Here is a 72,089-nt window from a genome sequence, read left to right as displayed (position 1 = left end):
ATTTCAGCATGAAGTTGACCTATAATACCGAGTGATCCGCCGTTGGCTGCATAACAAGGCACTTCAACAGGGCTCAGAGAGTGATATTTCCCAGGCAGCATGTCATAAATCAACTGGGAAATGATGGTGACGGACGCACCCGTGTCAATGAGTGTTCTAAACCTGATACCGTCAAAGGAACCCGTGACAACCGACGTCCCCGCGGTCGCAGCGATCACCCTATGGGGTAGCTCCGACCACTGACCCGGTCGAAGCTGCAGTCTATCATGCGAACGACTCGGCGTGACGCAACCCTACGCACAACCCGAAACGACGCGGTGAGGTGTGTGAGGTGTGCTATCTGGCCGGGTGTGTGTGGTGCCACGACTCGCCTCTGAGTGTTGCGAAAAGGTGGAAGATCGTCCCATCGGTGTTGGAGTCATCGGGAGCCACCATCGAGGAACCTGGCAGCCCGATGCGACGTGACCTTGCAGGCCGCAGTTGTAGCAAGAGACGGTGCTGTAGTCCTGACATTGAGGCGTCCTCTTGCGAGTGTTCTCCTCATGGCGACGCGGACGATTTTCCCAGCTGGACGCTCCTTGTGCACCACACGCTTGAGCGGGAGGAAGATTTTCCATAGCGTTGCGATCCACGGCAGTGCTTGCCAAGGCAACACAATTCGGCACTGTGCCTTGTCGCTGGAAGAAGAGGTGTGCTTGGATGCTCTTCGTCACTTGTAGAGAAGAGAGGTCAGAGTCGTTGATGGCTTGCACCATCACACGTAACTCACGAGCCAGCACCAACATCTTCTCCATGACTATTGCGTCAATGCCTTCCTCTCCCATTCGTGGATATGCAGCCCTTGCAAGTGCCAGCAATGAGCTGCGGTAGGTGAGGGGGGTCTCGTTAACTCCTCGCTTCCTGTCAGCGAAGCGGTGGCGCAAGTATGATGGAGGGTCGTAGACTGCTGCCAGCTGCTTCATCACTTGGGGGAGAGAGGAGCGGTCCGCCGGTGGCACTGAGATAAATGCCGCCAAGGCATCATCATCCAAAGCCGAAGGGAGAGCTTTGAGCGTGTCTTCCTCCGACCACCCCGCCGTTTCTGCGTTGGCCAGGAATCTCCTGCTGAAGGCAGCCCAATCTCCCTCGGACGTGGAGAATGCCTTCATAACGGGAAGCCGTTGTTGCAGAGGATGTGGTTGAGTCGCCCGTCGCGACCGTCTCAGTGGAAATGTCCGTTGATCTGTCATTGTGACTGGCGGCTGAATCCAACATCTCGGCACCCGCTATAGCTTCTGCAGGCGCGATCGGTCGGTTTGCTACTCCTGGCTCGCCGACGTGTAGCCGGTCGAGAAGAGATGCTGCTGCGTGCAGGAGCTCGGCAAGCTGCGAGCGTGCAGCGCGCATGTCGTCCATAAATGGCGACGAAGGGCTGGGCAGCCCAGTCGTGTGCACCGTGATGAACGGCCCTTCATCACCCCTCTCATACGAGGTTCCGGGACCAATGTGCAGCCTGTCTTCGGCGGCGTCTTCGGAGGTTCCCGCGCGTGTTGTTTTGCTTCGAGTGTCCATGGCGGTGTGGATTCTATCCCACTTCTGACACCAGTTGTAGTGTTGACAAAGGAGGCAGAGACTTCTTCGTAGGCAACACTGTTTATTTACTCTAACGTCAGAGAACGTCCCTAACACAGAGAGGTAATGGCCTCTCTCACCCGATAACCTAGAGGATACGTCCTCATACTTAGTGTGCCCTCACACTATACTCTGCTTAACGGGTACCGCCACTGGGCCGTTCGGACCTGGCACTGACAAGGGCCGGAGGTCGGAAGTCCCAGGGCACTATCTAGATGTCTCGAGTCTTGAGGTGAGTGCGGACTGACTCATGCTGGGAGAGCTGCCCTTTATATCCTTGTCTCTCCCAACCGTGCTGTCTCGAGAGGGTCTGGGTCCAACCGTTGCCCCCCCCAGCTCCCTCTCTTATTGGGCTCTGGCCCCCTCACCCCTGGTTAACGGTTATTGTAGTCGTGACTCATACAATACTGCTATGCAGGTAAGTATACATGTTGCGGGTAACAATGCCGCTACACATGTAGGAAAGCCTCAGCTGCATCTTAAAACTCTTAAATGATGGTTAATGGAAATTTCAATTTCAGGAGGACCACATTTCGAAACAGCAAAGCCATAATGGAATCCAGGTCATTCTGATCTGTTCCAGGATCTTTCAAGGAACAGCCTGAAATGGCTTGGGAATGGCCTTGGGAATGTATCAGTTCTATCCAACAAAGCGTCCAGCCACTAGAGGAACCATTTCCCTTGATCCATTTCCATTCACGTGCTCCGTGACCTCACCAAACTCACAAGCAGCATATGCCTCCAGGGCCACCACAGATGGAGATCTAAGCACTGCATCATCCGCTGGACATGCCACTAGATTTCTAAGATTTAATAGCTAGGTATTTACCTATACCTATATACAGTTTTTGAACCCCAATGAAAATTATGGAAATTCCATAGTTTTACCATGATAGCCTTCTTCAATCAAAACCGTTTATATTACCAAATTCCATGCATTTGAAACAACACGATGTATGAATTAAACAACAAATGAGGAATTAAGGTTCAGGGTAGGTGAAAAGTAATTTAGCCCTGGTTTCATTAGCTTAATGAAGGGAACATTTTTCATCAGGTGTTTAAATAATTAGGCAGATCTTCAGGGGTGAATTTAGGAGGCCCCACTCTTCATAAAGATCAGTAACTTTGTGAGTTTGGTCTTCACCATACAGGTGTGTGGAAAACAAGTCATGCCACGATCAAAATAAATCTGAGGACCTCAGGAAAAAAGTTATTGATGCTCATCAGTCCGGAAAGGGTCTTAGAATTTGGGCCTCCACCCTACCACTGTCAGACAGATAGTCTACAAATGGAGAAAGTTCAAGACCACAGTCACTCTACCCAGGAGCGGTTGACCTACCAAAATCTCTCCAAGAACAAACCTGAAAATCATCAAGGAAGTCACAAAGAACCCCAAAGAAACATCCAAAGTTCTGCAGGCCACCCTCACTTTTGCTAATGTGAGTGTCCATGACTCAACTATCTGAAAAAGAATGAACAAGAATGGTATTCATGGAAGGATAGCAAGGAGAAAACCACTGCTCTCCAAAAGAGCACATAGATGATCCACAAGACTTCTGGAACAATGTTCTCTGGACAGACGAGTCAAAGGTATAACTTTTTGGCCTCAATGAGAAACCTTATGTTTGGTGAAAACCAGACACTCCTTTCAAACAGAGAACCTCATCCCAACCATCAAGCATAGTGGTGAGAATGTGATGGTTTGGGGCTGCTTTGCTGCCTCAAGATCTGGACAGCTTGCCATTATTGACACAACCATGAATTCTGTATTGTATCAGAAGGTTCTAGAGGAGAATCTCAGGCCATCCGTCCTTGAGCTGAAGCTGAACGGAAGGTAGGTCTTGCAACAAGACAATTATCCTAAATATACAAGAAGATGTACAAAAAATGAATGCAGAATAAGTTATGTGTTTTACAATGGCCTAGTCAAAGTCTGGACCTAAACCCCATCGAAATGTTGCTGCTCAAGGGGGTGTCACCAGTTACTGAATCTAAAGGTTCACATACATGGTTATTGAATGTAGAATCACTTGAGGATATATAAATGTTGAACGAGTATAATGTTTTTGTGTAATTTGTTGAATCAGGTTATCTTTATCTATTATTAGGACTTAGATTAAGATCTAATAACATTTTAAGTTTTAAATGTTAAATATGTGAAAAAAATTTATCGGCACTGTAACATCCTGTGAGTCTACCTGCATGGGGGATACTGTGATATAATCTCTCTCTGTGTCTGTCCCAAAACTAAGCCATGGGTCATATTCTTTGGGTCTTTCGGTAAAGTCACGTAGATAGGTTAAAAGAAAAAAAACATTTATTTTCTTTGAACCTATCGACGTGCCTTTACCGAAAGACGCAAAGAATATGAATTCCTGCAGTCACGAATGCTTTAAGTCAATATTTAAGCCATGGTTCTAAACAGTGTAGAAACCCATGCTACAATGCAGAGACTTGAATTCGATGACATAATTTTGGATACGAGATGTTTTACTATACTGTGTTTATTTACACGAGTTGATGTACAATATATCCCGAAACATATGCTATATATAATCGTCATCCATGGTCAATCTTCTGTTGGATGAAGTCCTCCCCATTCCACCACCATCTTTCATGATCCTGCGACATCATAATCCACATGGCTCCTGCACACAAGCTGATGAGCTGATTTCATTGCTTGCTCTATCCCCCCACCCCACCCAGGGGGCGTCATATGCAACAGTTCCATTCCATATTTATATCTAATATATTGTACCCTGGGATAAAATACGTGAAAAACTAAATTCATACCCAATGGTAATTCCTGTTTGGCAATACAATGTTCCTATATTGTCCTCCATTTTGTTGTTCCAGTTACCTTCTGACCACCCCAAGCTAATAAAACCGTTGGCCCTGTGAAAGTGTAACATTCACCTGTAAATAAATTATAACATGTTAAAACAGCACTGGCTTCCGAGATTTTTTTACGTGCCTGAGATAGAGTAGTTGTTCGTACGGGACACGCGAGCGTTTCCCATACACCCGTGCCAAACACCTGTTGTGGAAGTCATTGTTTTGTGGGAGTATCCCAAGGATACAAAATTCACCAGCACTCCCTGAATTAATTCCTTATCCCTGCAAGCCTGCAGTGTCCTCATTATCGAGACCACAGTCTAGATGTAAGGGAAAGCTGCACGATGACATTGATGTGACCGGGTGGTTTTTTGTTAACCTGTACGCACTTATGGAAAAAAACTATCGGTGGCATTGAGTAGGAATTGCGTACCTTGTTTTTTTATTGGGTATATTTGTCGTTATGTTAAAATTTTCGCAGTGTGCAGTACAGTTCTTCAGTGTGTTATATAATCGCATAAATTGTCGGGCGAGCTATACGGCAGAAACCGCAAAAAACCCACAAAACATGCGATACAACAGCACACAGGAGCGATTTGTGTGAAATACAAATTTGCGTGAAATCTGGCATTAAACAAAACACAGTATGGTATTTTTGAAAGCAAACAATTACTTGCTCACTCCACTTCCAGCAAAAGGGCATCCACTAGAGGTCCCTTCAGAGGGTGTTTTGTCCTACTCTTCCATGCTGGTCGGACGTCTTGGAAGAAAGAGTTTGGAGTACCCAAGCATTACCCCACCACACACAAGTTGCCGATCCACTGTAAATGGTGTACGCACATTTATACTCCTGGTTGGACAGAGAGGTGAGGGCATTTAAGAAACTCGCGCCATTGCTTCAACTGCCACGTGCCTCGAGATCGAACTGGTGACCTCTGGATTTCAGGTCCAGTGTGCTGACCATTTCACTGTGGCAGCATTCTTAAAAAAAATGCACAGATTATGAAAGTTTTGGGACTCCTGCGTGTTTCCTGTGTTCATTGTTTTCACTGTGTACTCGTGAAAATTGAGCCTCACTCAGTTAAAACGTAATGCCTGCAAAATAAACTCCACCAGGCGATAATTTTAGTTCTGAATTTACATTCAAAACTCTTGTGAGCAAACATACCATAATATATATTCATGAATACTCAATCAGCGTGCCATGTTTAATGCCATGTCTAAGTGAGCCCATAGTGGCTGTTGTGTCGCATGACTGAACATATACTGTACAATACAGTTCTTGGTTTCTCAACATCACTGGTGTGAATTACAAGGCATAAATTAAACATTTTAAGTGAAAAAAGTACGACTAAGTGTTCAATAGCTGGCAAGCAAAGTGTGTGCTAGCAGACAACAAGTGTTGCTATGGGATGTTTATGAAACCTTCAGAATTTTGTGTTGGCAGAATATTAATAATTGAGTCCCTCTCGTATTTTGGCGAGACTTCTAAGGCACATTACAATGTTTACTCAATATTAATCTCACAACTGGGATTGCTTATGTCTACAAAGTGGTGTTGTTTATCAAAATTAAATCTCCAAGCCTCCTCCCACATTTTCAGCTGGATGGGAGTTTTAACAACTTTTGAACCAAGTAATGTAATTTTTTTTTAAGAATTAAGAAGTGTTCCATGTTTTCATAGTGCAATTCAATTCATGAGAAAGCTTCAAAGTTTATTTGCAATTAAGAAGCAAGGTTAAAGTGGCTTCAGTGAAATAAAGATGCACTTTTTTCAGGCTTCAGTGATCAGTGTGAGAATATCTACAGAATAATTTAGGGTAAAATAATTGGTTATGTCTAAATGTGTATTCCCACGCAAGTTAGCAGTAAAACTCAACACACTAGTGAACAACACAGTGGCATGAAACAATACATAATTGGTGACGTTTTGGGCAATGGCCCTTTTCCGTCGTGATAAACAGGCCAGAGGGATAGAGTGATAATAAGAGTTGGAGATTGCGCTTCACACCATAGGGCCTAAATTTAAGTAATGCTGATGTCCGGTTTTTAAATGGTTGTCAAAGATTATATGTTGAGAACCAACGCCTGCAATAATCAAAAGTATTACTCCTAAAAATAATGATTTATATAACAAAAATGAAGTTATACAATGTTACTGGCACAATGCATCATGGGAAGTACATTTCTGGGCTCGATTACCATTTCAATGCAAGGATTTTAAGTGCCATGATTGTCTGAGGCAGAGGAGTCTGGGAATTAAAATGTAGAGAACTATGAGACTAACTTCTGGGCCCTAATACCAATTCAATGGAAGGAATTTAACTGCCACGCATTTCTGCAATAAAGTCAGCAGTTGAACAATGTGGTATGGAACAGTTTCACTTTTCTATGTCAGGGTTCGGTCTCTACCAAGGGTTGTTCGATGACAACTAGGAAAGTGGTAACGATTTTCAGACTATCACAGGTTCTAAAACTTAGGAACAAGTAACCAGTTTCGGTGGAATTCTATCAATGAATGCACCGATTGACACGCGCGAATCTACAAACGGCACCATGGCCTAAGTCCATTTGCACTTGCTTCTCAGTTAAATGGTAAAGGTTGTACCTTTACCTTTTATTAAAAAAACTGGTCATCAGAACACTTTTTTTAAATGATGTAAAAGTGAAGTCACCAACTCGTCTTTGGCCTCTATATTTGTTTGCCATAAAAAGGGCATTGCCAGAAACATAGAAAAATTATATATATTATTTTCAGGCCCCATTGTTATTGATGAATGTATTGAGGTTTTTTGTATTGTTTGTACACCACTTCCAATGCAACATCACCAAATAATTTGTACAATGTCCTCATGTGTGTATGTGACGGTGGTTGGCTGTTAGAGGCAAGGTCGTGATGGGGAAGCAGTGGTGTGGCAGGCAGCCATGGATGGGGAGGGCATTGTGACTCATTGTGTAACCGGAACATTTTCATCTGTTTCCGCTATTGCATAAAATATGAAATTTGGCTTTGCAATATTTTCAAACTACGTGTTAGCAATTTGAACTTCCGAATGCCACAAACTGACGCCAGGGGTTTGTGCGATATACAGGGTGCTTCAACATTTTTTTTAACACTTCTGAGAATTTGCAACAACACCACGAGAAATGTGCCTCCGGGCTCTGGAGACCACCTGGAGAAGATTCCAGGCCACGTGTGTTGACAACGATGGCGAACAAGTGGAGACTCTTTGACTTTTTGAAGCTATTAACATTACATTTGTTATCATGTTACAGTGTATTATCCATTATTGTTCCATTAAAAACGATAGTCCCATCCAAGTGTTACTTTTTTTTAAGCACCCTGTATTCTAGTTTGGATAATACATTGATGAAGAAGATAGGGATACCCTATAGAAGGAACTGAAACTGAGATGGTTTCAATACCCATCTCTGCTACTCTATATTTTAACGTCACGCGGAACAAAGATGCCGCCTGTATTCTTTGGTTCTTTCGGTAAAGTCACGTAGATAGAAATTAATAAAATAAAATAAAAAAAACCACACAAGCGGTTGTCATCAGTCGCCTGATGACGACCGCTTGTGTTGCGATCGAAACGTCGTGAGTTTTGTTTTTTTATGATTTTTTTTAATCTATCTACGTCACTTTACCGAAAGAACCAAAGAATATTAATTCCTGCAGTCACGAAAGTTTTAAGTCAAAATTTATGCTTCCCGTAGTATCCAATAAACACACGTGTCTGAACCATTACTTTAGAATCCTCAAAACCCTAAGGGGCCGTCCATAAATGACGTCACGCACCTGGGGGGGTGGGGGGTCATACATTTGTGACGATGTGTGACGAGTGGGGGGGGGGGGGGGTTGAGAAATGTGACGTCACATCAAAATGCGTAACTTTAAATAAATATAGACAACACGTTTTACTTAATTAAATACTTTTTTTTATAAATGTTTTCTACTAAAACATCAGAGTGCAGCGCCATATTTGAAGTATGTTTTGTTGGGGGGGGGGGGCAGAGCTTTGTGACGTCATATTTGAGGTGGGGATCTCACTTTTTGTGACGCCGTGTGACGAGGGGGGTTGGGTCAAAAATCGTCCAAAATCGCGTGACGTCATTTATGGACGGCCCCTAATGTCCTGACTCACCTGAACCAAAGGCATAATCTTAAGAAGGTCCTTTAAAGTTAGCTGCTCTCTCTGTTCTGGGTATGAATTCTGAATGTAGAAAAACGATCGTTGTGCACTTTTCTCAAGTGGCCCACCAATATAATAACGCCTATCAACGAGTTACATTGGTCCCTCGGTTTTACGATGCCATCGATGGTCGATATATCGTTGAACGATTCGCCTCACATAGGTTCTTAACCTGGGGTGCGAGTTTCCCTTTCTGGGGGGTGTGCGAGAGACATGGCCAGACTTTTTGTTCTAAGGTAAATCATCTAAGCACAAATTTAGCACGGGCACGTTGATTATAACTTACTTCGTTTCATCAAACTCTACGTGTTTATTTACGATTGAGAAGAACCCAAAGGGGTGCAAGGCTGCAGTAAATGTTAAGAACCCACTGCTCTCAACGACACAATTTTCAATTGACGAGTGTTTAGGATATAACGCGGTTCCCGCTAATTTTGGCCAATCGGAGCCCTCCGAAGTGGACTCGGCGGCAGACCTCAGCCAATCAGCGACGCCCTTTCATGAGCGTTTTGAATGTAGTTTGGTGCTAAACTTTTCAATGTTTGGTGGTGCGTTTCTTATGGAAACAGCTCTCTTTAATACTTAATGTTTTTTTACTTAAAAGTTAAGTAAGATCAGTAGCAATGGCCCCTTAAAATGAACGTAAAGAAAGACTAAGGCAGGGGTCTCAAACTCAACTTACCTGGGGGCCGCTGGAGGTAGAGTCTGGGTGAGGCTGGGCCGCATCAAGTATTCCAAAAAAAAGTGCAACTGATCCAATCTTCTCAATCTTTATTAATAACAGTTCAGAACATGAACGGTTCTTCAGAACATCGGCTTCTCTTACCTACTCCTTCCTGCCAGAGACCTGACAGCGCTTCCTCTTCTTACACAGCTGAGCCATATTCGGCTTGAGGGAGGAAGCAATTGAGACCCTCAGTATGGCTTGAAGATCCTCATCAGTAAGTTTGGACCTGTACTTTGACTTATTAAAGTTCATGGTGCAGAAGAGCTTTTGACACAGATATGTACTCCCAAAAAGGCACATGGTCCGCTTGAACATTCTGGAAAGCTCAGGGAAGGTGGAGGGCAATTCTCTCAAAAATTGTCCAAGCTTGTCTGCTTTTGCACTCACCTCCCTGAACTTGGCTTTGAGTTCAGAATTGCACTGCAGGTCAATTAGCTCCATTTGAAGCACAGGAGGGGCATCTTGCACATCGAAGAAGGGGTCAGCAAAAATTTGAAAAGTGTCTCTGTGTGTCTTGAAGTCTGCAAACCTGTGATCAAATTCCTCTTGTAGCCTTACAATGGCATCAGCATACTTCTCACCACTGAATAGTGTGCCCGCGTCCATGAGTGCCTTGCATGCTGGGAAATGGCAGAGGTTTGTCTGAGAGAGCTGGGCTTTCCATAACACAAGTTTTGTGGAGAATGCTCTGACTTTGTCATAGGCAGCACTGACAAGCTGCCCCTGGCCTTGTAACTTTTTGTTCAGTACATTCAGCTCCTGTGTGATGTCAACAAGAAAAGCTAAGTCCATGAGCCATTTGGGATCACTTAGCACAGGAACAGCCATCCCATCCTTCTCCATGAAGGCTTTCACTTCTGCTCTCAACTCAAAAAACCTCTTCAAGACGTTTCCCCTGCTGAGCCAACGTACCTCGGTGAAGTAGAGCACATCCTCATATGCTGACTCTATTTCCTCTAAAAAGGCGTGGAACTGCCGGTGCTTTAAGCCCCTGGATCTGATATGGCTGATGCATTTCACAACGACAGACATCACATTGTCAAACTTCAGGCATTTGCTGCAAAGGGCCTGCTGATGGATAATGCAGTGCAGAGCAATGGCCTCCTCCACACCCTCCTCTTCCAGTTTTCTTTGAACAAGTGCCACCAGTCCATTTCTCCTCCCTGTCATCGATGGCGCTCCGTCGGTGGTTATTCCAGCAAACCTCTTCTATGGTAAACCGGCATCCACAATGGCATCACACAGCTGGCACAATATCTCCTGAGCGGTGGTCTGGCCATGCATTGGATTCACTGTGAGCAACTCCTCCGTCACTTCAAAATTGTCGTCAACACCACGGACATACATTGCGAGCTGCGCAGTGTCAGTGATGTCTGTGCTCTCATCAAGAGCGACTGAGTATCCACGGAAATGTGTTGGCTTTCTCACGCAGTTGATCGTATATATGTTACCTGACAGGTCAGAAATGCGCTCTGCCACTGTGTTGGCTGAAAGGCTGTTGCTGAAAGGCTGACCCTTCTTTTCCGGACAGACTATACTTGCAGCCTGTAACATGCACTTGTTGATGAACTCGCCGTCTTTGAATGGCTTTCCCGCCTTAGCAATAATCTCACTCACCACGTAGCTAGCTTCGACTGCTGCATCACTCTCTTTGCTTGCTTTCATGAAAAAATCTTGTTGCCTCAGTAGACATGTTTTAAGATTGGCGACCCGGTCCTCTCTCTCTCTCTCATCTCCCTGGTATTTTTCATACTCCTCAGTACGTCTAGTTAAGTAATGACGTCTGATGTTGTATTCCTTGTGCACCGCAACTTTCTCTGTGCATATAAGACACGTCGGGGTGCCCCTGTGCTCAACAACAAAAAATATTCCGTCTCCCACTTTTCCTGAAATTGTCTGTGCTCTTCGCCAACCTTTCTCTTCACGGCAGGTTTTGAGAAAGACATAACTGGGGCTGGGTGACAAAAAAAAAACCAAAACACATTTAATAATAATAGAAAAAAAGTTAATAAAAAAACTACCGTAATTTCCGGACAATAAGCCGCTACTTTTTTTTTACACGCTTTGAACACTGCGGCTAAAACAATGATGCGGCTAATTTATGTGTTTTTTTACACAAGCTTCATGCCGCCAAAACATTTACCGTCAAGAAACACCGGAAGCTGTCACGAGCCTGAGCTATGGTAAAAAAATAATTTTAAAATAAATAAAAAATTTTATGTCAAGTAGGGGGCCACAAAATATCGTTCCGCGGGCGGCAATTGGCCCGCGGGCCGCGAGTTTGAGACCCCTGGCCTAAGGTAATCCTTTATTTTATTTTATGCCCTGTTCTTGCACCTTTTGAATGCTCTATTTATTCATTAGTCATCCACCTTTCTATTAGTATTAATGCTTCAATGTGTTGTTATAACGTTTATTTATTAAAAAAAAATTGCGCGTTTAAATATTGTGAGCTATGTGTTTGTGGGTGAAAAGGGTCAACGTGTGAACGTCTTGGAACAAACTAAGCCTTTAACGATAATTTCCAATGAACTATGGTTCATCGTGGAACCGATGAACATCGTTAACCGAGAGGACCGCTGTATTCAATGACAAAAAAACGTTCCGGAGCGTTTCCTAATACGGCAACAATGCACACGGAGAAGCACCGCCAACATTGGGCCCATTGGCAAACGCTATAAAGCTCTGACGGTGTCTCGCGGGATCAACTGCGATAACTCGACAGACTTCATATACGTAAAGGTGTGCATTGTATTCATTCGGCTATTGTTGCCAAGTCCAACGTTTTCGAAAGTTCATATGAAACTGCATCAAACGTATATTGGTCAAGCTCGATGTACTGTAAATGTTCGCTCGTGCGGACCTGCCAACTCCTTATCAGTGCCTCCTATGTTATTACAGACCAATTAATTCAGACCGTATTGGTCACCCCCGTACACCTTATGAATCTCAACGTTCATCCTTACAAAGTCCCATCACAAGGGAGAAACACAAACAAATAGGCCCATTGTTTTTGTCCGTATCGAAACGGCTGTGCACGCCGTATGGACCTCAAAACTCAATTTTCTTAGACAAAAATACGGGGTAACCCGTATGGGTTTCACAGGTATGGGAGTGTGGAGCAGAGAAAGCGCATCTGGAAATGACAGATTCGATGATTGTTGGCATTCGCCAAGCCAGTGGGTCCAATCGTGTCCCGAGACAGAGTTTCAACAGTGAGCATTGGTGACTGGCACCTACTGATCAATGCATCACTGCTGCTTGCTGTCTGTTACATTTAGCAAAATTATATTTTGATGGTGATCTAATACAAGAGGACCACAGTGTACTTCTTCAGTAAATGTCGATTTTTTCTGCATAGTGCACGTATGCTTAGTGCTGCAGTATTTACACGTGTGTATGTGTTGTTTCAATATCCACGTGCACTGTGAGTGGTTGCGAGGTTTTATCCGCTAGAGGGTGGGAGATCGACTAAATTGGAAGTGCATTATGTCCAGTTCAAACTGAAGTACTCAATAAATCATATGCAGGATGTTCTTTGTAAGACAAGATGGATTGGTCGGAAACTTTATTTGAGCACCATGAACTAAAATACACACGTGCAAAGTCACAGAGAGTAATTGAATACGATTTACATGTTCTTAACGGTGAGGCAGTTACCATGGTTAACAATCATTGGCGACTGATATCTGAACAAGTCATGCCTGGTACCACCACTTCCATCAACTCGACTAACCAGCATGGTGAAGTATAGTAATGCTACTTCCCCCATAACCAAGACGCGGCAAGGAGAGGCTTTCAAGACTTGGTAAATTAAAATGTTCAGACAGTACAATAAAATGGTTTAAGAGTTACCTCTCAGACCGTTCTAAAAAGGTTTAGCGGTAACATCTCGTGCAGAAATATTAAAATAACAAAGGGCGGTTCCGTGCTTGGTTCAATTCTGTTCTCATATTTAAAAATCTTGAACTAATCACTCAGAATAAAAAATAATAATTCTTATGACACTCACTAGTATCGGGTAAATCTCCAAACGAAGTCAAACAGAACCTCCGACACGATTTCGACTTAATTCAACATCAATTGCTATCGATAAAAATTGCTCCTAAATCCCCCCCAAAATTTCGATTTAAAGCTTTCGTGACTGCAATGATTCATCTTCTTTGGTTCTTTCGGTAAAGTCACGTAGAATGAGAATAAAATAATAAATTGATAAAACCGAAAATCATGCAATTTTCTTCCAGCAAAAATCCAGTTTTATTCTCTTCACCTGTTACGAATATCAGAGACAACAATTCAACAAACGGAGTGCTTCAAATACTTGGGTTTACTGATTGATTCAAATCGTACATTCCAAGTCTATATTGATCACTTCTCAAAGAAAATAAAAACTATGATTTTTTTTACATAGAAACAAACATCGTTTCCCATTCGATTGCGCTGCAAATCGATTTGATTACCTTTCCTACACTTTTCACTCCGATCGTATTTTAGCATTGTTTGTTGTTGTAACTCTGACCTGGATGTATTTAAATTGTATTGAGGGGCTGTGTGTTGTTGTCTTGGTGTGGTCTCGGACTGTTCTTTTTGCTGTTGATTTGTTACCTTGCCCAAGCTTAGGAGTTGGTGTACTTAAGCAGTTTGAACTTATATACTTTATATTTTACGTATTTATTTGTGGTGATTTGCTTACCTTTCCTATAATTTGCACTCCTATCGTGTTTTTTTATTGTTTTGTTGTTGTTGTAACTTTCTGACCCGCCCCGACTGAAAAAGAGCTTCATAGCTCATCGGATTTCTCCAGGATAAATAAAGATTCTAATTCTTATTCTGATTCATCCACGAGTGCATTGGCAAAGGACCATGAGTTATTCTGTATGAAGAGTCATTTGGTGGAGTAACGAGACTGTTGCATTGCTGGATACGGCTAGCAGCGGCGATGAGTTATAGTATCAACTTGTAATGCGTACAGCATTTGTGCGCTCTCAACGACAGAGAACGAGTTGGAGGTGCGAGGAGGAACCACAGATAAGCAGGAAGGCAGCCACGCGATAATCAGAATCAGAAGATGTATTTATGCTAGAGGAATACGACGAGCTATAAAGCTCGTTTTCACAGATATTGCACTTTTATATTAAAGTGTAAGCAGCCAATTCATGAGTGTTTATATGTGGGAGGAAACCAACTTACCCAGAGAAAAACCGACGCATGCGAGGAGGAAACACTGTCCTATACAGATGCAACAGGTGGAGTCCACATTGATCCCCTACCGTTCCTCCTGGCAAGCTAGGGTGTGGCTCCAGGATCCCCACAGGAAGGGAGTTTCACAACATCTGTGTGGTCCACCAACCCTCGCTGCCTCCACAGTGTTGGGTTATAGGCTACGTGTGTAGCCACCACTGCCCGGTTATTATCTGAACCAGTCCTCCATCCCGCCACCCTTCGCCTACCCGCACTGACCGACGTAGTGGATTGTCAAAGGTTGATGTTACAGTGCGGAAGGCACTTGTTCTGGTTATAGGTTTAAATGTATGTATGTTGAACTTCTATCGCACCGTATTTAGCCAGCCGTGCTCATCGGAAGTACAATAGCCACCGATGTGGCTATTGTTATAGTTTTTACTGCAAAAATTAATCACAATTTTCCATTGAAAAATCATAATTTTTACACAAAAATTGTATTCAATACCTTACCATCAACAATGTTCAACAGAGCATGGGCACGGTAAATGCACATTGCATTTCGTAATTACATGCATTACTGCTTATTGATAATGTGTGTGTGTCAAATGCCATTGTGAATTTAAACTATTCCCAGGCATTATTAGCACACTGTCAAAGCAACAGGGCCATATTAAACATTTTGACATGTCATGCTAATCTTGAATCTTGATTTGAAGCTTTCGTGAATGCAGGAATCCATACTCGTTGGTTTTTTCGGTAAAGTCACGTAGGTAGAAAAAATAATAATAGATCACGACATTTCTATTGCCACACCTGAAGACGATTGCTTGTGTGGCGATCGAAACGTCGTCATCTATTATTTGTTCTACCTACGTGACTTGACCGAAAGAACCAAAGAGTATGTCACGCTAACATTACATGTAATGGTCTATCACAGGGAATCTACAACAGCAACAAAAAGCTTGGGAAAATAACATATTGCTTTGAAAATAACAAAGGCCCCCCATATAGACAACACAGGCTGCTTGGGCAAGTGCTGTTCGCAAGCGCCTACAGTGGCGCATGAGGAGGGTGGTGTGGCCAGGATCCGCGCCTAGTTTGCCTTTGTCTCCACCGTGGTTATGCTCCGTGTAACTCAATAAAGGCATTAGTTGACCTTGGGGAGGCCCCAATCCTGGTTCGTGTAATCACCACTGTTAGCCATAGGCAGCGATCAAACTCAGGCCACTGGGTTCGTAGTGCAGTACTCTCTGATCGCCACGCTACCGCTCTCCCCCTCTTGAAAATAACACGCACATACAAATGCAACATGCACGGACATTGCCATAGACATGAGCACAGATTCATTGCAGGCGCATACACAGACAAGGCAGACGTGAAAGCAGACACATTTTGCATACACGCAGATAAGCGCACGCTCCAGTGCTTGAAATGAAGCACATCTTTTCTGACATTGAAGGATTCATTTTTTATCTAAACAGCCTGGGCTCTTTCTTTATCTCCAGCAATTTTATTGCCTAAAACGTGGGGAAGCAAGACGTGTGTGTGTGTGTTCTTTAGTGCGCTTGTCCAAAATGATGAGACTTTAGAAAGGAATTGGGTCCTTAAGAAGGACCCCACGTCCTTGTATCCCCCTGAGCAAGTTCCCTCCTTAAACGGATAGGGCACCCAAGGACGGAGTGAGACTTAACATCATAAAACGTTCGCCTCTGCTGCAGCAGGTACCCCCGCTGCTAAGGTGTCTTGTCTGGGCTCGGCGCAGCACGGCACGATCCCCCTTTATATTCCTCAGCCCTGCGACGACGCGAGGCATTCCCCCCCACGACCGAGGATGATGAAGCACACCCATCTGTTAGCAGCCGTCGCTCTAATGCTGGGCTTGTTAACGCCGCGGGGAAATGGCGCGCCTCTGGGAAATGGACCGCAAGCCACCCTTTTTAGGTGAGGTGTGGTCCACCCTGTGTGTGTGTCAGCGTTGTTTTTGTTTTCTTTGACATAAAAGCATCCGTACGTTTGTGTTTTGTAGCTCTGTCCCCAGGACGCGGGTTGGTGCTGCAAAGGGCACGGTAACTTTTGGGAATTCAACGGATTTCCAGCAAGCTTTGGTTTGGGGGAGACGGCAGTCGGAGTTGGGGATGATATTACGGCGATCGCATTCAGAAATAATAATTGTCGCTGTGCGCCTATGGTGATTTGCAGGTGATAGCCGTGTGTTTAAATTTTAGTCTGGCATGAGCATTCAATGCATGTGCCTTTTTCTTATAGACTATTAACAACAAACGTCAACACGCTTGTGATGAATGTGTCGGGTTTTTGTGCTTGTTAATCGTGCTTGCGCAGCAAACGCAGTCGCATCACAAAATAATTTGATGGACTATTAGATATTTCACCTATTTATTTCTTATTTCGGATAAAATGTTTATACGTGCATTTTTTAGGCAAAATATTTAGGTGTTTTGCAATATTACAAAGTGGTTTTATGATTCCTCTGGAAGTAGATGTAGAATTATTTCACTGATGAGGGTGATGATAATGCCTCATTTAAAATGATCTAATTTAATCCACACGGAGCACACGGACAGCCGTCATCTCTCTTACAAAACAACCCCGTAGGAAACATTTCTCTACCTTGGACTATTACTCCACTTTTGCCTCGAATTTGTAAACTGCATTTGGTGCAGAATGCAGCAGCAGCCAGGATATTTACTTCATGGTTTAAATCTTCTGGAATGAATTACACTTGTTCTCCGTGACCTGCAGTGGCTGTTTGTGGCTTGCCGGATCAAGCTTAGAGTTTGAATATGATTTATATTGCGCTAAATTATTTTTACTCCCACCTCTGATTTCATCTAGAATCTGAGATCCTCTGGATTGGTACTTCTTTTGGGACATTACCGTTCAACTGGTTCCCACGGTTGCCACCTGCTCTGGTTTTCTCAGGATCGTCCTCTTTTTGAAGGAGCTGTTCTCCTGGATATTGTACCGGTTATTGTCAGTAATAATAACAACAACAACCAGTCCTCCATGTATGGGGCCAGGCGTAATCACCGTCTTAGCTGAAGGGCCAAGACTCGAGTTTCGGGGCAGCTGAGACACGTCTTGGGTCTGATTTTGATAGGGTGCTGAAAAAAGGGCTAGTAGTTTATGTTCGCTTGTTTACCTGGGCTTTCTGTTAAAGGAAAGAGTGGCGGGTAAGATTGTTGTTCTTTCATAAGTTATAGAAGGTGCTTTGAGGCTCAGGATGGCAAACTTACTACTTTATATAATAATGGTAAATAAAAAATATAGCTGCAGTTACATTATCATGAGTTACAATTAATCATAACTAGCATTGATTTGAATTTAGGAGTGGCATATTGGTGTATGGGGCTGCGCGCTGAACTAATGAGTCTGGCCTCCCTGAATTTGATTCCGGGCAAAGACTATCCCACACTGACCAGTGTGGTAAGGATGGCTAAATGACGCTATGACTGGCATGGTGTGGGAAGATTTTTTAATCTAGCAAAGAACTAACCAGCTGACATAGAAATGTTTTTTGTGTTTAATTTGCTGTCCTTCCCCCGCACACCCGATGATCACAGTTGGCCTACTACAGCAGTGTGAAATAAGTTCAACATACATACATAAATTGTGCTCACACGTTGTAGTTTACTTGTGTGTTGTGGTACAGTGAGGGAAAAAAAGTATTTGATCCCCTGCTGATTTTGTACGTTTGCCCACTGACAAAGAAATGATCAGTCTATAATTTTAATGGTAGGTTTATTTGAACAGTGAGAGACAGAATAACAACAAGAAAATCCAGAAAAACGCATGTCAAAAATGTTATAAATTGATTTGCATTTTAATGAGGGAAATAAGTATTTGACCCCCTCTCAATCAGAAAGATTTCTGGCTCCCAGGTGTCTTTTATACAGGTAACGAGCTGAGATTCAGAGCACACTCTTAAAGGGAGTGCTCCTAATCTCAGCTTGTTATCTGTATAAAAGACACCTGTCCACAGAAAGAATCATTCAATCAGATTCCAAACTCTCCACCATGGCCAAGACCAAAGAGCTCTCAAAGGATGTCGGGAACAAGATTGTAGACCTACACAAGGCTGGAATAGGTTACAAGACCATTGCCAAGCAGTTTGGTGAGAAGGTGACAACAGTTGGTGCGATTATTCGCAAACGGAAGAAACACAAAAGAACTGTCAATCTCCCTCGGCCTGGGGCTCCATGCAAGATCTCACCTCGTGGAGTTGCAATGATCATGAGAACGGTGAGGAATCAGCCCAGAACTACACGGGAGGATCGTGTCAATGATCTCAAGGCAGCTGGGACCATAGTCACCAAGAAAACAATTGGTAACACACTACGCCGTGAAGGACTGAAATCCTGCAGCGCCCGCAAGGTCCCCCTGCTCAAGAAAGCACATATACATGCCCGTCTGAAATTTGCCAATGAACATCTGAATGATTCAGAGGACAACTGGGTGAAAGTGTTGTGGTCAGATGAGACCAAAATGGAGCTCTTTGGCATCAACTCAACTCGCCGTGTTTGGAGGAGGAGGAATGCTGCCTATGACCCCAAGAACACCATCCCCACCGTCAAACATGGAGGTGGAAGCATTATGCTTTGGGGGTGTTTTTCTGCTAAGGGGACAGGACAACTTCACCGCATCAAAGGGACGATGGACGGGGCCATGTACCATCAAATCTTGGGTGAGAACCTCTTTCCCTCAGCCAGGGCATTGAAAATGGGTCGTGGATGGGTATTCCAGCATGACAATGACCCAAAACCCACGGCCAAAGGCAACAAAGGAGTGGCTCAAGAAGAAGCACATTAAGGTCCTGGAGTGGCCTAGCCAGTCTCCAGACCTTAATCTCATAGAAAATCTGTGGAGGGAGCTGAAGGTTCGAGTTTCCAAACGTCAGCCTCGAAACCTTAATGACTTGGAGAAGATCTGCAAAGAGGTGTGGGACAAAATCCCTCCTGAGATGTGTGCAAACCTGGTGGCCAACTACAAGAAACGTCTGACCTCTGTGATTGCCAACAAGGGTTTTGCCACCAAGTACTAAGTCATGTTTTGCAGAGGGGTCAAATACTTATTTCCCTCATTAAAATGCAAATCAATTTATACATTTTTGAAATACGTTTTTTGGATTTTGTTGTTGTTATTCTGTCTCTCACTATTCAAATAAACCTACCATTGAAATTATAGATTGATCATTTCTTTGTCAGTGGGCAAACGTACAAAATCAGCAGGGGATCAAATTCTTTTTTCCCTCACTGTATATCATAATAGACACTGCAACTATTCAAGTTGCCACTTAGTTCAATAATTAGTAAATACCAACCCAGACTATCGAAGGCTGCATAGTTATCTCCATGTCTTCACTAACCCAGACTCTATAATCCTTTTAAACACGAACATGAATGGATCTTGTGAGCTGTCTCCCAAAATGTGTTCAAGATATAGCCGTTACAGTTATCATTATTTTCCATAACAATTACAGTACGGTAATATCAAAATTACCTTTACAATTCTAAGATGTCTTTCACATGTAACGTTAATGCTCTTTAATGTGTAATCAGGTAGAAAGGTAGCATTACAGAAATGAAATATGTTTTAAAGTGTGCTTTTAATGCTGCAATGATTCCAATTTGAATTGTTTCTAAAGTGACTGAATTCCAAAGTTTAAATAACCAATTAACGTCTCTGTTGAGCAGATTTTTTAAAATACTTTTGTTGCATTTCATCAGCAATAAGGGGATTTTTTCTTCTCTTATCCTGAGGGCAATAGCTTCCTAATATTTGTACATAATTCAGGTGAATACTTTCAAGAATTCCCGTATTATACTTGATTGAAATATATGTTACTCTCGGTGTAACTGCTCACCAGACCAACTGCGTTTTATGAGCTGGCTTATGTTCCATGTAGTTTATTTGCCCTGTGCAGCAATTAAGCCTCCAAATTTGCCATATGTGCCATTTGGTATGTTGTTTTTATTACAACTGTAAAACTTATATAACAATAGCAAAATCTCAGCATGTTCGTCATTAAGACTGCTCTAAAAGGAAAATAGAAAATGTCGTTCAAGGCAATGACCCTTCTGTATAGCACACGAAGGGTCATTGTCTGAAATGTCACCTATTATATATATTTCATATTAGGGCAGTAATACCAGTCTGTGAATGACAAGATAACCCATGCAATGCTTACCCGTTGCGTGCTGTAAAATATATTTAGGGCAGTATTCATGACGATTTTTTAAAAATATTTGTTGTCATTTGTGCATGTGCATCACTGCCAACGTATTATACCATTTTTTGTTACATTTTTCCTGATGGCAATTAATTGTAATTGGCATAAAAGTGACTGGATTCTTTGGCGGGTTGTGCCATAGATGTTCACCCGAGTTTGAGAGTATGTTTTCCTGCAAAAAAAAACATTCCCATCAATGAAATTTTTAATCCATTTAATTTGGTTTATGGTATCATTCCAAGCTGTCACGTACCGCACAGTATTCGCTCGCTCTGTAAGAGAGAAAACGACTCAAAGGCGCGAGGAAGAGCCACAGACGAGCGGCGAGGCCGCAGCCACGCGGTGAACCGGCACCAACAAGTTCTGCAACTCTCTCTATATATTAAAATATTATCGGCCAATTAGTGAGTGTTTACATGTGGGAGGAAACTGGAGCACCCGGAGATAATCCATGCGTGCGAGGGGGAAACACTCTATCCCATGCAGACGGATCAGGTGAGGTCCTTGTTTTTGCTGTACTGCCTTCTACGGACGGTCCAGAGTATGGCACCTCCTCGATGCCCACGCCCACGGGAACGAAGTTTCACAACATTTGTACGATTAATGTTCAACTCATTCTCACTGTCTCCACAGCACTGTATTACAGGTGTGCATAACCGCCACTGGCCACGCGGTTTATTCCGGACTTGAGTACTGTACTTTATAGAAGTTAGGATATAAACTCCAAGTGAACTCTTCATCTCTACTGAAGGAGCACTGTCTTGTGTTTGTGGCAAAGAAGGTCTGCTGACATAAGTTGCGCATATCTCTGTGGCGTCTCTTCTGAAGTACTTTTACAATCTGCGATAAAATTGTGTTGTCTATCGGGGCTTCTGTGATGAATGCATGACCGCAGTGCCCTATGCTTTGTGTTTTGAGTCTGACGGGACAATTGGTCTCCAATCGGTGAAGAAATCCAGAGATTATTATTTCTTTATGTCCTCCTGTCAAACCAAAAGGCACAGTCAAGGTAAAGGTGCAGCCCTGCAAATTCCTTGTTCGTGCCTTTGTGTGCTGAAGGGCCTCCGCGAGAAGGAGTTGTATGGACCCCCCCGCCACCCCCGAGAGGGTGTTTTTGGCCTACTTTTCCCGCATTGGCCAGTCCTCTTGTAAGAGGTGTGTGTGTGGGGGGGGGGAGTACCCACATTTTGCCCCACCACCCGTGATCGACTAGCTATGATGAACCCATTTGGACTGCGGGGGGAGGATTTAAGAAACTTGCCCCGTCGTTTCAACTGCCACGCTGGGAGGTCGAATCCAACCAGCGACCTCTTGATTGTTGGTCCAGTGTGCTTATCTATTCATTACATCAAGGCAGCACCCCCAAATTAAAATACGAATATATGACATCGTACGTAATTGAACAAAAAAAAAGTTTACGCGATAATGCTAATCGGTGCATTTGCTGATTTCGCACACAGATGCAAGGCCCACTTTTTGGAAACCTTCCGCGAGAGGTTCTTCAACACCACCAGGCTGATGCTGCCTTTTCCGACATTCAGAGGCATTGGCGTCCTACACGAAGACCCCACAGCCCCTCCTGGCAATCGCACGGAGCCAGAGGCTGGTATGTGACTGGAGACGATGTTCTCACGTGGCGCCACCAAGGTCACCTGTTGGCTTAAAACGCCGCTCTCTATCAAGCGATTGCTTCTGCCGTGGCCCTCTGCACTTGGCACACAGTGGCACATTATTGTGGAATCCATTTCAGCTTCCAGCCTCCCACGCCGATAATTTTGGACAACATAACTTGACTTTTAATTATTGCTTTCTTTACTCAGTGGCCGGCCTTGGCCAGGCAAAAAATGGATAGTTAAAAGCGGGCCTTCATACTTATACTTATTGCATCAGCCACTGGTGGAGAATCTTAGAATCTGGCAAACTGGCATTAATGTCAAATTCTACTTGCATTGGTTAAAACCATTGCTTGTCGTAGTTCTGCTAACATGTTTGAATGGCGTTAGTAGACTCAGTAACGGAATTCGGAGCGACCGTAGATGGCTGAGGAGGTCAGCTCTCAGGTTGGATGTGGTAGTGATGCACGCCTGAACCACGTACATGAGACACTCACGCCAGAGGCCATGAGGATCATATATGGGGACAGGACAATCTGGCCAGGTGGCTCAGCGGCAGAGTGATTGGCTCACAATCAGAAGGTTTTCAAGTTCAAATCCTGGTGAGATTTGAATCATCCCTCTGGGGTCGAAAAAAGTATGTCAACAGTGGTTGTCCTATAGACCCCTGCCCCCTCCATTGGAATGTTTTAATAACCGCCACTGACTCAGCGCTGTAAACATGCTGTAAGCACTGCTCAAGTCATGTTGACTCTCCAACACACTGGTGTGCTGTACCAGTAACGAAGTGGCATGTTTTGAATACGTGACAAACCTTACTAATTGGCTGCGTCGGGTGGTGGCGGGTGTAACGACACATTTATATGCATGCGATCTAACCCAAAAAGAAACCTCTTATAGATAATATTGGTCTCAAAAGCCTACGTATTAAAGTGAGCACTGCCTCAATGCCCATTTGAGTTTGAAACGACTGGGTGTAGGGAGCAGTACAGCACCTGTCTTTTTAATCTGTTTGTGTGGAGATTGATTGTTAACATTCAATGTGTTCATTTTCTGTGTGCACTCCAAGTTCCCTTTGAAATATAAAAGTGTAAACATATTAATGAAGGGAGAAATCTCCTGCAAAGGAGTGTTCAACCCAGCAGGGCTCCAAGGAGTTTGGGGGGGGGACACGTGCCCATCTGGTGAATAAAGCACAAATGAAGCCACTAAATTCCAGCTCTGAGGATTTAAATAACGATTCGACTATCATGCAATAAACATTGCCCTCGGTGGCAGAGCAGATGGACCCAGAGGTCACTTTTTGGGCATCTCAGAGGAAGCTATGTTCACTTCCACGGGCTGTTCTTGAACATGAAGCGTTGCACTAGTTCTGTAATAAATTTAAATAGCTGTTTCGTCTTGTGACGTGATGCTGACAGCTCGATCCGGATAAAACTGGGGCTAAATTTTTATTTATTGGACTGTTATTCCAGACCATCGGAACAGCACAGACGGTTCGCCCTTTGAGTGTTCACTTATTGACCAGGGATCGGTCTATTTTGGTGCATAGTTGAACAAACAATCTGGCGAAGCTGCTGCTTTAACAAAAAACTGAATACACTCGTCAACAACACTGTGGCCTTAAAATAAAACAAATATATAATTGGCAATGTTTCAAGCAATAGACCTTCATAGCAAAATAAACAGAGGCCAGAGAGAATTGATCAAACTGCACTTAATCAGGGGCATATGAATCATCAGGTAATAGCTACAGAGAACAAATAACCCCAAATTATTATTTCTAAATAAAGTCGTTTATATTAAAGTAAAATTGTTGCTGACACAATGCATCGTGGAAAGGTGTGCTCTTGTTAAAAAAGAGTATGAAAAAGGTTTAGGAAATACGATAAAGGAGACACATTTATTGTAAGTTTACCAAGAAGACGTTTTATGTTTAAATGTGATGCACACATGAATCGGGAGCATTGTGGTGGGACTTGTGGTTTGCGGTGGCACGAGTAAGAGATAAAGTGGAGATAGGGCGAGGATAAAGGGGGGTAAGCATAGTGGCTCGCTCACATTGCTTCCATTTCAGTGACCTTGGATAAGTGCCAGCCTCTATACCCAGTGAGGGCCTCTAAGCGCTGAGGTCAACTCAGCCTGATATGGAGAGGCACCTACTGCTTGGTGTGAGCTCTGAGATGCGACTAAAGCCAGCTAAAAGCCACGGGGCCCACTATTATTAAAGAATGGTTGGCTACGTATAGTGCGAAAGAAGTTAAAGATACATACAACATTCACTCGGGCCAGGAAAAAAAGTGTCCACTACTAACTAACTAACATTAATCTATACATTTTTGATTTACAGATACAAAAATTATTTGAGGAATGTTGGCCATAATTAACTCTAAATGTGTTAATCGCCAAAACACAAAAGTAAAGATTCGTTGGAACATTTTTTTCAACATACTTGTATATTAACAGACACTTAAAATAAATAATTGCTAACAAAATGTTTTTTTTCAAAGGGAAGAAGGAATTTGTTTTCATAATGCACAAGCTGCGTGTTGAACTGGTAAATGACCTTGGTCGCAGTGCGTATGTGCATACACACATGCTTGTAAATTATGCGTATGGGTGCAAAAGCAGTGGTGGTTGGTACGTGATTTTATCCTGAGTCTCCCGTAAAAGTGAATGCGGTTGCGGTGTGACTACAGTAATGTGGTACAGTGTCAGTTTTAGTAATGAGGAAGACAAAGCCAGCCGAGGGTTTAACATCGGAGCCACGAAGAAACCGATCTGTGCCTTGGTGGTTGTAATTGGCACTCATTTAGACCAATTACCATTGTCATGCTATGATGGGTAAATGCAAATATAATCAGAAATGGTGTTCTTTGTCTCCACATAGCAATTAAATGGCTTCGTCCTTCAGTCTATTGGCTGTCCAGACTGGTTTCAGTCCTTTCAAAATCTTACAAGAAAAATGTCTGTGAACTCTCATTATATTTCGATTTAAAGCTTTCGTGACTGCAATGATTCATCTTCTTTGGTTCTTTCGGTAAAGTCACGTAGAATGAGTTTATTATTTTATTCTCATTCTACGTGACTTTACCGAAAGAACCAAAGAAGATGAACTCTCATTATCTTGACAAGAAAAAAATATGCATAACCATTTACAATGCAAAACTGTGTATTAAATCATTGGCTTTGTATTGTCTGAGCCAAGAGCTGTGCCTAAATCTGGACAATGACTTTGTTCATTTTCTATGTCCAGAGTTTGCCCATGATCTGTGCCTCGAGACTTTACATGAGCTGAGACTCGATGATCATCAGCTTGATATTGAGAGCCATGTTAGGATCTGCTTCTTATTGATGTATGGTACCAAAGTGTGTGGAAATGCTGGCTATTGTAATGCACTCTTCGAATGAACTAGTGGAACTGTTTGAGAAAACTAGACGAGTTTTGATCTTCTGGGTTTCAATCTGCAGAGTTGGACTTTCGGTGAAGTCACGTAGGTAAAAATAATAATAGATCACGACGTTTCGATTGGTGGGACAACTACAGCAAGAAAAAAACTGCTGAAGTAGGTGAGAGATTTGCCGTGGCACGTGGTTATATAGTAGGCCTCGGCAGTAGGGGGGGAGAGAGAAGTGGGGGGGGGGGAAGGAGGCGGGGCAGAAAGTTGACCCTGCAGCAGCACCCGGGTCACTGGAGAAAAGTGGGCCACCGCAGCAGCAGAAATGCTACGGGGTCCACTTTTTGCCCCGCCTCCTTTCCCCCCCGCCCCCCCACTTCTCTCTCCCCCCCCTGCAGCTGACCTCTCCAGTGCTGCTGCGGTGGTCCACTTCACTCCAGTGACCAGGGTGCTGCTGCGGGGTCAACTTTCTGCCCCGCCTCCTTCCCCCCCCCTTCACTCTCACCCCCTACTGCCGAGGCCTACTATATAACCTCGTGCCACGGCAAATATCTCGCCTACTTCAGCAGTATTTTCTTGCTGTGGTTGTCCCACCTGATGACGATTGCTTGTGTTGCGATCGAAACGTATTGATATATAATTTTTCTACCTACGTGACTTCACCGAAAGAACCAATGAGTATGGATTTCTGCAGTCACGAAAGCTTCAAGTCAAAATTAAAGTTGGACTTGTTAATAATAATTTCAAGTTTTAAAGTGCACAGTATTCGCTCACTCTGGAAGAGAATGACGGAGAAGCGCGAGTCACGTGGGGAGCTGGTGCTGGCAATTGCCCAAGATCTGCGGTCCTATACTCATATAAGCGCACAACTATATCTATCTGTGATGAACGCTGCACTTTCCATCGTTTTCATGCAGGGGGCGCTGCAAACCCACGCGCCCCCTGCATGAACGACGGAGGCGCAGGGACAGACGCTCGATTACGTTGGAATCGATCTGCAGACGGCGGTCTTCTCGCACGGCCAGCTCTATGTCGCCTTATCTCGATCCCGCAATCCCAAACAGGTGAAAGTCCGCATCGAACCGAACCCCCGGCAAGGCCATCTATTTGACAACGAGAGAAAATTCACAATTAAGTCTTCCAGATGTAAAATTATGAAAGCTTTTAGTGAAGAAATAAAATCATCTAATTCAAAATATAATACAATTCGAAGATGTGTCATTTTAAAACTTGCGTGAATGCGTCGTTCGTGTGCAATTTTTTTCGTGAATTTCCTGACCACTATAAATGGTTGTGAGGGGGCGCCATAGGCCATAGGCGCCCCCTCACATTTATTAATTGGTTTATTAATTGGTTTATTCATTTGTGATTTTGCTTCACAGTAGGGTTTTCATTTGCTTGGGAGTGGTTGAATATGGGATTTGGTTCTCATATATAATGAATGTACAGTGTTGTGGGATTCTATGAATGAAGCGATATGAAATTAAAGTATTATTATTACGGGGATCTTTGTCATGTTGGTGCTTGTGGGCATGTGTATGAATGTGCAGGCAAGAAGGAGCCCACACTGCAGCCACCAGAGATAGGAGTCTCGACCTTGACACATTCACCGACGACAACGCCACACGCTGCCCAGCTCTGCCTGTTCAGCTTTGAGATCTTCGTGTCAAGTGAATATCCCAGACACGCACACACGCTACAGCACGACCACTGGATACTCTATTTCCACTCACATAGATTGCAGAGGCAGGGATGGAGTTTGACTATCTTGTGGAAATAAAATGTAAGTTTATGTTCCCAGAACTTATATTGGGTTAGGGTTAAACGTGCTTGCTCTATCTTATAGCCAGGAGTTGATTTAGCCACACTCTTCACTATCCAGCCACACTCTCCACTATCCGACCACACACTCCACTATCCATCCACACACTCTCTACTATCTAACCACACACTTCACTATCCATCCACACACTCCACTATCCATCCACACACTCCACTATCCATCCACAGACTCCACTATCCATCCACACACTCCACTATCTGACCACACACTCCACTATCCGACCACACACTCCACTATCCATCCACGCACTCCACTATCCATCCACACACTCCACTATCCATCCACACACTCCACTATCTGACCACACACTCCACTATCCAGCCACACACTCCACTATCCATCCACACACTCCACTATCCATCCACACACTCCACTATCTAACCACACACTCCACTATCTAACCACACACTCCACTATCTAACCACACACTCCACTATCCATCCACACACTCCACTATCCATCCACACACTCCACTATCCATCCACACACTCCACTATCTAACCACACACTCCACTATCTAACCACACACTCCACTATCTAACCACACACTCCACTATCCATCCACATATTCCACACACTCCACTATCCATCCACACACTCCACTATTCAGTCAGCCACTCCATTATCCATCCACACACTCCACTATCTGACCACACACTCCAGCATGTAACCACACACACTCTACTATCCATCCACACACTCCACTATCCAGCCACACGTCCCACCACTGAGATCTCTGCGATCCACCGATCGTGCCCCCTGCTCAGCGTAACCGCGCTCCAGGTTTTCGAACACTGGGTTGACCACCACGGGGCTTTTGTCTGCACGTCGTCCAGGCTCTGGGAGTTCCCATTCCTTGGAGGTCAGGAGATCGAAGTCGTTGGAGACTTTAAGTCCCGATTGAAGACCCCCACTACATCTGTTTAACATGCGCTCTCTCTCTCTCTCTGGTTCACTGTCTGTCTCGTTTGTCTCTCCTTCACCGGTTACTTCTCACTTATTCTCTCCTCCTTTATCTACATGGTGCATTGAGATCTATTGTTAAAGGGCATCTTATGAATCTTAATTATTATTAGTGGTAAATATTTTCATGGCAATGTTTGCAATCATAGAAATAGGCTTCACATTGAAGTTTGAAAAAGATATCCCTTGCTGTCACTGCAGATGCAATGACCATTAAGTGTGCGCCGTCAGCTTCAGATTGAGTGTAAAATATTCTCTGATGTTATTTTTAAAAAAGTTGGCCATGGTGTGCTGGCGTCAATGTCCAAATTTCTCACAAGTATGTATGTATGTATGTTGAATTTCTTTCGCACCATAAGTATCCAACCATGCGGGGGAAGGACAACAATCTAAACAAGAAAAAACAGTTATGAAGAGATGAGTTTTAAATATAGATTTAAAAGTGTATAGCTCCAGTGGCTTCCTAATATCGGAAGGAAGAGCGTTCCAGACGGCTGCTGCTGCGCCGATGACCGGAGTTTGCGTCATAGTTTATGCTGCTGAATGAGATTGGCAAGGTATTGTGGTTAATTTGTGGCAAGCACTTTGTGTGCAATGAGTGCGATTGCATAAATTACTTAATTGGTTTTACACACATATAGCAACATCACCCTCTACTGTGAAACTACTGCAGACTGTCTGAGAAACGGCAGCACCTTGCTTTGTGATGATAGCCTTTCGTTAAAAGAATGTCGCAAATACCAAATGTACTTAATTATTATGATTGTGTCACACCCATTGCCCACTTTCCTCCATGAATGTTTCCATGCATCTGCATGTCAGTTCTACAATCTTCCTCATCCTTCTTGGCATGAATCCTTTTTAATAACTAATTCAGTTGTCCATTCTGTTTCCTACTTCCTCGACGTCCAACAGCACTCTCAGTTCGTCTCAACTGCCTTTCAATTGCATGATGAGATATCTCATTGTGACTCGGGTGGGATAAAACGATCTTCCGCCTTGTTGAAGATTTATATTCAAACTAAACTATTAAACTTTTTAAAAAATTATTTTACCAGGTAAGGCCCACTGAACTATAGCTCTTTTCAGGAGCAGCCTGGTCGCAAAAAGATAACTCAACGAATTGGCTTTTCATGTCGAAATTTGCAGAAGCCAAATAATCTGAACGCATATTGATTTTAAATGTGGAGGGGAAAACCGGAGGACCCGGAGAATAATCCACGCGACCTCCTGCATACCAGATGAGGTAACATCTCACCAAGCTGCTTCCCAAGGGCTGGAAGCAGGTTGGAAGCCCAATGGCAAGCAGCCAGTCATCAGGTAAACACTGATGGAAATTCGGGTCTAATGCCCCCGTGTGGCCAGAAGGAAGTGTGCTGCATCCTTTTTTGTTTATGCAGCATTATGCAGCCTAGATCCACTTCTAAAATGCAGCCTCATATGCACGGATTACTTAACCATACGTCACAGCAAGTACACTAACCACTGTGCTGCCGTTCTACCCCAATGCTGCAAATGTTGCCTGTAGTAAACGGATTCTAAATTAATATCTTTTCAGTCCGCAAATGATCGAGTTGCAAATATTTCAACAACTCCATTTTACAATATTTGATGTCAGTTTTTTTTTGCTGCTGGCTTCAAAAACGACGTTGTTATATTGCAGGAGCAATTCTTTAGTTATCTTCTTTGGTTCTTTCGGTAAAGTCACGTAGAATGATAATAAAATAATAAATTGATAAAATAAAATAACAATAATATTCTCACGACGTTTCGGCCACAACACAAGCGGCCTTCATCAGGTGAAGGGGGCGAGACTGTCTGGTAGGACAGCGCTGTCCTACCAGACAGTCTCGCCCCCTTCACCTGCGCTGTCCTACCAGACAGTCTCGCCCCCTTCACCTGATGAAGGCCGCTTGTGTTGTGGCCGAAACGTCGTGAGAATATTATTGTGTTATTTTATCAATTTATTATTTTATTATCATTCTACGTGACTTTACTGAAAGAACCAAAGAAGATGAATCATTGCAGTCACGAAAGCTTTAAATCGAAATTCTTTAGTTAGTTTTAAAGTTTCAGACTCCCAGTAGAATTGTGGCAGAAAAGCAGCAGACTCGTGATGGGTCACAATAAAGACGTGTTACATTCAAAAGCCAATAACATAAGACTGGAGGGACGTGCATTATGTATGCACTTGTTTAAAAAGTAGGCTTTCATGATCAATATTGTCCATAATAGAGTTTTTTGTTGGGTTAGATCGCATGAATAAAAATGTGTCGTTAAACCCGCCACCACCTGACACAGCCAATTAGTAAGGTTTGTCCTGTAAACTTAACATGCCAATTCGTTACTAGTTCAGCACACCGGAGTGTTGGAGCGTAACCCACAATATTTACAATTCGACGACGACGTTTTGCCAGTGATGACATCGCATTTACTCCCTCTCTTTAATACCGAAACAGGAGGATTTCTCCACATGTGTGGCTATCGGCTGATGAGGCTGGTTGTAATTACCGGCGTAAACGTCACAGTGACAAACCTTACCAAATGGTTGTGTCGGGTAGTGTCAGGTTTAACGACACATTCATATTTACGCGCTCTAACCCTCCCAAAAAAATCCCTTTATGCGTGCACTTGGCTCTCTCTCGTGTCATTGCTGTGCAGCTTGAACGCTCACTCCTGGCTGCAAATCGGTACAAAGGTTTTAGATGATATAATTTCAAAGCTTGTTTACAGAAAGTGTTATACTAGACTCATAATAAAGGTTTTTCCTGTTAGATCGCGTAATTGTAAATGTGTCGTTAACACACCACCAGCTGACACGGCCATTTAGTAAAGTTTTTCACTCAAACAAACCGCGTCAATTGGTTACTGCTTTCGCACACCGGTGTGTTGGAGTTGTAAATCCACAACATTTACAGGACAAAGTGTAAATTTGAGTACAAATTGTACGTGTTATGGGGTTACTTTCCAACACACCGATGTGCTAAATAAGTAACTAATTGTCACGTTTTGTTTACGTGACAAACCTTACTGATTGGCTGTGTCGTATGGTATGGGTTGACGACACCTTCATATTTTCGCGATCTAACCCAAAAAACATTTATTATGAATAATATTGGTCGTGAAAGCCAACGTGTTAAATTATACTAGACTGTTTCTGGTCATTTGAATCAAACTCCAGCAAAAAAAAATACTTGAAAGACTCGGGGACCTGAAATAAAATAAATATGACCTGTCAAAATAATACAAACATCGTGGACCATTATCCCTCTCGGATCAGTAAAAGTATTTGCTCAGAAGTTAACAGTGGTCAACCCCATATAAATCAATCCCTGCAGACATTGAACACAATTTATAATCGAATTTTAGAAATTGTTCTGACATTAAACACGCATAGTGTATACCTGTGGTCAAACCAGAGTCAAAAGGTTATTTACGCCACAATTATAAAGCGGAGCACAGAGATATAGAGAAGGGATGGAAGAGCCAGATGCAAATATGTTGTTTTAATGCATGCCCTCTCTTGTCCATTTTCAGAGGGTCAAAGATAGAGTGATTCAACAAATAGGGAATTTGGCCTTGGACTTCCTGAGGATCAATGTTGTCACGAGCCCTTGCTACATTTCCCTACAACTTTGTACTACCCAATATCAAATGTATTGCAAAAACGGGTCGGCGAATTCGCGTTTTACTGTTTGCAGAGTTATCACCATTTGCATGCGCACAGCACCTGCTTGCAATGTAGAGACACGTGTTGTTTTAATACTGGTAGGAACCTCCTGGTTCCACCAGCCCACAGGGGATTATTGTGTCCGTCCATCGTGCATACAAAAATGGGAGGGGTGGGGCTGGGTGGGGAGGGGAGGGGAGGGTGGGGAGGGAGGGGCTGGGTGGGTAAGGAGGCCACGGCACACACGAGGCAGTGGGTGGCCACCAACCACGTCCGGCCATTTTCACGACATTTTTCCCTCCACGTGGAGAATCAACAACGTGCGTTTGGAGTATGCGGCTGCTCTCAATCTCTACTTTATAAGCCGCCAATTCGTGGGTATTGTACTCGTTTTTTTGAGGAACAGCTTTTTTTTCCTCTCCACCATCCCAGGTCCCCACTCGGTCCCCACCCTTCACGCCGGCTTGTGCCCGCCCTCACAGTCGGGCATATTTGCGGAATACACCACGTGGTGCCGCCCGTTGACCCTGGCCATTGACCGAGCAACCCACCGTTCCTACCAGCTCCCTCCGCAGGAATGCGTTTAGGGGCAATCTTCAATTATCTTTTCAGGACGAGTTTACAAAACGGCCCGCGTTTTGTTTTGTTAAATATCATTGTACGTGGAGGAAACTCCTTGAAACGTGTTGGCAAGCGTGGCCTGCAAACAAAATTGTGATGCGTCACCGAGGGAAGGCCCGCGATCTACCCTCTAGTGGCAGATTGTAGACACAGCAGGCAGCGTTCACCATTTGGCCACCGACTACGATTGAAACGAATTATTTTGGTGATGCTGCTGCTGCTGCATCGGCAGTGATACACAAGCACATAAAACAAAACTCAACACGTTCGTAAAAAATCACTGTTGCCTCAAAAGGGAAAAAAAATATATAAACGGGTGACGTTTCAGGCGAAGATATAGAGTTGCTAAGAGTTGGAGAATGCACTTTGGGGCCTTAAGAGGATTTAAAAAAAAACATTGTCATGACCAATTTTTAAATGGACCATACGAATAAGCTAAATAATAGTTCTTGGCCAACTGGCACATTCTGCAATCATCAAAAAGCATTCCTAAATAAACGTACTTATAATAAAAGCCTGCACGTTGCAGATAATTTTGTTCTTGTGAGGATAAGGCACAATCCACCAAAGTGTGGCTGGCACAATGCTTTTTGGGAAGACAATGGAGAAATTGGGCCCAATTTCTGCATTGCGAACTGGATTGTTCCTTATCCTCACAAGAACAAATATTGTCATAATGCAATGTGCATGATAACGTTGCTTTTCATGTGAGTACGTTTATTTAAGTACCACCTTTTGATTATTGCAGAGTTTATCTGTTACCCATTAGCTACTATCAGGCAATTATTCATATTCCTATTTAAAAACTGGTCATGATAATTGTTTTATGTAATGCTCATGAGTCCCCATGGTGTCAACAAATGCAGTCTCCAGCTCTTCGTAGCCACTCTGGCTCTGGACTATATTTATTTGCTATGAAGAAGGGCCATTGCCTGAAAACGTCATCTATCATACATTTTTCCTTTAAAAGCAACGGTGTTATTGACGAATGTGTTGAGCTTTGGAATGAATAAAACACACTTTTAAGCAAGTTAAGCGATAGGCATCAACACGTGCCTGTTTACATTCAAAAGAAACATTGTGCCCCATATGGAAGTAGCTTAAAGCAAGGCATAAAAAATGTTTGAAAACTCAGGTGAACTGACATTTTCGCACCCCCGATTCGCACGATTGACTACGTATGGTGCAAAAGACGTTAAACATACATACAACATACACACATTGTGTGCAATATTCGAAAAGTATGCAGCATTGAAAGCTCGCGACTCCATATTCTGGCACGTGTTTGAATGAATGCTACTCGCCTGTGGGTGGCGTGGTCGTGCAGTGGTTTTGGACGTTGCGTCATGAACCATGATAACTAGAAATTGAATCAACCCACAGCTCACATAGGTGGGGAGAGGATAACATTCTTCAAAACAAAATTAACCCACATAACCTGCACAGTGTGGGGACACCTTCATTCAACAATGGATTGACATAGGGCTGTAAATTCATTTATTTATATGGCTCTATAGTTATAATTACAACTTGGAACAACTCAGAGGCGCGATGAGAAACCACAGACAAGCGGGGAGGTAGTCGCCATGCGGTGAGCCGGCACCAAACTCCCCCCCCCCCCCCCCAAGTTCTGTGATCCTCTGCATATGAAGGAGTTAATGAGCTTTTATATGTGGGAGGAAACCTCAACACCCAGATAAAACTCAAAAATGCGAGGAGGCAATACTCAATTCCATACAGTTGGAAGATGTAGAGTCCACATTTGTGCTGTACTACCTTCTGGCGAGCCAGGGTATGGCAAATCCTCCTTCCCCCGCACAATCTTGATCCACCAACCCTCGCAGCCTCCACAGTGCTGGACTACACACCACGTGCAGTGTAGCCACCACCATCCACTACCACCCACCACCACTAACAACCACTACCACCACCACCCACTACCACCCACCACCACCACTAACAACCACCACCACCCACAACCAACCAACCACCAACAATCACGTTGCTCAAAAATGTGTAAACTCATTGTAATGTTGCTGGTGTGTATACCCCCAGAACTCGGATGGAGTCCGTGGATCTTGCTGCCCCAGGTCTTCAACTACACCCTGTGCGTGCCCTGCTCCGCGGCGGAGGAGACGCTCCACCAGTGGTGCTCGTCCCACTTCACTGGCCCACAGCCGCCGCCGCCCCCCCCGCCGCTTCAGGTCACTGATATTTCCCAATCCCTTGTATCTCTTTTTGCGTAATAATTTTTTTTTTATTTTCTTTCAACAACCCCAGAATACAGTGTAGGGAATATCAAGAATGGGGGGGGGGGGGATGGAACGACATGCAGCGTTATAACGGGGCACAGCCGCGGGCATAATGCACCGCCCTCAAAACTAGGCATGGAACGAGGACATCTGGGCTAGCCACCTTACCGTGGTAGGGGTAATGATCGGGAGCAATGCATTTCAGGGTACGGCTGCCTTATTGTACATGCATTGTGTGTCTGGGCGTGCGCTAAGAAGGAAAAGTAGCAAGCGGTGGTTAGCGCACGGTGCTACGAATCCTGCAACCGGGAATTTAATTCCTGCTACGCGACCCATTAACAGTGGCGAATATCTGAACTGGTATTAGGCCTCCCCTAGGTAAACTGGACTTTAAACGAATACTTGCTGCAATGTGTAAATATCAGTACTGGGATGACAAAGTCGAAAGGGCGTGGTCCGTTCCGGCTTTTCATAGGTGCTGCTCGCTAACAGCGCTTGGCCCAAGTGTCTGTTAAGGCTATATGGGGGATCTTTGTTTTTAGAAGAAAACATAGTGGCAGATAGGGTGCTGGGCCACACCACTTCCCGATGGTTTGTATTCGGTGGTTGGACCGAGCTTCTGCTCATTTGGGAGTTTTCCTGCTCAGCTGATCCTGGAATTGGGTTATCGCGCACTCAGTGTGACTTCAAGCTAAACTTCAGTCAGCCAAAAAAAATATGTTAAGTTACGCTCAGCGTGTGGCAGTCAAATTCCAGTGTGGTAACGACCCAAACACACATTGGAGAGATACGCAGCTCAACTGCAAAAATCCCCGCTGTGTGGTGAGGCAAGGTGATGTTCAGCAAATTGCACCCCGACGCAGCTTAATGTTACAAAGATAATATTTGATGTCGGATTTCCCAAACAGCAGTTAGTTAACACATTAGCGGTTGTGCTTTTGTAGCCCTCCGATGTGTTCAAATCACTCATATTGGGATTGTACACAGCAGCAATCATGAGAATCAGAAGATTTATACTGGAGGAATCCGATGAGCTGTAAAGCCATTTTTCACAGACGTCCAGTAGGGGCGGGTAAGAACGTTACAGCATACAATACAAAAACACGATAGGAGTGCAAATTACAGGAAAGGCAATCATCGCCCTCTACTGACTGGTAGGCAGACTAATGGTCGCTTTGAAGGTCACGTGCTGAGTTATCTGTGTGACTAAGCAGGCCAGGTGCTGAGTCACACAGGGAGGGCTACCAATGGGGATGTGCCCTCTCAAATGTGTGGAGATGATGAGCTATGACATGTGAAGCGATCTAAGATCATCTGGCGAATAGGAGGACGGCTATATATTTACACAGTATTCCCTCGTTATTCAAGAAATTTGCTATCCGCCAATCACATTCGGAACTCTACACGACTGCATAGAGAGAAAGAGATGAGATAAAGTGATGAGAGATTAAGTGAACGATGCGCATCATCATACTTTAAAACGTATTATTGAATACTTTCATCTTTATTTAATTTGATTCATGTTTATTTTAACCAACTTTTCTATTGTGTTATTATGATAATGTTCAAGTATTCAATGGCTTATTTACGTAATTATTTAAGGTAATTACTTCGTAGGCCAACATCATTATCCGCAAATTGTATTATTAACGAGCATCTCCGGAACGTATCCCTTGCGAATAAACAAGGGAACACTGTATATATAGTAATAGCTTTTTACCCTTTTAACTGGCAACAAAGCTGACACCTTTATACAAGGGATCATGTTTGCATTAACCACAACACTTGCGGTCAAAATGCAAACAAAAAAACAACTCTGATAATGTATGCACTGTCCTTGAAATTGATTGGTCCACACCCGAGACAGCTTTTTTTAGAGCTTAGTCTCACATGGTGTTGGACCAGATGACGCCAAAAGGCGCGCAACTCAAAGACAACGCACCATCAGAGTATTGAGAGCTCGGGGTAAGCATCTACATTATGAAACCTCCTGTATATATACAGTGAGGGGAAAAAAGTATTTGATCCCCTGCTGATTTTGTACGTTTGCCCACTGACAAAGAAATGATCAGTCTATAATTTTAATGGTAGGGTTATTTGAACAGTGAGAGACAGAATAACAACAAAAAATCCAGAAAAACGCATGTCAAAAATGTTATAAATTGAGTTGCATTTTAATGAGGGAAATAAGTATTTGACCCCCTCTCAATCAGAAAGATGTCTGGCTCCCAGGTGTCTTTTATACAGGTAACGAGCTGAGGTTAGGAGCACACTCTTAAAGGGAGTGCTCCTAATCTCAGCTTGTTACCTGTATAAAGACACCTTTTCACAGAAGCAATCAATCAATCAGATTCCAAACTCTCCACCATGGCCAAGACCAAAGAGCTCTACAAGGATGTCAGGGACAAGATTGTAGACCTACACAAGGCTGGAATGGGCTACAAGACCATTGCCAAGCAGCTTGGTGATAAGATGACAACAGTTGGTGCGATTATTCGCAAATGGAAGAAACACAAAAGAACTGTCAATCTCCCTTGGCCTGGGGCTCCATGCAAGATCTCACCTCGTGGAGTTTCAATGATCATGAGAACGGTGAGGAATCAGCCCAGAACTACACGGGAGGATCTTGTCAATGATCTCAAGGCAGCTGGGTCCATAGTCACCAAGAAAACAATTGGTAACACACTACGCCGTGAAGGACTGAAATCATGCAGCGCCCGCAAGGTCCCCCGGCTCAAGAAAGCACATATACATGCCCGTCTGAAGTTTGCCAATGAACATCTGAATGATTCAGAGGACAACTGGGTGAAAGTGTTGTGGTCAGATGAGACCAAAATGGAGCTCTTTGGCATCAACTCAACTCGCCGTGTTTGGAGGAGGAGGAATGCTGCCTATGACCCCAAGAACACCATCCCCACCGTCAAACATGGAGGTGGAAGCATTATGCTTTGGGGGTGTTTTTCTGCTAAGGGGACAGGACAACTTCACCGCATCAAAGGGACGATGGACGGGGCCATGTACCGTCAAATCTTGGGTGAGAACCTCTTTCCCTCAGCCAGGGCATTGAAAATGGGTCGTGGATGGGTATTCCAGCATGATAATGACTCAAAACACACGGCCAAGACAACAAAGGAGTGGCTCAAGAAGAAGCACATTAAGGTCCTGGTGTGGCCTAGCCAGTCTCCAGACCTTAATCCCATAGAAAATCTGTAGAGGGAGCTGAAGGTTCGAGTTGCCAAACGTCAGCCTCGAAACCTTAATGACTTGGAGAAGATCTGCAAAGAGAAGTGTGACAAAATCCCTCCTGAGATGTGTGCAAACCTGGTGGCCAACTACAAGAAACGGCTGACCTCTGTGATTGCCAATAAGGGTTTTGCCACCAAGTACTAAGTCATGTTTTGCAGAGGGGTCAAATTCTTATTTCCCTCATTATAATGCAAATCAATTCATAACATTTTTGACATGCGTTTTTTTGGATTTTTTTATTGTTATTCTGTCTCTCACTGTTCAAATAAACTTACCATTAAAATTATAGCCTGATCATTTCTTTGTCAGTGGGCAAACGTACAAAATCAGCAGGGGATCAAATACGTTTTTTTCCCTCACTGTATGTAAACAAAAAAAAAATCATAAATCAGAATTAACCAAAAATATTTCACCAAGGGTTGAAACCTACGCCCACGGTTCCAATGCAAATGTAAAATTTCTGCGAACGTTCGTTGTCTTCCTTCTGCCCATCGCCAGGAGGTGCGTCGCTGCGGCACACGGCAGCCAAAGGCCGCGCTCACTCGCTTCCTGCTCGCCTACGGCGATGACGCCCTCTCCGTCGTCCACGTGCCCATGGCGGCCACGTGCGGTTGCCAGTAGCGACCGGGGGGGGAGGGGGGGAAAGAGTGGCGTGCTCCAGGTACTTCGAAAACCTCGTTCGGATGTTTCCAATGGGTCCAGGGTACAACGCGTTGTTGACGTGCGAGCACCACGCAAACGCAGTGTGGAAATGGGGAATGTTGGGCACGTGTCTGCAGACCCGATGCATTGAGCGGTTTTCAGTCGAAGGCGCTCAAAACAGGTTTTGAAACGCCTTTACAATAGGGCTGCAAACGTATATACGTTTGGCAGACTGAACCTCAAGAAATACAGGTCCTCAATATCAACGTGGGGTTTTCGAATGTAGTTGAGCTGATGGTCTCAGCCTGGTCACCAATAGCTGGAGAGCAAAACAACGATCCCATCAAATTTGCACCTGCACTTAATTTGGCTAAATTCCAGCCCTGAGAAAGAATACACAGAGCGAGAGAGAGAGCGCTGCCCTCTACTGAGTGTGAATCAGAGGTGACCTGAAGTGATCTCTCATATAGAGCTCTGTAATGTCTGCTTAAGTGGACCCTGCATGCACCATTGGTCGCAGTGATCTGCGAGGAATTCAAGAGGGTACATCGTCTCGTGACATGACGCTGACACGACACCAATAACACAATTGCGATGGACGCTGACTGACGTATCTCTGCAGCCTCTGTGCTGTTCCTCGTGAAAAATAAGCCACAGCACACTTGTAAAGCCCCAAACGTCAAGCTGCTGAAAGCTAATTAAGCGAAGCACAATATCAAATGAGCATTATACCATTAATGCTGATTTGCAATTATTTTACCAGTAATTTTTTTAATTTTTTTCGAAACAATTCATTTTCGGAGCGCCATCAGCAGTTTTCTTGATTGCCAATTAGTGGTATTCTTTGACGATGTCGATAATGCTTGCCGCCTGAAATCCTAACTTCTGGCAACTTGAAGCTGCTTGCATATACTCTGTGAGCAGCTAGGAAGGTCTGCATGGCAATACTACTTGTGGTCCTCATGACATTAAACGAGCACGATACTTGTTAACTGCCTAACCTGACCAATTGGGGGCATTTAAAATCACACAAAAATTAACATCACGTGTCACCACAACATGTGGCATATTTTTTTTGTTTGAGATTAATGTGTAACGCAAGAATAATAATTATTTTAACACCTTTCATATTGAAATATCTCAAAGCACTGTATATATAAAGAAATACACTAACAAGGACAGATAAAATCCAATCGAAATACGTAAAAAGTTAAAGAATTTTTTTATAATGAAATCTGCACTCACATAGATACAATGAAGGCTAAATTACAAAAAAAATCCAATTATTATTTCATACAGAGTATAAGTAAAATCTAAGACAAAACGGTGGAGCTGTGCAAACATTCTCAGGACAAAATTATTTTGATGATTATGTCCACGAAGCAAATCAAACAAGTGCATGTTATTACATTATATACAACGACCGTATTGAGATTTGTTAAACGGCCATTCAAATAGCAGCCCATTGAAGTTTACTTCAAATACGATATGGAAATATAAGTAAATTTTTTGGCAGATTCTCATGATTATTTTTCTAAGTTTGAATGAATGCCAAGGGCCAAGATATATTAAGATACGTCCATTTAGTTTTGGTGTTAATCTTACGCAACACGATTTACGTAAAGGCTCAAGAGTGGGAAATTTTGTTCGTAACATTGTTTTATTTCATTGTTAAATACTTTTTCATCATCATCGTCATCATTAGCAATGGTCAGTCCATTGCTGGATGAAGACCTACCCAGTCTGCCGCCATCACCCACGTTCCTGCGAAGTAATAACAAAACAAAAAAACACTCAAGGCATGCGTCAACAAGTGTGTGGTCTGAAAAGAAAAAAAACATAAATTGGCGACTTATCAGACCGTTGGCCCTTCTGCATAACACATAAGTGAGGAGATCAGAGAGATAGAGTTCATAAGGGTTGGAGGGCACTTAAGAGCGTGGGTGCGATTTCTATTTCCTCATTAACAGTGCCGTCTCAAACCCTTAACTGCCGTGTCTCTGGTTTCTCTATGTGCGATGAAGACGGGCCATTGTCTCAGACATCGCCAATTAAATATATATTTATTTGAAGGCCACGGTGTTGTTGATGAATGTGTTACGTTTCTTATGTTAATTGTATTATTTGTGCACCACTGCCAATGCAGCATCACAGATAATCCGCAATATAATAATCCTACCTATCACCTGCACCCAGGCATATTTATTTGCTCCATCGCCTCGGTAGAAGCCCTCTTGGACACATGAAATGCTCACTTCATGTAGAACAGCTTGTTGTGTTTTGATACACATCCAGTATTTTGCATCACCACATTGAAAGATAATTAGCAAAAAACTGCTTTTTAAACTTACCATGAATGATACAGAAAAATACCAAAAATATATAAATATCCATTATAAATTGTACATTGTATAAGAAAATTTTGATTCGTTAAAAAGTTGCAAGTGTAAAATGTAAAAAACTAAAATCCACAATTGTTCAAATGAAAATCTGATTCAATTTGACACAGGTTTTCATGACCAATGTTATGATTAAAAAAAGATCTTTGAGTCAGATCGTGGCTTAATTAAAATGTAAACGTGTGTCGTACGCCCTTCTCCACCCAACTCACATCCAAATAAAGTCGTCAGAAGAATAAACGTGGGTTCTTCATTGCTGCAGCACGCCGCCCGTATTGCTAGAGAGAGCAGTCTGCAAACATTTAACAATTGCTGAACCAAGTGACAATTCAGAGGTTGTTCACGTGACAACTCGTTTTTTCACGTGACAATTCTGAGGCTCATCACGTCAAAACTTGTTTGTTCATGTGACAACTTAATGACACAACATTTGCATTTTTATTTATTCCTCGTGGCGATCTGACCCGAAAATCAATTATACGTTATTGAAGTTTGCTTTTAACGACTTAGTGAAACTGTTTGTCCCTTGAGATAAAAGAAAGATAATTCCATTGAGAGGTCAGCAGCAAAAAAAAGATAGTGTTCAATATCGATGACATTTATCACACTGCCATGAAGTCAAATTACACTTCAGGAAAGGGTTTAAAAATGTTTTGAATGAGCTTTGTAAACCCAAGTCTGTCTGTCGAGCAGCTTCCAGCCAACCCTGTGATATTGTGCAGTCGCAGCGATGTCATTGTGCAGTACGCACGAAACATCAACGAGTTCTAAATTTACTAAAACTCGATTTTATACAGCGGCATTCACACAAGGCCTCACAACAAATAAAATAACCCAACTCTTAACAAACCCCCCATGACGAGTTAAGCTGAATAAAATCATTCACAGGTAAAACTGCGTGAAACAAAAAAATGTGTAAAACATTTAAAAGGCCCACAAAACCAACACAGACGACGAATATGCAAGTGAAAACAAATATTCTTTGGTTCTTTCGGTAAAGTCATGTAGAATGAAATTAAATAATAATAGAATACGAAGTTTCGATTGCAACACAAGCAACCATCATCAGGTACAAATGAATGAGAAATCAAACATAGTAAACGTGGAAATATAATGCAATACAACACAGAGAGTCGGCCAACAAAACAGTCAACACCCCACCTGGTTGATTACGTTCTTCCAAAGATTGCTCAATTTGAGAGAGAGACAAAACATAGACACGGAGACACATAGACAGACACACAATCAGAGAGAGACTCACACAGAGACAAACAGAGAGAGACACACACATAGGCACACAGAAAGACAACGTCTCTGTGTTGAGGCTTTAAATAGAGAGAGAGAGAGAGGGGGGGGGGGCATAGGGGGAGTTGTGTGGAATTCCTGCTCATAGGGGACAGACGAGCTGGACACTGGACTGTGAAACAAACAAGCACGGAGCGTTGTGTGGAATTACTGCCCCCATAGCGGCCGGAGGAGAGAATGTACTTATAAACAAGTACGGTAGAAAGCAAATTTAGTAAAATTAGGAAGTGTAATGCAATGCAACACAGAGAGTCAGTTAGCACACAGTTAATGCATAGTCTGGTTGATTACGTTCTTCCAAAGATTGATAAATTAGAAGTTAAGTGTGTTGTATTGCATTATATTTCCAAGTTTACTCTTTTTGTTATCTCATTCATTTGTACCTGATGATGGTTTGCCTGTGTTGCAATCGAAACGTCGTATTCTATTATTGTTGAATTTCTTTCTACGTGACTTAACCGAAAGAACCAAAGAGTAATTCCTGCAGTCACGAAAGCTTCGAATCTAGTTTGAAAACAAACATGTTTAAACGACGGAACTTAAAAGACTCAACCGACTGAGAATTCTTAATGTTCTGGGGAAAACATCAGTGAGATTTGAATGGTGGGCACAAACAATTGTTTAATCCGTTTTGAATTAACAGTATGGGTGGATAATATGACTATTGAATTATAAACTAAAATACTTATAAGAAGCTAGTAAACGGTTAAGATGGGGTGTATAGACCAACCTTTTTTGGCCACTGTACCCCCCTTGTTTAATTCATTTTAAACCGAGTAACCTCCTTGGCTGACCCAATACGGCTCTGAGAAATTAACGTATGAATAATGAACATAAGCATTTTAACCAATTTCCTATTTTGTGAGGCACCCTAACTAGCTAGTGTCTGCAAGCGTCATGCATGCAGAACGGCTGCTCTGCATGCATGACGTAATTTGTCCACACTCACTGGTTACTCTTGGAAACCGCATTGTTTACGATCAATGAGTTTAGAAATGTATTTTAGATCGTTCTACGTTTCCATATGGATTTTAATGTTATCGTAGTTATTTTATATTGGCAGATTCATACATCATTATTCACCAATGACCCTCATGTACAATATAATCGCACACATTTAGAAATGACCTCACGTACCCCCTGGGACATTGTCACTGGTGCAGATGACCACAATACCTACTATAATCACCCAGGAATGTCTGTCCTTAACGCTCGTGACGTCACTCCACATCGACCAGCCCCCCCTAATTAATATTAATGAGCAGGTGACATCCTCCAAATGGACACCCCCCCACCCCTCATTAATAATCATGAGCGGGTGACGTAACTCAATATGGAGCACTCCCCCCCCTCACTAATAATCATACGCAAGTGACGTCACTCTACGTCGACCAGCCCCCCTCATTAATAATCATTATAAGGTGACGTCCTCCAAATGGACACCCCCCCCATTTATAATAATTAGTGGCTGACGTCACTCCACATGGGGGGCCGAGGCGCCTTCTCCTCCCTCCTTGGGGTCAACTGACAACCCTCACTACAAAGGCAGAACCCTCACGTCACGCGTTCTCCGTGACGCTGTTGAGACATCAAAGTAAAAAGGACGTCATGATGAACAAGGGATTATAACCTTAAAATGAAATAAGTCTGTGTCACCGCGCCCTTACAAAGTGCACACGCATTGATGCAACGAATATCACGTCGCAGGTCTGCTTTTCGCTTGCAAGTTTCACATTTACTGCAATACACCCGTCCTTGGACGGGCAAATGGCTAGTTGTATATAATCATTAAACCCTTCTGGACCAACCACCACATGTTGGTATTAATGATGTCATATTAAAGGTTAAGGGGCATCCCTACAATTTATTTCTTGCATTACTGCTCATGGAAGGACCTCCACTAGAGGGAGCTCTGCAGAGCCCCTTTAAAGGGCATTTTGGCCTACTCTTCCACACTGGCCAGACATCATGGAAGAGGTGGGAGTACCCACATTTCACACCACCACACGTGACTAACTCTGGCTGAACTGTCGAGGCGAGCAGATTTAAGGCGCTCATTGCATGGCTTAAGAAACATGCCCCATTGTTTTGACTGTTGCACCAGGGTATGGAACCGGTGATCTCTGAATTGGAAGTCCTGTATACCCACCATTACACAGTGGTAGCATCCAATTATTTCTCAGTTCAAAATGTAAAACGGTTATGTTCAATGCCCTCCACATTTTTATATCTGTAGCAAACCGGTAATAACTTATACCTTTTTTAATTAATTATTTCATTTCTGGTAACACAAAGTCATTTTAACAGCCCTACCATCCACTCCTATCATATGCGGCCCTATTATCCCCATTATCCGTGATTGCCCGTGATTTTTCTCCTGCAGATAAGTGGAGGAAATTCGCGAGTGACATAGCGGATAATAGGATCTGCGATGGAAGAAATTCGCAGGCAACATAGCGGATAATAGGATCTGTGATGGAAGAAATTCACAGGCAACATAGCGGATAATAGGATCTGTGATGCTCATCCCCCACACCACTGTGGATCAGAGGAGTTCAACTCTATAGGACGGCACAACATAATCATTGGCGTTGTCGTGGAGAATATAAATGACGAAATAAAAAAGCGGACAATGGGTGTCCTTCACATATCCATCTCTTCACGTGAAAAACTATCAAAGTATTTCTTACACATGGAACTGGGATCCATGTGATGTGAGGGTTACATCGGCTGTTAGCAAGTCTGAACAATATTGCGTATTGTCCGTGCCAGTCAGATTGGATGTAGTTTGTTAGGCAGGCAGACGTTTTCAGAGAAACCTCAAACGTTTCCCCCCTTTCTTACAAGTTTTCAGAACTCTCAAAGTTTAATTGTAGTGCCACTTGCTTGCTGAGTAACGTGGTAAATGCAGTAAAATTAATACAGTCTATTCACCTATAACGCGGTAGTTGTGTTCTTGAAGAACACTGCATTATGGAAAAAGTGCGTTATAATATATGATGTGTAAAGCACAGTCCGCGATAACACGTGATATGCGTACATGGTCTGAACAAAGACTTCAGGCGCGTGGGTAGCAGCTAGAAGCATCCAGCAGCATCCCTCCTTGTGTGATGCTATGCCGAGGCAGCCGTACAATCGCTTATTCCTACTCCCGCGACGTAGTTTGTTCACTCGATCACATTATATCCAATTTGCATCCGCATTATAAAAATTCTGTTCCCGAATACATTCATGACAGCACGCATTTTAGGAGAACACACGGTATTATATATTGTTTTTGACTATTATTTTAAATGCCCTGAATTACAATACAATGACTGAATGTAGCGTTTTAAATAGATAGCAGCAATCCAGAGAAGTCCAAATCGAAAATGTAGTAAATGAAAGTTGCCACATGTAATTTAGTGCCAAAATATAAACGAATAATCACCATTATAGTAATAGGTTTTTACCCTTTTATCTGGCACCAAAACTGACACCTTTATACAAGGAGTCATGTTTGCAATAACCACAACACAAGCAGTCAAAATGCAAACAAAAAGAGACAACTCTGATAATGATATACACTGTCCTTGAAGTTGATTGGTCCACACCCGAGACGGCTTTTCTTAGAGCCTATTATAGTACAATATCACGGAGTAGGTGGGAAGCAGCGGTACAGTGGTTCGCGCCCTGGAACAATAAATTCACCCAGAGAACTGATTTAGTTTTCCGTCAAGGGCTAATGTCAGTGAAAAGTAGTGCATTATGCCTGAGTGCGTCACTGCCTTCACCAACCAACACTGAGCATTGTGGTGAAGTATTGTCAAACAGCTCCCCATAACTGGACACAGTACAGGCAGGTCTTCATCCAGCAGTGGACTGACAAAGGACCTTACATTATATCGTGGAGTTTGAATTATCAATAGAATAAGAGATTTTTGCTGCTCCAGGAGATTATGTAATCTTTACATTTTTACACATTAATTGACCAATTGAGTTGTGAAGGTTTTCTTTTCCCTCACATATTCAACATACACCTGTTCTAATTAAAACTGTTATTTGTCATGTAAGATTTCCGAAACGGTCACAAATCAACGAGACCATTGTCATCACCTATTGCAAGGCCTCCCCACACCATAATCGTCCCTCGTGGTCCTGCAATTATGCTACAATTCATTTTGCTTCTGTGCGTGAATTGATATGACCGAAGTCACGCAGTATATATGTATGCTTGAACTTTTTTTCGCACCGTACGTAGCCAGCAGTGCTAATCGAAGTTTAGTGGCAGAAGTGCGTTTACTACTATTACAGACTTATGAGTTGCAATTACAACCCGGTAAAGTAACGACTATTGACATGATACGGATTATTTAGTAAAAAACAGTGAACAGGGTTCAATAACCAAAAAAGGAAATGCGTATTATTCCTACCCTCCCCACCCCCCTCATTCATCCTTAACACTGCAGGGCGGCACACAAACTATTCCAGAGATGATCCTTTCGGGCCCTTAGTTGGCCCAATTGATCAATGGGGTCTACCCAAAACTCGGAGACAACGAAAAGAAAAACCAGCACGAAAAGCCGTCCCCCCCCCCCACCTCATCTTCAGGATGAGACTTGCCCTCCGCGTCAGAGCCGCTATCCGAGCCTCGTCCCATCGCGTGCGGCTTCCCGTTCGCCCCCGGCGCGAACGCCACTAGTCATCCCCAATTAAAGACCACCCGAGCACAAACGTGAGTTGTAGAAGTATTCCAGAATCCGTGCGGATTGCGTGATTTTTTCCTCGCTTTCTTTTTAACCCCCCCCCCCCCCAAGAATTACAAAAGCAAGCACCAACAACCAAAAGGACCGTACATTATTTAAGAAATAGCCACCGCTGCACTCGATCATCACATTTTTTTAAAAATGTATTTTCTTTCAGCATGCATGATGTGTGAAGAATGTTAAAGATTCATGTGGAAACAAACGGTATTTTTACATATTTTATTTTAATTTGAATGCCAGATTTTGTCCAGCCAATGTCTAATAATTGTATAGTTCTGTACACCAATGTATTGGGGGTGTGCAGTTATCCAGCATGACGTAAAGTCTTATGAGTTAGAGGAAAACAACTCACATTCACAAATACTTTATGGGCTTATGGGTATTGTCAGGTAAATCCATTTTCGAAATAAATCTACAATACCAATACACCTGTCTTTAAAGTTTTTATATCGCATTAAGGTCTGCTTTAGTCAAGTGTATATTTTGCTGTATATTGCAGTATTCAACCATGCTAGCATCGTACAGTCTACGCACCGTAAATTGAGGCTTTCGCGAGCAATATTACAATTCGTAATACATTTTTGGGTCAGATCAAGTGAGTAAACCGTGTGTGTTGTGCACCCTCCTCCACCCGACGCAGTCAATGAATAAATATTTCACGTGAACAAACGTAGACAATTTAGTGTCTGCTTCAGCACCAGTGGTGTGTTGGGGAGCGATCGACACACAGTTAAACATTGTGGACACTTCGAATCTATTAATTGGCTGTGTTAGGTGGAGTACGGTGTACGACGACACACCTTGTGCTCGCGCAATCTAAACACACAAATCAATTATGCACCTAGAACCTAATTTACGGGTTCCTGTGTTGACAAAAGTCTGGTTGGCTCCGACATATGAACCTTATGGCGGTACCCCGGGGTGATTATAGTACCCCGGGGTGATTATAGTACCCCGGGGTGATTATAGTACCCCGGGGTGATTATAGTACCCCGGGGTGATTATAGTACCCCGGGGTGATTATAGTACCCCGGGGTGATTATAGTACCCCGGGGTGATTATAGTACCCCGGCTCTCGCATGACGTCCGTGATGCAGTCACTTTTAGTCTGTTGATGGTCGGCGATGCGGCAATCGACTCATCTCGACGAGCTGTACACTACGATGCACCACCACCACGGTGTGTGCGAGCGTTCAGGGTTTTCAGTGCAATCGTCCTCGCTGCGTTTCGACATCGCGGAGTAGCACTGATTTCTGATTTATTGGTACCCCAGTCGCGGAGTTAAGTACATCACTTGAAAAAAGAGTGTCCCAGAAATAAAATATTTAATTGCCTCGGAAATTTTGTATTATTTGGTACCCCGGGGTACCGCCAGAAGGATAATTTGAAAGAATGTAACTTAAATCGATTCACACATGTTAGAACCCAGATCGAAGCCTCATTTCGTTCAAATCATACCTCTCGACTCTTTATCCTGATGGTTTAAATTCATTAATTACTCGGCCGAGGCTGTGTGCATAAGTCTGAAATCGGCATGAAAGACATGCTTGGCTGAAGACCTCGTGACACTGCGATATAAAAAAAATACCACGCAGGTGTTTTTTTTTGCCAGTTGTGCTGTACAGCTCTTTGACGTAAAATTCAGGTTGTCTCCCGGTCTTGTACGGCACGATGTCCAGCGTTTCGCTCCGTGCGCAGGGAGCTTCCTTCAGGAACTGAATGCGGTATTTGATTGTTTATTCCTGCCGAAGCTCTCCAGCACGCGCAGCGGAACTCTCAGTTATGCCGATGACGCCAAAGAACCACTCGGATACAAACCAAGTTGTTTTTTTTTACACAACAGTACCGGTTGATTTTTACTGTTTTTTTTTCTCCAGATGGAATGATGTTGTGTGACAGCCATTGTATCACGGTTCAAACCCTAAATATTTCAACACTTTCCAGATGGCATTCATTGGACGGATAGTACGTTATGTGTTTAATGCGCTGCTTTAAAAGAACGGTCATTAGGCGAGAGCCCTTTCTAGATGGGCACCATGACAAAATGTGCATTGCAGCAGTACAGTTGAAACCGTTGCTGACCTTACTTAAAAGCCAAACAAGTATACGTCTTCATATTATGTCCACACGCAAGCACTACCATGTGGACGTGACGTTATCATGTGCAGAGCTTCACAGATATGGAAGGCCACCAAGAAAAGCAAACGTAAACAGGAGCACTGAACGAATGTCCTTTCATTTTCTAAAGATTAACACAATTTGCTAGTTTTTATGCGTCATGTAAAGAAGTATACGCCATGTAAAAAAACCGAGCAGCGAACCTGCAGCTTACACAATTACACTTGGGTCTTAACACCGTATTTATATAAGGGTTGCCACCCATCCTGGTTTTCCCAGGATCGTCTTCTTGTTGAAGGCGGCTGCCATGGGAAATCCTTAAGTCTAACCGGGGGCATTGTCTGTCCCAGCTTTCGTCAGCTGCGCGATAATCCACCACTCAAGACAATGCACTCGCATGTAGTATCCCCCTCTTTCGGTATTGTGAGATATTCTTTCTTTCCTAATTAAGACAAGGATTTTTTCATGTTTATGTAAAAGTGTATATGCGACTGCATTGGTTGGAAAGATATGGTGTTGATTCATATACTGTATAGCAACGCCACATACGTCATATGTGTAGGTGTGCTTCTGTTATATTGTATTCTTTTCTATTTTAGGTCATATTATTGAGAAGACATCAAGTTGTATTTGTTTTAGAAGACCTTTGTTAATAATTTTCTTGTGCTGTACTTTGAAAGTCATAGGCAGGTTGGAATGAGCCCAGCTAAGATTGGAACGATCTAAATCTTAAACTGTGTCCGAACACGCGTTGTTGCGGTGTGGGACGGTGGTGATGCCGAGTGACAATTCATCGATTAAATCAATAACCATGCTTGCGATACACGCATCAAATTATGGAGGCAAACAATTGACTCAGCAATGATGTAAATCATATGCTAATGTTGCCCTGTCATATTTAAGGCTAACAATTTTGAAGAAAACTGTACAAATGACACTAACGTGCAAGTCGCTAACTAGGCGTGTAAGTGAAACAATAAAGAAACGGGTTCCGAATGGAATAAAATAATTACACCGGATTGCTACAATTCAGATAAGAACTCGAGGAGTGGATTGTTATATACCTGCGATTTACAAAAGAGTTGGACCGTTTTTTTTTCTCTGTAAGGGGTTCGTTCGTAGGATGAGGAATGAAATGGATTTATCAAGAAGAGGAGTAGAGGCACTGTGATTTACAAAGTATTTAAAGTACTGTCATTTGCAAAGTATATATATAAAAATTTACGAAAGCAAGTTAACAAGAGCATGTATAACTATCAAATATATATTTTATGCAAAGTATAGTTGGTTATATTTTATATATGGTAAGAGGTAGTTGACATAAGGCATGCTACAATAGCTCGGGTGCCAAATTTGTGGCGAACTAAAACACGTTTTTTGACATTTGCTTATATTAGTATTCATTCACGAATCACCAAAAATATGGGAAGTAATTGCAAGTAATATTATAAACATGTACAGTACATTTGTATTTTTTATTGTTAGTTTTTACATATTAAACGTACATTTAAAAAAAAATTGTGTTTCTGCTTATTTAAACTGATTTTAGGAGTTGTTTTTTGTACAGTATGTTCATCACACACGGTACTGAAATCCGGCAGACTATTTTGTCTCATCCACAGTGTTCAACCACCACCAACACCACACCACACTGCACATCACAACAAAGATCACTTTTGGTGCGAGTTCTGTTAGTGAGCACCTATGAAGGCCAGCACGGCACATGAAAGGGAGGTTGGCCATCGCCGCGCCCGGCCACCTTTGTCTCCCGAGTGGTATAATGTTTACACGCCACACCAGGATGCCAGGTTCGTCCCGCAACATGCTTACTACTCACTACCACTCCACAACAACAAACATTGATGATTTTACTCGTGGTTAAGACTTGGTCTACCGGACAGTTTCCTCTTGCCCACCAAACTGCAGGAGGTAACTTCACATCTCTTGTTGTTTCTTTCCCTGGCACTGCTCTGCTTTGGAACTTCCTCAAATCGTCTGTTTTTCCGAACCTCTCATAGATAGCCTTACTCAATTCAAGAAGCATGTTAATGTTAAATAATACTGACAAAGGTGATTTTATAACGCTCGAATTTCACGAATCGAGAACTCGGAGGTGCAAAGTCAAGAGCTGCAAGCCCCTCCATACGCCAGCCTGGAGAGGTGAGTGCCTGGACAGGTGAGTGCCTGGACAGGTGAGTGCCTGGACAGGTGAGAGTCTGAACGAGTCGGGGAGCAGTGAGCTGCTGCTTTGACGGTGGTTGGTGCTTGTGTAATGAGTGGCTCCGACACAGTAAGAACTTCAAGTTATTTATTAATAAATCTTTATGTACAGCTTCGGTTTCCTCTCTCTGTGGATGTTGAACCACTCGGGTGGCTGCGCTGCCCCGCGCCACGTGGCGCTCTCCCGCTCGCCAACACGCCGCTGGCTGACGGCGCGCTAGGGAGCGTCTGAGCGGCTGGAGGTCGAGCTGCCACGTGGCAGGTGGAGTTGGCGGGGCAGCAGCGACGGGGAGCTCCTCTTGATCTTCACACACCGACCCCTAACGTTGCTGCGCCCCCGGCTTCTATTCGCTCCCTGGCGACTAAGCCCCGCCTCTGGCCACGCCCCTCCTGGAACCTTCGGGAACGTTCCAGAGGCTTCCCTGGTGGATCCGCTCCATCACCTTTACCCCAGATATAATCCCTACTACAGATAAACCGTAACTGTATAAAACAATGTACTCCCCACAATAATACAGGAGATGGTGCTCTTATTACATCACCCCCCCCCCCCCCCGATGAAAAATCTAGCCGTCCCGGCTAAGGAAGGATAAAGCGTAATGTAGAGTGCCATCAGCCACCAAGCATAGCACAACTGGAAGTGGATAGAAGGAACAGAATGGCGAACAATCTATGCCTGCCAACACAATTCAGAACCCAGGACGACTCAAGAAAACCGCGGCGTTTTGGAGCGTGTCCGCATAGCTGGCCCATCCGCCTGCGGCAGCACAAGCACAAGAACACCGGCCAGTGGAAGGGGCGGTCCTGGAGAGGGCGACACAGCCGGATTCGGCGCAGGTGGGCATGGCGGAACAGCGACATCCTCCAGTGCCGCCGTCTCACTCAAGGGCGCCGTGGGCGGCAAAGAAACAGACTTCGGAAGATCACCTTGCACAGGGGCAGCAGGCCTGTTGGCCACGTCAGGCACTGGGATCCCGGGATTTGGAGTTGACGATTGCCCCGCGGGAGCAACAAACGGTTTCAATCGTGACAGGTGGACGAACCAACGCCGGCGACCGTGACGAACGCGGACACACTGAGGACGCAAAACCTCGACAATGGTCACTGGGCCCTGCCAAGGTCTGTGGAGCTTGGGAGAGGTGCCAATGGGCACTTGCGGGCAATGGAGCCATGCCCCAATCGACCATGGCGTGTCCGCTTTTGACCTCCGCGTATAACGCTCATTCCGAGCCTGGGTCTTAGAGGTATTCAACCTGACAGCTTCCCGTGCCTCCGAAAGTCGCCGAAGGGACTCTTGGACGTGGTCAGGAAGAGTCGACTTAGTAGGTACAACCGGGGAACCCAATTGAACATCAACAGGCGGCACGTTTTCCCTCCCATACATGAGGAAGAACGGCGAGTATCTCGTATAAGCATGAGGTGCCATGCTGTAAGCCGATCTGACGCTGGGTATCTACAACTCCCAGTCGACCTGCCGCTCATTGACCGTCTGGCACAACATGGCGGACAAGGTACGATTTAAGCGCTCAACCATACCGTCCGTCTGAGGATGGTCAGGAGACGTAGAGATCTTCCTGGTACCCAAAGCAGTACACACGTCACGCAATAACTTGGAAGTGAAATTCCTACCCTGATCGTGAGCAACTTTTCCGGCGCCCCTTTATCCATCACATAGCCATTCACAAAGGCATCACCGATGGATAAAGCGGATTGATCTGGCAGGGGCGTGCCACAGGCCAACGGGAAAAATATTTCACGCCGACGAGAAGAAATTTATTCCCACGAGGCGTCACAGGGAACAGGCCCAACACATCCAAGGCAACCAATTCATTGACGCGTGTGGCAGAGATGGATTGTAAGGGCGGAATGTAACGCTGCCAGGACGACTTCCACCGGGCACACTCGGTGCACGATAGAAGTGCACTAATGACGTCAGACATCATACCCGGCCAATAGTAATCCCTCTGGAGGGTAAGCAACTTTTCTGAATGCCAAGATGGAAAAGGCGTGCGCAGTGCAACGTGCGGATCAACCCTGCACAGAGAGAATCTGGAAAAGGCGTGCGCAGTGCAACGTGCAGATCAACCCTGCACACAGAGAATCTGGCACAACCAATCGCAGCCGGTACGACATGTTATCCTGCCACATCAAATAACCCGTCATGGACAAATACCCGACCCTCCTTGACAGATCCTGAATCACCCGCGAACGAGTCAGCCCGATTCCTCAAAGAGGTCAAAGAGTCAACCAAGATTGTTCAAGCAGCCACACCGAACGTGAGAGGCGCAACACATGGCGGGAGGAACTCCCAAGTCGTCCGGAAGCGTCTCAATTGCGGACACGGCCAAAGGCCGAGACTCATCAGGAGGAGTACAGCGGTTTATAACGGATTGGCACGCACACTGAGACGCGTGTGGCAAACATGACAACGCGTCCGCATTAGCATGACAAGTCCCCTTCCGGTAGGTGACATCAAATGTAAATTCCTGCAAGCATTCCAACCAACGTGCCAACTGGCCCCCCAGCTGCTCGATTTTAAATGAATATTGTAGAGCCGCATGATCAGTGCGGTAATTAACCTCCTGCCATATAAATAGGGCCGAAAAAGTCGCACAAAGTGAACGATCGCCAGCAACTCCCGACGAGTGACGCAATATCGGGTTTCTGCCCGCGAATGCACCCGACTACCATATGCAACAACGCACTCAACGCCCCCCTTCATCTGTGACAGGAAAGCCCCAATACCCATATCGCTAGCGTCAGTGCCAAGGATGAAGGGGGACTAAAAATTGGGGTAGTCGAGAGTAGGTGCGTCAGACAACCGATCACGCAGGGTATTGAATGCAGCCTCCTCCTCCAGACCAAAGTGAAATAGCTGATTTTTGCCCGTAAGCACATGCAACGGCTTAGCAATGGACTCGAACCCAGGGATGAACCGGCAATAATAGGAGGCGAAGCCAATAAAGCTCCGAACATCTCCTACACTCGCACGAACCGGCCAATCGCAAAACACGCTGTCTTTGCAGTATTGGTTGAAATACCGTCGGCACTCACAATGTGGCTCAAATACCGAACAGAAGTCTGCAAAAGGTGGCACTTTTTGGGCTTAAATTTAAGATTTGCCGAACACATCCGCTCAAAAACAGCGCGCAGCCGGAGGAGGTGGTCGTCAAACTACTGGCTGAACACGATGATGTCGTCCAGATAAATTAAGCAAGTATCCCATTGGAAAACGGCCAGGACGAGTTCCATGATTCTCTGGAACGTGGCAGGAGCGGCATTCAGTCCCATAGGCAAACAATTAAATTGAAAGAGACCTTGTGGAGTACGGAACGTGGTCTTCTGCCTCGAGGACTCATCGAGGGGCAATTGCCAAAACCCGGAAGATAAATCAAGGGTGGAGAAGAACCGCGCTCCGGGCAAAGCGTTCAAGGAGTCATCCATCCGAGGCAGGGGATACGCGTCCACCACAGAAACCTTATTAAGACACCGAAAGTCCACACAAAACCGGAGGTTGCCATCCTTCTTCTTCACCCACGGGCTAGTGGACTGTGAAATAATGTCCGGATTAACACGTAGGCTTTCGTGACCAATATTATTCATAATAAAGATTTTTGGGTTAGATCGCGTTATTTATAAATGTGTCGTAACCCTCCACCACCCGACAAGGCCAATCAGCAAAAAAGTGTCACGTTGACAAAAGACAAATAATTCTCTACTTTAGCCCACCGGTGTGTTGAAGAGTGAATCCACAACATTTACAGTTTGAGTACGACGTTTCGCTGGTAATTACATCCAGCATCATCGGGCAATTCGCCAGAATGGTAAAGCCCTCGCTTGCTCGCGGTTTTAAATAGAGCAGCAGGGTGACGTCATCATTTAACTCATATCAGGTGCAGTGATTAGAGGCGGAGGGGGGGGGGGTATTGTAATTATATAATCGATTAGTAATCAGTCAATAGTTATGATTAGTAATGAGTTATAGATTAGTAATTAGTTGTAATGTGTGTTAGTGATTATATGCTATGTTAGTAATCCATTAATTAGTATGTGTTTCCCCTATAAGGAATTGTAACGTGTATTATTTAATAATACGCTTCCAGGCCGCACTAAGCCTGTAGCTGTCAGAGCGATTAAAGTTATTTTTATTCCTCTCAATTTCAATGGATCCTCTAATTAATCTTTGCCAATAATAATTAGTTTTACACAACACTTCAACGTTATCAAAATCAATTGAGTGTCCTTGTTGACAAGCATGTTCTGCCACTGCCGACAGTTGTGTTTGAGATAATTTAATATTTCTCTGATGTTCTTTTAGAACATCAGAGAAATATTAAATATTAATTATCAGAACATGCTTGTCAACAAAGGACACTCAATTGATTTTGATAACGTTGAAGTGTGTAAAACTAATTATTATTGGCAAAGATTAATTCCATTGAAATTGAGAGGAATACAAATAACTTTAATCACTCTGACAGCTACAGGCTTAGTGCGGCCTGAAAGCGTTTTATTAAATAATACACATTACAATTCCTTATAGGGAAAACACATACTAATTAACGGATTACTAACATAGCATATAATCACTAACACACATTAAAACTAATTACTAATCTACAACTCATTACTAATCATAACTATTGACTGATTACTAATCGATTATATAATTACAATACCCCCCCTCCACCTCTAATCACTGCACCTGATATGAGTTAAATGATGACATCACCCTGCTGCTCTATTTAAAACCGGGAGCAAGCGAGGGCTTTACCATTCTGGCGAATTGCCCGATGATGCTGGATGTAATTACCAGCGAAACGTCGTACTCAAACTGTAAATGTTGTGGATTCACTCTTCAACACACCGGTGGGCTAAAGTAGTGAATTATTTGTCTTTTGTCAACGTGACACTTTTTTGCTGATTGGCCTTGTCGGGTGGTGGAGGGTTACGACACATTTATAAATAACGCGATCTAACCCAAAAATCTTTATTATGAATAATGTCCGGAGCCAACATGTCATCGACAGCACGCCGCACACTCTCTTTCTCTGATGGCCCCATACGATGCGGGTTCAATCGAATGGGGCTGGCGTCACCCGTGTCTATGTGATGGGACAACAAGGACGTCCGACCCAAGTCAAAATCGTCCTTGCTGAACACATCCGAAAATTCGGACAACAAAAGCCGCAAATCCTCACGCTGAGCCGGAGACAGCGACACATTTTCGTCACACAATTCGGCGATCCAATGATCGTCAGATGGACACTTCTTACCGACAGCGCAGACAGCCTGTGCTGACGTGCGCTCCTCACGGTCAGTAAGGGCGGTGGTAGCATGAGCGAGGACAGTGCCCGCGGGCACGACAACATCGCCAGGGCCCCCATTCAAAACCTGCAGAAACGGGGCCTTACCAGTTCTGAGAATGGTCTGAGCGCAGACCAACGTCAAGCCTCGTGTAGCAGTATTAGAAGGCGTCAACAAGACACCATTCACCGCGACATCGCAACAGATTTGCTTGCAATAATGGAGCGGAATCAACATTTGCGAAACTGACGGAACTGTAACAGTGGCATCAACCAACGCCTGAACCATTTCGGTGGATGCCGGTCGGGGAAGCGGCGATGACAAAAACCGCAATTTACGACCCTACGGCAGCTCAAGACAACCCTGGTCCACGAGAATTTTAACCGGCATTCTCGACAAAAAATCAGTGCCCAACAAGCATGGCACAGCCAACGTGCGCGAAATCAACACGGGCCCCGACGCATGAATATCCCCAATGGCGATACATGCGTCAACTTGGCCAATGATGCCCATACTACCCCCGTTAGCCGCAACACACACATCGTATACCGGGCGAATGTACAACGCTGGAATTGACAACAACTGAAAAAAAACATCGGAAATGATCGTAGCAGATGCCCCTGTGTCAACCAAAACGCGGACATCAACACCCTGAATAGTGGCAGCGACCGTCGATGATCCCACCGCCGCAGCAACCACCCTACGAGCCAATTTCCTCCATTGTGTCTGCGAAGTCGGCCACCCCTTAGCAACAGTACCCGCATACAAACCATTTAGCGAACCGTCCCGATGCGATGGACCCATTCCGACGACATGAGATGAATGAGATGGCGAACGTGCCCGGGTGCCTGACATGTGCCAACTCGCCTGTGTGGAGGGACGTGAAGGCGGACAATCGGCTGCAGAAGACGCAGTCGGCGATCCGGACGAGCACAGCACTCCTGGAGTAGTGGCCCACAGGGCCACATATGCAGCACGTGACGGGAGGCCGCTGGTCCAGTAGATCGTCGTCCCAGCGTGGTCGGTAGATGTATTGGCGACGTCGACCATCCTTACGCCGCTAATTCCACGGAGGGACAGCAGCTGTGACGTCGCCCGCCAACGGCGCCTCCTTGGGGACGACAACTACTTTAGATGGACGCCAGCCGACGGGTTGACCATCCTTAGCTGAGTCCCCCGTTTATGCCGCCATCTGCGCTCAGCGCTTCAAATTTTCATGTGCGTTAAGGCAAGGATGTCTTCATTTCGTGGCCGCACGTGGGAAGGAGAACATCCATCTCCCTAGCCAACACCAACATGCGTTCCATCACCAGTGGATCCAAAAGTTCCTGTTTTACGTCGGGTTAGGCGTCAACCGCCAAGGCCATCAAGGTGCTTCTGTAGGCGAGGGAAGACTCTGAGCTCCCATGCCTACGGTGCTGAAATTGTCTTGTTCTGTCGTCTGGCGGCTCGTAGACCTCCGCCATCTCGTCAAAAGCTTGTGTGAGCATCTTCTTCTTCTCCGGAAGGATGGAACGAAAAACAACCAACGCATCATCGTCCAGCATGGTGGGCAAGGCAATGAGCGCCGCCTCCTCCTCCGACCAGTGGACAGACTTGTAGGCTGCCTCGAAATGCCATCGAAAGACACTCCAATCGCCGCCAGCTGTCACAAACTCTCGCACTTGGGGCAGGCGTCGACCGCAATCGGCGTTCTCCTTTGCAGCGGGTGTCGCGATGCTCGGTCAAAATGGCGGCCGTGACACACGTGTTTGGCGGGAACTGCGAAATGGCAGCCGTCTCCACCCCGCCCGTAATGGCGGCCGTATTCAGCAAGGGGGGACCCTCCAAGGTACCGTCACCGGCCCTCTGCTCATCCACCCCCGGACGGTCCGCCACCGGACTACCTCCAGCGGCGATCGGCGTGACGAGAGCGACGAGGTGGAGGAGCGCTGTTGTTAGAGCGCCCAACTGCGTCTCCACCCTCTGCCACGGATCGTCAGGGCGAAGCTGGCGGGAAGACTTCGCCGCGCCGTCCGCTGCAGGTGCGACATCGGCACCCGTCGTGGGCTCCATCACCGGGGCCACGGCACCCGGGGTCGGCAGGAGCTGAGTCGCTGTCTCGTTGTCGTCGGACGACACTGCAGGTGGATTCTTTTTTTCTGATGTTTAGACATCACGTCTTGAGTAGAACACCAGAAAAAGTCCACTGTCTGACACCACTGTAATGAGTGGCTCCAACACGGTAAGAACTTCAAGTTAATTATCAATAAATATTTCTGTACAGCTACGGTTTCCTCTCTCTCTCTCTGTGGATGTTGAACCGCTCGGGTGGCTGCGCTGCCCCGCGCCACGTGGCGCTCTCCCGCTCGCCAACACGCCGCTGGCTGACGGCGTGCTAGGGAGCGGCTGAGTGGCTGGAGATCGAGCCACCACGTGGCAGGTGGAGTTGGCGGGGCAGCAGCGACGGGGAGCTCCTCTTGATCTTCACACCCTGAACCCGCTCGTTGCTGTGCCCCCGGCTTCTATTCGCTCCCCGGAGGCTAAGCCACACCTCTGGCCACACCTCTGGCCACGCCCCTCCTGGAACCTTCGGGAACGTTCCAGAGGCTTCCCTGGTGGATCCACCCCATCACCTTTACCCCAGATATAATCTCTACTATAGATAAACCGTAACTGTATAAAACAATGTATGCCCCACAATAATACAGGGGATGGCGCTCTTATACACTTGGATGCTGCTTCTGCGTAAGTGCAGCGGGAGAGCGCCAGATGATTGGTGCAGCTACGGAAAAGCCGCGGTTCATCCAGGACGAGGCGGCCTTTGGATTTACGATTGCCGTGCCAATTCCTGTCAACCCCTTATCAGCGCCATACCTTATTACAGACAAATTCAGACCTTATTGGTCACTCCGTGCCCTTATAAATCTCAACGTTCATCCTACAAAAGTCCCATCCATCACAAGGGAGAAACATAAAATGTGACGTTTTTTGTTGTTGCCCGTATTGAAACGGCTGTACGCCGTATGAACTTGACAACTTTACAAGAATATGGGGTAAGCCATATGGATTGATACGGGATGCGTGCCTTTATTATGTTGAGGATGTTTGGTTGTCGAGTGACAATGTGGAGTCCCAGGTCGATTCCAATGATGTTTCGACAATTTGAGAGACGGATGGTGGATATATACCACAAATATAAATCGGTGGAATGCGCTTTAATGTCAACTGAAAAGCGAACAAACAGGAAGGCACACTGGTTGGCCATGTACGGTGCGAAAGAAGTTCAACAAACAGTGTATGTACGTAGCACTTTTGAACTATAGAGCGTTATGTGTATGCCCAGTTTGGTCGCTGCTCTTTGAAATGGTATAAATAATAAACCAAGTGGTCATGGTATATTAAAGAAATTGACTGAATTATGCTTTAAAAAAAAACGAATTACCATGCAGGTGATACGCATACAGACATTGAATATAACTGCAATGGTTTTATTGCACTGGGGTAATAGCAACACGACCCTGTGCAGAGCAGTACAACATTACAGGTGCCAGTCTGTAGTGAGTAGCGCACCAGGTCGGCTCTCTTTCACGCTCGCTCCCATCGGATGTGACTTGCATTTGACCAATTTCGCACAACTGTCAAGTTTACGTCTCCTTCACGTACCCGTCTCTCCACGTAAACACACAAAATGAACGGGTTTTTTACGCTATCCATCGGTTGATGGCCCCGGGGCCGGCTCAAGACACGCTAGCGGGACTATATTGCTCAAGAAGAGTTTTTTTTTAGTTGAATCGCGTAAATATGATTGTGTCGTTAAACCCGCCACCACTCGTCACAGCCAATTAGTAAGGTATGTCACGGAAACAGAACGTGCCAATTCGTCACTAGTACAGTACACCCTTGTGTTGGAGAGCAAATCCACAACATTTACAATTTGAGTACGACGTTTCACCAGTAATTAGAACTAGCATCATCAGGCGGATTGACAGATTTGAGGAGAAATCCTTAAATGTTGCTCGGCTGGCATGGGGACGCTTTGGGAATTCCCCAGGTAGAGCTAGAGTCTGTGTATAGTAGTGTATAGTGTAGTGTATAGTAATGTGTAGTAGTGTATAGTATAGTAATGTATAGTGTAGTGTATGGTCGTGTATAGTGTGTAGTGTAGTAGTGCATACTAGTGTATAGTATAGTAATGTATAGTGAAGTGTATGGTAGTGTATTGTGTAGTAGTGTATAGTATTGTAGTAGTGCTGGAGTCTGTCGACAGAGAAATGGAGGTCTAGACCATCACTACTCAACATGCTGTTGCCGCCGTGACCCTCGCCAGGACAAGCGGACTGAGAAACGAACAAATGACCTATCGGCATCCGCCGGCCTTCTTTCTGGGAGTGCATCATTTCAGCAGCAGCATTAACAAGCAAATCTCTGGACCGGTTTCAAACATTCAGTGTCTCATCACGGCTTGCTGGAATGCATGATGGTGGACTGCCAGATTATTGCAGGCAAGGATCCTCTCTGTAAGATATGGGTCCTAGTTGGACGCATAATGATATATCATACAACACGGTGCATAACACAAACTAATTATGAGCATAACTCGAACGAGTAAGTTTGGGCACAGTACGAATGCGTAAGTATGTATGCACCGTCTGTTTGAACTTCTTTCACGGAGGTGCGGGTAAGTCTTAACAATGTTGCACCCCCGCCCCCCCTGGTGGCTGCGGCTGGTAAAGTCTCACGCACATCGTAGTGGCAGGTAGCGACGCCACGTGGAAAGTTTATTGTGCGACATGACAGCCTGCAAAGGCACGTGGTGACAGCAGGAGGTACTGCTGCGCAGGCCACGCGAGACGGATTATTCGATGGATTCCTACTACTATTGTTCTTCTTTTGTCACACACGGCTTCCCAAAGCGCCGAAGACACGATGCGTTCATGGTAAATTGTAAAATACTATTCACACCGATCACCTGCGCCCACCCCCCTCTCACCCTCCTCCCCCCCTTGCCCCACCTTTCTTCCTTCTCTAGCTCCGCCCACTTACCCTTGGGTTGGGCCCACCACAACCCTTTATAGACTCTTGTTGTCAGCAGGTCTTTCTCCTATGTCAGCAGGTTGTCCTGCTGTATCGGTGCCACCTGATGAAAGTCGCTTTGCCTTGCGATCAAAACGTCGTGATTTGTTTTATTTTATTTCTAACTACGTGACTTTACCGAAAGAAACAAAGAGTAATATTCTCACGTACGGCGCGAAAGAAGTTCAGCATACATACATAACTCAATTGGAACGTACAAAGCAATCATCGCCTCCTACTGCAAAAACACGCCCTGGAGCCTCCTGAAATAGAGGCTTTTATCTTCTGCATTCCAACAAAAATCTATTTAAATAGGGAACTCTGGAAAGCTGTAAAGCTACTCTAGAAGGTATTTGGTCTGTTCTTCCACGTTGGCGAGACATCTTAGAAGAGACTGAGGCACCCACACTATGCCCATTAATGCTGCTGGATGTGGCAGAGGCGAGGGGATATCAGAAACCTGACATTTGTTTTATCTGCCACACAACTCCAGTAAGGGGCCATCCATTTAGTAAGTACGCAAAAAATCTATAAAAATGTTACCCCTCCCTGTATGCACGCGTACTTTTAACACCCCCACCCCACCCCACCTGCGTACGTACCCTTGACTTCCCCCCCCCACCTATAGAACGGCCGATATTTAATCCACGCAGAAACGATCAAGGATTAATAATATTAACGTGTTTAAGCAAACAAATAGTCCACCACCGGACCAACTCATTTGAAGGCCAATATAGACAAATTATCGAGGCTTCACCCCCTTCCCCCCATTTCCTATACGTACGTACATTGTAAGTAGACCCCCCATACGCAAGCGTACGCATTTAGGTGTAACCCCGCCCCTCCATGCGTGCATACTAAATGGATGGCCCCTAACTCTTCCAACATGTCCGGCCAGCGTGGAGGAGTTGTGGCAAAATACCCTCTCTGCTGCCTCTATAGTGGAGGTCATTCTGACAGTAGTGACGTGAGCAAGCTGCGCCTTTACCTTTCTTCTTGCACTTATTGTCGTTGGTAAAAAAAGAAAGTCACGGAGTGCGGGGGCCGACGCCCGCCTCCCCGCTCCCTGTGAGCTAGGGGGGCGCGACATCCACCCCCTCCACTCCCCCCTCTTCCTCGTCGGCCACCTCTCGCCAGGCCCCCGCTGATCGGGTGATCGCCCCCCCCCCCCCCCGCGCCAACGCCCTGTCTGAGGGGCATAGCAACCGGCTGGCTCACCACCACCCGGGGTTACTCCGCACACGCCTAAGTACACCGCCACTAATACGAAGGCGGCTGCGTGCACGCGCGTGCCCCTGCAGGCGCTCGTTTCACACAAAGGCTAGCGCTACAACGGCGGTATGAATATGCGCACGCGCCTCCGGGTGGTTGAGCCCTAAACCGCTTGCCCTCCAGAAGGGGGGCGTGGCCGAGGCGGAGCGAGGCCACGCTAACAGGATAAAAGGCGACCCCGAGCAGGGGATCGAGGCCGTCGTTGGAGTGGGATCTCCTCGTCGCCGTCTACTTGATAATTGCGCTGCTAGCAGTAGTTGGCTGTCTAAGTTCAGTGCCGGTCAGTGTTGTGTTGTAGGACAGCAACGAGTATCGAGTTGCGTTGAAGCGAGAGACAGAGCGTTGTGTAACGGTGCAGAGTGTGTAACAGTGTGCTCGGTGTTAATTAAATAATTGCATCCAAGAGTTACGTCTCCAAGTCAGTAACTACATATGTATATATAGATTCAGTATATAGTATAAATTACTGACTATATTGTATGTAGGGTGTGTAGGTGTATATATAGTCAGTAGATAGTATATATTACTGACTCCATTGTATGTAGGGTGTGTAGGCATATTAGCCTACAAAATGAAAAAAAATTGAAGGGGGGGGGAGTGAATTCAATTTTGGGGGGGGGTCGACAATTGTTGGAACCCTGTTGTATCAACTTTTTAACCCCATATCTGGAGGAGTTCCACTTTCTATAATAGACTAGCTGTACTACCCGGCTTCGCCCGGGACTTGGATTCACCACGCCCAGCCGTCTTTGTCTCCCCAGTGGTGATGTTGACACACCACACCAGTTACTCGTTTGAGGCTGAGTCGACCTAGGAGAGGCCCAGGACCGGTTAAAATAATCGTCACCGGTGGTGGCCATGAGCGGGAATCGAACTCGGGTGGCTGGGTTCGTAGCGCGGCGTGCTAACCACTACACTACAATGCGTTACGCTTCCACATGCGCGGGTCACATGACAGATTTGACGTCACAGCTCACTTGCCGTGCAAAAAATATATGCATTATTAAGCTCCCCCCTCGCCCCCAAAAAAGTGTATTTTTTATTTTTGCATGGTCTACAGTCTGGAAAGTACCCACATGGCAAATTTCAAGTTTGTTGCATGCCGGGAAGTACGCTAAACATTTTGAACAGACACACATAATCACAACTTTGCCTTTTATATATAGAGATAACCTTCCTGTTATGAGCCGTGCATTCTCTTACCACTTGTAATAGGTATGTAGTATTTACACCGTGGCTGCAATCACAGACATGGGTCATAGCAATGCAGAAACCAACTTGGCCGCCATACTGCAATGGCAACTGCAGATGAATAAAAAAAATAATAATGAGTTGGAACGTTATCACAATATGCCATACGCAACACTTACACGGTAATAACGTGGGGCATAATCGCACCTTGTACCGACAGTCCGGGGGCTATCGGTAGATTTCCTTTGCAAGCACCAGCTATTGGGAACGAAAAATAATGGATTCCCCATGTTTTTCGGTTGCTCACAGCCAGGTTGGAATTACTTGAGGAGCGAGTTAAACGTTTGTGAAAATTGCCTCTGTGTGCAAGTGGCCAGCAGGAGACCTCATGTGGCCACAGGTTTTTTGCTGATATGTACAGCTTTGTCAAGAAAGGAAAAAAAAGTGCTCACATTGGCACCTTGGTCCAATAGGATTGATTCTGCTGCGTACCAGGAAAAAGCACTTTGAATTGATATTTTTTTAAATTAGGAAAATTTTAAGCTGAATTGCCTCATATCGAGAAAATAAACTCAACTATAAACTATGTTTTTTTTAAATTTTACCAGGTAAGACCCACTGAGCTATATAGCTATTTTTCAGAAGCAACCTGGCCACAAACGATAGCCCGATGAAGTGGCTTATCACGTGGAAATGTATAGCAGCCAAATACTATGAACGCATGTTGTTGATTCTAAATGTGGAGGAAAAAAACCGTAGGACCCGGAAAAAAAATCCACACGGTCACAGGGAAAGAGACACGCAAACTCCAAATATACAGCAGGCGTCAGGGTCGGGATCGAACCCACGAACTCCTGCATGCCAGGCGAGGTAATTAACAACTCGCCACCACATTCGTCTACAACAACACTGTTGTGGACTTAAAAGGCAAAAAAAAATACGACGCATCACCAAATCATTTGTCTTACGTTTAGCCAGCCACTCGGCCGTGCATGGGTCACGGTTTGCTTCACGTCGTGGGTAAAGCGGCCACTCTCTGCCACTGCGTACGGACACAGGGCAAGCCATCTCAAGTGACATCTCACGATGTACCACTACGATTTCATTGCGAAACGAAAGATGAAGAGACCGCCATTGGGAGCAGTGGGCAAGCGCGCGCGCAGAACGCATCACGTGTGTACGTTGACCTTCCTTCGCATCGTACGTAGGCAACCGTGTTCATCGGAGGTGCGGGGAAGGACGGCAGACTCACAGGTTATGTTACGGTGAATGCAAACTAGTTTGTTGTTTTTAATTGATCATAAAAGTGTTACCACTCATCAATCCCCCCTCCCCAACCCCTCACCCACCCCCCCCGGCAATACACAAATAAAAATTGTGTCGCGGTTGTGCTGTTTTCTCTAACTTAATTCGAATATTAATACTAATAATTGACATTTATAAGGCGCAATTCATCAAAGGATCTCAGTGCGCCGTGCGCCTTTCACGAAGTTAGGTAATACAAGTAGTGCAGAGTCCACTGGTCATACATGGGAAGTGTGGGCCAGACGAGTAATTTGACCCAGCCAACGTATGCTGTGGGTGAGTATTACGTGATTCAATATAAATACGATTTTTTGCAGTTTTTTTTAAATTTATTCAAGGAAGTTGTTCTACAATAATATGATATCATGTCCTTTCCATATGTTGTTTTGATCCTCTTTATTATCCCGGCGACCAACGTCACTCTCGCAAATGAGATCATCCTGGTCTCTTGGGTGCTCACCGTGGTGAGATAAAATAAACTTAGCAGCTCACCCATCTCGAATCTTTTTTAAACAAATAATTTGCTGCCGTGTTGGCAGTGCGGCACAAGCGAAAGTAATAAAAAAACCAAACACATTCGCCAATAACAATGCGGCCTTAGAATTAATAAATAACACGTTACGTATTGGGCAATGGGCATTTGTGCTCATGTGCTATGAAGAAGGGCCATTGCCCGAAACATCGGATATTATATAGTTTACCTCTATTGGGTAGCCCTGAGAGAATGGTGGGGATTCCCCTGATCGCCACCATACGACTAGTCTCACCATTTATCAAGCCGTGTTAACTTTCCTCCAAGGGGTTTTAAATTCACCTGCCTTCAATTGTTGATTGACACAGTCGATTTTGACTAGGATATGAAACTATGCCTCGGAACATGATAGTTTCCCGACGAAGCAATATTCCTGCTTGAGTATTGGCATTTGAATTGAACTTAATCAATATGTTTTGAGAGATGAGTGTGATGGAGTGTGTTATTACACGTGTCTTCATACAACACATATAACTGGGTCTTAATTATAAATGAGTGTCTGTCTGTCCTAGATAATGGATACATTATTTGGCCTACATGCAGAGGGAAGCAGCTACAATAATATGGTATTCGTAGAGAGGTGGGGGATTCAAAGGGAGATTCTACTTGACAGAGGTGAGATTCTACTTTACAGAGGTGAGATTTTACTTTACAGAGGTGAGATTCTACTTTACAGAGGTGACATTCTACTTTAGAAAGGTGAGATTCTACTTTATAAAGGTGAGATTCTCCTTTACAAAGGCAAGATTCTACTTTACAGAGGTGACATTCTACTTTATAAAGGTGCGATTCGCCTTTTTAAAGGTGAGATTATCCTTTACAAAGGCAAGATTCTACTTTACAGAGGTGACATTCTACTTTATAAAGGTGCGATTCGCCTTTTTAAAGGTGAGATTCTACTTTACGCGTGAGCGTCCACGAAGTGCCGTGCGTGCACGCACGTGGCGGTCACCTTTTGCTTGAATTTGCCGTGCAGATTCTCTCCGTAAAAGCGATCAGATGGAGAGCAACGCTTTGATGTCCACGTCGGCATCTCACGCGGAGCAGCCGTAGTCTGCAAAATAACTGAGACGCGAAGGGAGCTGCCACCGTCGTTTAACAAAATGGTTGTGGGCGCAAGGGACTTCTGCAGGTCGCAGTCCAGAGGGCGACAGCTCCACTCGATCTCCCGGCGCGGCACTTGAATGAATGGTGGCAAGTTTCTTAACCCCCTCCCCACCCACCTCTGTCCATCCAGCAACATAATTACGTACACCAAAGTCAGACGATGTAAAGCACCTTTCGACAAGGTACTCAAAGTGATACATGTCAAATACCAACAAAAAGTAAAGACGCTATTGGCCTATGGGTAGGAACAAAACTGAGGTGCATAGGAATCTAATTGAGAAGGCAAGAGAGAACAAACACGTCGTGAAGTGGGGGGGAGGGGATGTTTATTCTCGCCGTTCCACAGCCAGAGATAGCAGCACAACAGAAGGTATGGGGCCACCCATTTGCGCGGAGGTAGAGCCGCCGAAGAATGAAAATAAAAACGTAACTCCTTATACTGGTAGGAACCTCCTGGTTATACCACCAGCCCACAGGGGATTATTGTGTCCGTCCGTCCGTCGTGCATCCAAAAATGGGAGGGGTGGAGCTGGGTGGAGAGGGGAGGGTGGGGAGGGGCTGGTGGAGAGGGGAGGGTGAGGAGGGGCTGGGTGGGGAGGGTAGGGGTGGGTGGGGAGGGGCTGGGTGGGGAGGGGAGGGAGGGGCTGGGTGGGGTTGGGTGGGGGGTGGGAGGGGTGGGGCTGGGTGGGGAGGGGCTGGTCACCCCGTGGTGCCCTTATAAAACTCAACGTTTAACCGACTCACGCCGGCTTGTGCCCGCCCTCACAGTCGGGCATATTTGCTGAATACACCACGTGGTGCCGCCCGTTGTTGACCCTGGTCATTGACCGAGCAACCCAACGTTCCTACCAACTCCCTACGCAGGAGAATGTCTTTTTGACCACGCAAGGCCCACTGAGCTATGTAGCTCTTTTCTTTTCGTAGAAGCCGCCTGGATATCACAAATGATAGCTCAGTGAAGTGGCTCATTGCGTCGAAATTTATAGCAGCAGCCAACGACTCTAAGGGGCCGTCCATAAATGACGTCACGCAGCTAGGAGGGGGGGGGGGGGGTCAGACATTTCTGATGATGTGTAACGAGGGGGGGGGGGTTGAGAATTGTGACGTCACATCAATATGCGCAACTTTAAATAAATATTTACTAAATTAAATACACTTTTTAATACATGTTTTCTCCTACAACATCAGAGTGCAGCGGCACATTAAATACGCACTACAATGACAATAGTTTAAAGCGATTTGAAGCATATTTTATATATTTTTTTGGGGGGGGGGCAGAGCTTTGTGACGTCATATTTAAGGGGGGGGGGTCTGACTTTTTGTGACGCCGTGTGACGATGAGGGGCGGGGGGGGTCAAAAATCGTCCAAACTCGCGTGACGTCATTTATGGACGGCCCCTAAATGCGTGTTTCAATAGTTCAGAACGTGAAGGCCGGCGTGAAGGTGGAGGCACTGCCCTCAGATGCCATTCTTGAATTTCGTGGGGCATCTTGCCACACAACAACAATAAGAACACGCAGTGGCAAACCCAAACACACGCACACACCGAGAGCGAGCAGCACACTCGCGAAAGCCCAACGCTACTGCATGACCGTGAATGTCGGAGAATTTTGTTTTAAACGATCAATATCTTTTCTTTGTCAAAGCTATGTAGGCGCAAACCAAAATAACACCATTTGTCGAGACGCCACAGACACTGCCTGTTGATTAAAAGCAGCCACCCCTCCCCACCCCATAATTGTACCATCGCCACACGGATTTCACAAGTGCAAGCCACCGTGCCGTGGGAGGTTATAAATCAAAAGTGGCAGCTTGAATTAACGCTCGCGTGCACACGGCTGATGCTCCCGCGACCACCGCCACCACCCCACTAGCACTCTTAAAGGAAGCTCGTTCACTTGCCACGGGACGGATTCGTTTAAATCTCGCTTCGGTGTTTGCGTCGAAAAAGCATGCAAATCGTTTCGTTAAAGCGCCGTGCACGGCGTTTCACAGCGGCGTCTTTCTCATGAAATGGAGCGACAAGAAGCAAAACTAAATGTGATGTTGCTAAAAAAAATAATGACAATCTTACCTATAAATGTTCATTGAAAAAAAAATTGTGGCCACTCGCTTATATATCCACTGTGCCAGACTGACCTTTCACTGGGGGAGGTGATGTTTTATGAAGACATGCCCGTTATAATACTCTTCCGGATATATTTTTTTCAAGTGAATGAAGGTGCTTGGATTTAGTCTATTGAATCTGCCAGGTAGGCACGGCGATCGAGCGAGTGACTTACAATCGGAAGGGCGCAAGTTCAAATCCCGGTTGAGGCTTGACCCAGCGCATCATCCCTCTGGAGTTAAGACAATCGGTACCGCTTTTTGTGGAAGTTCACAGCAGTTGTCCTATGGAGGGGATCTCCCCCTACCATAGAAACGTGGAATTTCCACCACTTGTTCAGAGCTGCAAACAGGAGGTGAGTACAGGAGAAATCCGTTTAACAACCACTCCTGTTAACGATTCATCTCTTAACGACAGGTCTCCATAGAGCCCAATGTGTAGTGTATAATGTAGTGTAGTGTATAGTAGTGTAGTGTATAGTAGTGTAGTGTATAGTAGTGTAGTGTATAGTGTAGTGTATAGTGTAGTGTATAGTAGTGTAGTGTATAGTAGTGTAGTGTATAGTGTATTGTATAGTAGTGTATAGTAGTGTAGTGTATAATAGTGTAGTGTATAGTAGTGTATAGTGTAGTGTATAGTAGTGTATAGTGTAGTGTATAGTGTAGTGTATAGTAGTGTATAGTGTAGTGTATAGTAGTGTATAGTGTAGTGTATAGTGTAGTGTATAGTAGTGTAGTGTATAGTAGTGTAATGTATAGTGTAGTGTATAGTAATGTAGTGTATAGTGTAGTGTATAGTAGTGTAGTGTATAGTAGTGTATAGTGTAGTGTATAGTGTAGTGTATAGTAGTGTAGTGTATAGTAGTGTATAGTGTAGTGTATAGTAGTATAGTGTATAGTAGTGTAGTGTATAGTAGTGCAGTGCCTCCAATGAGCCCAATGTGTTCGCTTACCGACCATTCCCCTGCTAACGACGGGCTGTTGTAGGTACAGTTAATATAAATTAATGCATTGATCAACCATTTTTTTGTAAAATATGATGTGTTTATAGTTTAATAATAGGGGGTTTTCCCCTTTTTTCTGGCAACAAAACTGAAACCCTTTTTACAAGGAATCATATCTGCATTAACCACAATACTTGTGGTCAAAATGCAAACACAAAAAACACACTATGATAATATATGCATTGTCCTTGAAACTGAGTGGTCCATCCGCCGTGTGGACAATGCGGAGTGTGTGTTTTTTTGTGTTTGAATTTTGACCACAAGTATTGTGGTTAATGCAGACATGATGCCTTGTAAAAAGGTTTCAGTTTTGTTGCCAGAATAAAAGGGGAAAAACCTTATTATTATATTTTGGTACTGGCAAAGGAGGTCTAATGATGTTTATAGTTTGTTAGTATCTCTATGTATTAGTACCCATTGTTAACGTTTTATAAAGTAAGTTTTTTGGGTTGAAAAAAGAGTAACTTTTGATGCTATCGGAACGAACTAAGCCTTTAACGCGTATTCCCTATACTCACTTCATGACCAAATCACTTAACAACCGGTTTCGTGGAACCAATTACTGTCGCTAAGAGGTGGGCTACTACCGCCCCAATTCTCAGGTGTGCAATAAGTGAGTTGACTTTGTTTGACAACGAGTTGGATGGAAGAGGTTGCTCTACTGGACTGCTAAGCAGCTGTCTTGGAACCTCAGCGCATTCCAGCCAATATGCCTCGTGTAAACTACAAATTTTCCCTCTCGTGTTCCGAAGCCTGCACACTGGATGCTCATGTAAAGCAATCTACATCAATGTTCATTTTGTTAAGGTAAAACCCGAGAGTATTTGGATCCGTCACTCCTCTGTTTAAGTGGGTGAGAGACAATTGATACAGCAAATCTTTCTTACCAAGGGGATCTGAGCATAATAATATTTATTCTACATAAATACAGCCCCTTTGCCTGACTCCTACAATGAACGGCTCCAAATAATCCCCTAAAAAGTGTCTTAACTGCAGATAGTGTCTTCATATCTTGCAAAATAGTTTTTATGGGTGACAGGAATTGTGGCAAATTGATCCAATAATTTGCATTCATCCGTGGATAAGTTACCCAGAAGTGTTCTTGCTAAATTCATCCCCATTATCCATGCTCTTCTCGTAGATGAGAGAAGTTACTTGGAAGTGGTAGAACATTCATCCTGCTCACTATATGTATCTACATTTGCTCTCATATCTCAATTGAAGGTTAAAGGTGCAGCCAAGCAAATTCTTGATCACGCCACTGCTACAAGGAAGGCCTCAAAGTGTAATGCGCACAGTATTCGCTCACTCTCGAAGAGAGACAACGACTCGGAGGCTAGGTGGTGAGCTGGCGCCAACAACTACTCCAAGCTC

General features: G+C 44.6%; 1 protein-coding gene across 2 annotated transcripts; it reads left to right on the top strand.

Moving 5' to 3' along the window:
- Positions 1–15,791: 15,791 nt before the first annotated feature.
- Positions 15,792–51,133, top strand: LOC142929353 (uncharacterized). Of its 2 annotated transcripts, XR_012945648.1 has the most exons (6): positions 15,792–16,494; positions 22,261–22,406; positions 27,362–27,481; positions 34,964–35,112; positions 38,905–45,200; positions 45,245–51,133. XR_012945648.1 is itself a non-coding variant. In XM_076070557.1 (5 exons), exons 1-5 carry the CDS (start codon positions 16,385–16,387, stop codon positions 39,025–39,027), a joined length of 648 nt encoding a protein of 215 aa, XP_075926672.1. In that variant the 5' UTR covers positions 15,792–16,384; the 3' UTR covers positions 39,028–51,133. The 2 variants fall into 2 exon arrangements, 1 of the variants encoding a protein (XP_075926672.1); XM_076070557.1 differs by having other exon boundaries at positions 38,905–51,133.
- Positions 51,134–72,089: the final 20,956 nt, after the last annotated feature.

Source organism: Petromyzon marinus, chromosome 29 (assembly GCF_048934315.1).
Source record: "Petromyzon marinus isolate PM22_M1 ecotype Great Lakes invasive population chromosome 29, UKy_Petmar_22M1.pri1.0, whole genome shotgun sequence".
Classification (NCBI taxonomy): domain Eukaryota; kingdom Metazoa; phylum Chordata; class Hyperoartia; order Petromyzontiformes; family Petromyzontidae; genus Petromyzon; species Petromyzon marinus.
The sequence above is the reverse complement of the archived record's forward strand: the minus strand, read 5'-3'. Positions and strand labels throughout refer to the sequence as shown.

Excerpts from the sequence above, each read along its gene's own strand:
- LOC142929353 (XM_076070557.1), top strand. The coding sequence starts at position 16,385 with ATGATGAAGCACACCCATCTGTTAGCAGCCGTCGCTCTAATGCTGGGC. Across the intron at positions 16,495-22,260 it reads CCGCAAGCCACCCTTTTTAG|ATGCAAGGCCCACTTTTTGG; the intron begins GTGAGGTGTGGT and ends TTTCGCACACAG. Across the intron at positions 35,113-38,904 it reads CGCCCCCCCCGCCGCTTCAG|GAGGTGCGTCGCTGCGGCAC; the intron begins GTCACTGATATT and ends GCCCATCGCCAG.